At 53.9% G+C, this 67,846-nt stretch overlaps 4 protein-coding genes across 7 annotated transcripts in view; 2 read left to right on the top strand and 2 right to left on the bottom strand.

Moving 5' to 3' along the window:
* LOC137457350 (tudor domain-containing protein 5-like) overlaps positions 1-11,351 on the bottom strand; it is a 17,588-nt gene extending 6,237 nt beyond the window's left edge. For 3 of the 4 annotated variants that reach the window (XM_068169234.1, XM_068169236.1, XM_068169237.1), the window contains exons 1-7: positions 11,278-11,351; positions 10,643-10,881; positions 9,279-9,680; positions 7,867-7,994; positions 5,892-6,112; positions 4,812-5,018; positions 1,520-1,586 (exon numbers count right to left, since the gene is read on the bottom strand). In XM_068169234.1, the coding sequence (XP_068025335.1) occupies positions 1,520-1,586; positions 4,812-5,018; positions 5,892-6,112; positions 7,867-7,994; positions 9,279-9,680; positions 10,643-10,881; positions 11,278-11,291 (1,278 nt within the window). In that variant the 5' untranslated portion in view covers positions 11,292-11,351. The remainder of the gene's footprint in view (positions 1-1,519; positions 1,587-4,811; positions 5,019-5,891; positions 6,113-7,866; positions 7,995-9,278; positions 9,681-10,642; positions 10,882-11,277) is intronic. The other variant, XM_068169235.1, reaches the window with a different exon arrangement.
* A 2,408-nt stretch (positions 11,352-13,759) lies between these two features.
* Positions 13,760-42,768, top strand: LOC137457355 (nuclear pore complex protein Nup98-Nup96-like). The gene is made up of 17 exons (XM_068169244.1): positions 13,760-13,838; positions 17,036-17,139; positions 17,508-17,626; positions 19,893-20,000; positions 20,982-21,150; positions 22,429-22,589; positions 23,564-23,692; positions 24,754-24,844; positions 27,437-27,580; positions 28,777-28,901; positions 30,866-31,053; positions 32,110-32,226; positions 34,556-34,791; positions 36,735-36,848; positions 38,656-38,794; positions 40,517-40,694; positions 41,739-42,768. Exons 2-17 carry the CDS (start codon positions 17,067-17,069, stop codon positions 41,826-41,828), a joined length of 2,181 nt encoding a protein of 726 aa, XP_068025345.1. The 5' UTR covers positions 13,760-13,838; positions 17,036-17,066; the 3' UTR covers positions 41,829-42,768.
* An 11,386-nt stretch (positions 42,769-54,154) lies between these two features.
* On the top strand, positions 54,155-55,736 carry LOC137457353 (C-C motif chemokine 4 homolog). The gene is made up of 3 exons (XM_068169242.1): positions 54,155-54,371; positions 54,669-54,777; positions 55,322-55,736. The coding sequence occupies exons 1-3, from the start codon at positions 54,299-54,301 to the stop codon at positions 55,410-55,412; spliced, it is 273 nt and encodes a 90-aa protein (XP_068025343.1). The 5' UTR covers positions 54,155-54,298; the 3' UTR covers positions 55,413-55,736.
* Positions 55,737-58,264: 2,528 nt separating this feature from the next.
* Positions 58,265-59,695, bottom strand: LOC137457354 (C-C motif chemokine 13-like). Its single transcript, XM_068169243.1, has 3 exons — positions 59,583-59,695; positions 58,938-59,052; positions 58,265-58,764 (listed from the first exon to the last, which is right to left on the bottom strand). The coding sequence occupies exons 1-3, from the start codon at positions 59,656-59,658 to the stop codon at positions 58,659-58,661; spliced, it is 297 nt and encodes a 98-aa protein (XP_068025344.1). The 5' UTR covers positions 59,659-59,695; the 3' UTR covers positions 58,265-58,658.
* Positions 59,696-67,846: the final 8,151 nt, after the last annotated feature.

Below are 67,846 nucleotides of genomic sequence, written 5' to 3'. Positions count from 1 at the left end.
TTGGGTGTAAAACTGACACCCAAAGATTCCTTCTAAACCAATTTCATTGGTCAGATGTGAGATGTAGCCTAGCAAATCTCTCTCACATTCTTCCTCCCACTCACTTCAGTCTGTCTGTCTTTCATTTCTTGGCCAGAGTGCATCAGCTTCAGTGCAGGGTCAGCTGCATAAGAAAATCTAACTTTCTTAACAGCTGCTTTGAGCTAACACAGTTCCCTTGATATCCTTTTCCCTCTTTCTCCTTGTTTGTCTAATTAACTAGAGGGGAAAGGGAAAGGGGGAGAGAGGTTGGTGGTGAATGGTGCCACAGCCAGCTGGCAGCCAGGCACCAGTGGCATCCCCCAGAGCTCAGTGCTGGGCCCCATCCTCTTTCACATCTTCATTGATGATCTGGATGAGGGGACTGAGTCAGTCATCAGCAAGTTTGCAGATGACACCAAGCTGGGAGCAGATGTTGGTCAGTTAGAGGGCAGAAGGGCTCTGCAGAGGGACCTTGCCAGGCTGGGCAGACGGGCAGAGGCCAACAGGATGGCATTCAACAAGTCCAAGTGCCAGGAGCTGCACTTTGGCCACAACAACCCCAGGCTGGGCTAGAGGCTGGGGGCAGAGTGGCTGAGAGCACCCAAACAGAGAGGGACCTGGAGGTGCTGATTGACAGCTGCCTAAACAGGAGCCAGAAGTGTGCCCAGGTGGCCAAGGGCATCCTGGCCTGCATCAGGAAGAGTGTGGCCAGCAGGAGCAGGAAAGTCATTGTGCCCTGTGCTCAGCACTGGTTAGGTTGGACACCTTGAGTCCTCTGTCCAGATCTGGGCTCCTCAGTTTAAGAAGGACATTGAGAGACTTGAAGGTGTCCAGAGAAGGGCAAGAAAGCTGGGGAGGGGTCTGGAGCACAGCCCTGGGAGGAGAGGCTGAGGGAGCTGGGGTTGCTTAGCCTGCAGAAGAGGAGCCTCAGGGGAGACCTCATTGCTCTCTCCAACTCCCTGAAAGATGACTGTAGCCAGGGGGGGGTTGGTCTCTTCTCCCAGGCAAACAGCACCAGAACAAGAGGACACAGTCTCAAGCTGTGCCAGGGGAGGTTTAGGCTGGAGGTGAGGAGAAAGTTCTTCCCAGAGAGAGTTGTTAGCTATTGGGATGTGCTGCCCAGGGAGGTGGTGGAGTCCCCATCCCTGGAGGTGTTCAAGAGGGGATTGGATGTGGCACTTGGTGCCATGGTTTAGTCATGAGGTCTGTGGTGACAGGTTGATGATCTCTGAGGTCTCTTCCAACCTTGGTGCTACTGTGGTTGGGGGGGGTGGGGGAACCTGAGGTGGGATCCTCCTGCAAGGGGGATTTTGCCCTGGGCTGTGTTCTTCCCTGTATATTCTTGTGTGACATTGTCAACGCTGTGCATGTTGTATACATCCATTGCCTTTCATTATTGCCTGTAAAACACAGCCTTCATTTGCTTCTCTGACTGGGTCAGCTGTGCTATATGTGGGTGGATGAAACCATCTAAACCACTACACACAGGAACACATACCTCTGTGGGTTTCACCCTTGCCAAGGAACATGGGATGGCCTGAGCAGGGAGCTTCAAGTAGCACCTCCTGCAGCACAAAACAAAGGCATCACCATCACAGCAAACCCACAGGAACACAAGGCAGGAGAGCAGAACTTCCTCCTCTCCCATCTTTTCAAATCAGCTGAGGTAGGGAGAGGCACATCTTGGGCTCTGCACCCAACAGCAGCTCTGGCAGACACTTCACACCCAGAGAATGGGCCCAGCAGGAACAACTGGTCCCTTAGGCCTTCTCTTGCTCCTGCATCTTCCCACCAATCCCCTTCTGGTTGCAAAGTTAGAGACAGAGAGCAAAGGCTTTTGAACCAAATGATGCTGGTGGCCAGGCACAAAGAGAGGCAAATGAGGGGGAAGCAGCAGCTGTGGAAAAGGTATCATAGTATCAGTCAGGGTTGGAAGGGACCACAAGGATCAGCTAGTTCCAACCCCCCTGCCATGGCCAGGGACACCCCACACTAGATCAGCCTGGCCACAGCCTCAGCCAGCCTGGGCTTAAACACCTCCAGGGACGGGGCCTCAACCACCTCCCTGCACAACCCATTCCAGGGCTTCACCACTCTCATGGGGAAGAACTTCCTCCTCACCTCCAGCCTGAATCTCCCCACCTCCAGCTTCATTCCATTCCCCCTAGTCCTAGCACTGCCTGAGATCCTGAGCAGTCCCTCCCCAGCCTTCCTGTAGCCCCCTACTGGAAGGCCACAATGAGGTCACCTCAGAGCCTTCTCTTCTCCAGACTGAACAGCCCCAACTCCTTCAGTCTGTCCTTATAGCAGAGCAGCTCCAGCCCTCTGAAAGGTGCTGAAATGCAGGTGAGCATGAGTACCTTTGACACTGCAAACATGTCCCACTTGGACTGAAGTCTGTCCAGGAGGATATCTGTGTCCATTCATGGTACCCAGAAAGAAGAATTAGGAAGCTTGTCTCAAAGTGACAGAAAGTGGCAAAAGCAAAGGCTGAGGAAAGAAAGCAGAAACAGGGAAGGTTTAGCCCAGAGCAGCTGTGAGGGAGAGGGCTGACAAGCAAAGGGCCTGGAGTGATGAGCAAAAGAGGTCTAAACACCCCCTCCAGCATTAGCATGTAAGCAAGGAAATGCTGCTGCAAGGCACCACTGCAGTACAGCCCCAGATCCTTTCTGGAGTGTCCTTCCAAAGGAAGGCAGAGGCCAGTCAGCCCCACTTGGACCCTTGGCAAAGCCATGGAACAAGGTACCCTGCCACTTTTCCAGGCACTTGAAGGTGACTGGGAGCAGCCAGGGCCAAGTCATACTTAACCAACCTGACAACCTCCTACAATTAAATGATTGGTCTGATAGGTCAGGGGAGAGCAGCAAGTTTTGTCTACCTTGACTTCTCTCAGGCTTCTGACACTGAGATGCTCACAGAGAAGCCAGCAAAGTATGGGCTGAATGAGCAGTGAGGTAGATTGAGAACTGAAAGGCCAGGCCCAGAGAGTGGTGATCAGTGGCACAAAGCCTAGTTAGAGGCCAAGAACTAGCAGTGCACCCCAGGGGTCACTAGTAGGTCCAATACTGTTCATCAGCTTCATGAATCACCTGGAGGATGCTGAAGAGTTTATGCTTCAGCAAGTCTGACAAGGATACACAACTGGGAAGAGTGGCTGGTGACACCAGAGGGTCATGCTGCCATTTAGAGGGGCCTCAGCAGGAGAGAGAAATGGGCTGACAAGAACCTGGTGAAGTTTAACAAAGGAAGGGGAGGAACACCACCACACACCACAGGACATTAGAGGTTGGAAGGGACCTCCAGAGATCCTTGAGTCCAACCCCAAGCTCATCAAATCCAACCCCACCAGGACACTGGGGACAGACCAGCTGGAAAGCAGCACTTTTACCATCAAGGTGACCAAGCCCTGGAACAGCTTGCCCAGAGACAACTCAAAACCTGTCCTGAGATGATCATGGGCAGCCCTGCTCAACCAAGGAGCCTGGACAGAACGACCCCCAAAGGGCTCTTCCAAGCTCAGCCATTCTGCCAAGCCTGTGTAATGCAAATCCTGCCTGACCAACCTGGTGGCCTTCTATGAGCAGGTGACAAAATTAATAGCTGAGGGGAGAGCAACTGATGTCATTTACCTGGACCTGAGCAAAGCCTTCGACACTGTCCCACACCACATCCTGGTCTCCAAACTGGTGACACATGGGTGTGATGGGTGACCACGAGATGGATACAGAACTGGCTTGATGGCTGCACCCAAAGGGTGGCTGTCCATGGCTCCATGTCCCAGTGGAGGCCAGGGACAAGAAGAGTCCCTCAGAGATCAGTCCTGGGACCAGGCTTGTTCAACATCTTTGTGGGTGACATGGACAGTGGCACTGAGTGCACCCTCAGCAAGTTTGCTGATGACACCAAGGAGTGTGGGGCAGCAGACAGGCTGGAGGGAAGGGAGGCCATCCAGAGGGAGCTGGACAGGCTGGAGAGGTGGGCACAAGCCAACCTCAGGAGATTCAATAAGACCAAGGGCAGGGTCCTGCAGCTGGGTGGAGGCAATCCCAGGCACAAATCCAGGCTGGGCAGGGACTGGCTGGAAAGCAGCCCTGAGGAGAGAGCCTTGGGGGTGCTGGGGGAGGAGAAGCTCACCAGGAGCTCTCAGTGTGCACTTGCAGCCCAGAAAGCCAATCAGATCCTGGGCTGCAGCAGGAGAAGTGTGGCCAGCAGGGCAAGGGAGGTGATCCTCCCCCTCTGCTCAGCTCTGCTGAGACCCCACCTGGAGTCCTGCCTCCAGTTCTGTAGCCCCTATTGCAAGAGGGATCTGGAGGTGCTGGAAGGTGTCCAGAGAAGGGCCACGAGGATGAGCAGAGGGCTGGAGCTGCTCTGCTATGAGGACAGACTGAAGGAGTTGGGGCTGTTCAGTCTGGAGAAGAGAAGGCTCCCAGGTGACCTCATTGTGGCCTTCCAGGATCTGAAGGGGGCTACAGGAAGGCTGGGGAGGGACTGCTCAGGATCTCAGGGAGTGATAGGACTAGGGGGAATGGAATGAAGCTGGAGGTGGGGAGATTCAGGCTGGAGGTGAGGAGGAAGTTCTTCCCCATGAGAGTGGTGAAGCCCTGGAATGGGTTGTGCAGGGAGGTGGTTGAGGCCCCAGCCCTGGAGGTGTTTAAGGCCAGGCTGGCTGAGGCTCTGGCCAGGCTGATCTAGTGTGGGGTGTCCCTGCCCATGGCAGGGGGGTTGGAACTGGATGATCCTTGTGGTCCCTTCCAACCCTGACTGATTCTATGATACTGTAATGCACTTACTTGAGGAATCTCAGGGCAGACATGGGGACAGGATCGAGGTTTCCATAATCTGCATAGAAGACCTCCACCTGCTGGTGGCTGAGCACACGGTGGACGATGACTCGGTACCACCAGGCGGCGACCCTAACGCAGCAGAGCTGCCCGGGCCGCACGGAGCGCTCGGGCATGACGTAGCGGTCGCAGAGGCGCCGGTCGGAGTAGCAGTGCCTGCAAAAGATCGGCGTGAGAAGCTGCGCTGCCGGGGCTGCAGGAGATGAACAAAGAGAAACACAGAGGGGCTTCAGAGGGCCAGCCCAGAAAGCCAATCACATCCTGGGCTGCAGCAAGAGAAACGCAGCCAGCAGGGCAAGGGAGGTGATTCTCCTGCTCTGCTCTAGTGAGACCCCACCTGGAGCACTGAGTCCAGTTCTGGGGTCCCTATTACAGGAGGGATCTGGAGGTGCTGGAAGGTGTCCAAAGAAGGGCCATGAGGATGAGCAGAGGGCTAGAGCTGCTGGACAGACTGAGGGAGTTGGGGCTATTCAGTGTGGAGAAGGCTCTGAGGAGACCTTATTGTAGCCTTCCAGGATCTGAAGGAGGCTCTAAGAAAGCTGGGGAGGGACTTTTGAGGGTGTCAGGGAGTAACAGGACTGGGGGGGGATAGAAAAGAAAATAGAAATGGGTAGATTGAGATTGGCTGTGAGGAAGAAGTTGTTCCCCAGGAGGGTGGTGAGAGCCTGGCACAGGTTGCCCAGGGAGGTGGTGGCAGCCTCATCCCTGGAGGTTTTTAAGGCCTCATTGAGCCTTACCTTGAATATCACCAGGGAAAGAGCCTCAACCACCTCCTTGGGCAACCTGTTCAGTGTTCCACCATCCTCAGAGTGAAGAACTTCTTCCTGATATCCAATCTAAATCTGCCCTGCTCTAGTTTAAAGCCACTGCCCCTGGCCCTGTCACTGCAGGCCTTTGAAAGTAGTACAGCACCTCCACACCAAGCAATGAAGCCAGCAGCGACCACAACTAAGAGCTGGGTGCCCTGCTCCCTCAGGGCAGACACACACCCCAGGGCTAGTGGCACTCAGCAGCAGCAGGTGTTCCCACCTCATGGCGATCATCAGATCCAGCAGCTCATGAGAGGCTTCCCTCCTGCGGACGTGGATGTAGAACTGGCTCGGGGAGACGACGAACGCCACGAAGACTCCCACCGCGCTCCTCCTCTCCAGGGGGGGCAAACCACAAAGCCTGCCCTCCTCAACAGCATCAGCAGGGATCTCTGGAGTCAGCAACAACTTGTCTGGGAGGGGCTGCTCCAAATCTTGAGGCTACAAAGGAATGAGAGGGAGGGAGGTGGCACTGCAATGGCGTCGTGCACTGAACACAGGTGACTGACTTGCCTGGGGACCTGGGAACGCCTGAGTGGGATAGAATGGAGCAAGTTGGAAGAGACCTTCAAGATCATCGTGTCCAACCCATCAACCAATCCAACACCACCTAAACAACCAACCCATGGCACCAAGCACCCTGTCAAGTCCCCTCCTGAACACCTCCAGTGATGGTGACTCCACCACCTCCCCAGGCAGCCCATTCCAATGGGCAATCACTCTCTCTGTATAGAACTTCTTCCTAACCTCCAGCCTAAACCTCCCCTGGCACAGCCTGAGACTGTGTCCTCTTGTTCTGGTACTGGCTGTCTGGGAGAAGAGACCAACCTCTGCTTGTCTACAATCCCCCTTCAGGTAGCTGTAGAGAGTAATAAGATCACCCCTGAGGCTCCTCCTCTCCAGGCCAGGGAACCTCAACAAATGCACTAACTTGGATTAATCCCTGTGACAGAAACATTCACTTTCATGCTCTTAGGACAGAATTTACCAGGTTGGAAAAGACTTCGGAGATCATCAAGTCCAGCCTATCACCCAACACCATCTGATCAAATAAACCATGGCACCAAGTGCCTCATCCAGGCTCTTTTTGAACACCTCCAGGGATGATGACTCCACCACCCCCCTGGGCAGCACATCCCAATGGACAATCTCTCTTGCTGGGAAGAACTTCTTCCTAACATCCAGCCTAAACCTCCCCTGGCACAGCTTGAGACTGTGTCCTCTTGTTCTGGTGCTGCTTGCCTGGGAGAAGAGATCAATCCCCTCCTGGCTATAACCTCCCTTCAGGTAGTTGTAGAGAGCAAGAAGGTCTCCCAGATCAGATTCTGGGCTCCTCAGTTTAGGAAAGATGTTGAGATGCTGGAAGGTGTCCAGAGAAGGGCAAGAAAGCTGGGGAGGGGTCTGGAGCACAGCCCTGTGAGGAGAGGCTGAGGGAGCTGGGGTTGCTTAGCCTGGAGAAGAGGAGGCTCAGGGGAGACCTTCTTGCTCTCTCCAACTCCCTGAAGGGAGACTGTAGCCAGGTGGGGGTTGGTCTCTTCCCCCAGGCAAGCAGCACCAGAACAAGAGGACACAGTCTCAAGCTGTGCCAGGGGAGGTTTAGACTGGATGTTAGGAAGAAATTCTTCCCTTAAAGAGAGATTGGCCATTGGGATGTGCTGCCCAGGGAGGTGGTGGAGTCCCCATCCCTGGAGGTGTTTAGGAAGAGCCTGGATGAGGCACTTGGTGCCATGGTTTATTTGATCAGACGGTGCTGGGTGAGAGGTTGGACTTGATGATCTCGAAGGTCTCTTCCAACCTGCTTTATTCTATTCTACTCTATTCTAACACTTCAGCCCCACCTACTGCAACAGGTACACAACAGAATCAGGCAAGTCCAGCTGCAAGTAACTATACAAAAGGTATCATCATCATTACCAGGGAGCAAGCTCATGCTTAACCTGCCAGGGGTGACCTGCCACACAGATCTCAAGACCAGACATAAGACAGAGACCTAGTCTGGATGGCACACAAAGCTGTATACTGGGTCAGTGTGAGACTGGTCACCTCCAGACTCAGCTGGAACAGACACACCACACGTGTCTGGAGGCAGCAGTGCATCAACAAGGCAAACTTCACAGTGACAAAAGCAGGAAAGAGAGGATCACCCCCTGGACCAAGGGATGAAAAAGCTACAGATTGCTCATCCACATGCTTACTTGTTGGAGGCCATCTCCCACACCTCCTGTCTGTGATTCTACTGGCTCTGACTTCTCTTCTGCTGGCAGCTGGCAGCTCTGTGTCTCGTGGCTGGGTTCCAAAGGAGGCTTCTCAGCTGCAGGTGCTGCTGCAAAGAGAAAAATGATTAGGTTGTTATCTCGTGTCAGACTGACACTGTGGTACAGTGGGGCACATTAAGCAGAATGAGAAGACATCTGAAAATGGAAGTCTGACAGCAGTGGTGCTGTTTCCCTCACCTCACCCTCACAGCCCTGAGGATTCACTGGAGAGGAATCCTGGAGATCAGTCCTTCAGGGCATGAACAAATTGAAACAAACCAAACCCCACTTGCTCTTGTAAGCATGCTAATGGCTCAATCAGTTGCTACAATGAGAATGAACTTCGTTTCCCCCAAGAATTGGGCAGGTAGGTGATGTTCTGTTTTCTCTCATGGATGTTAGGGGAAATCTGAGGTCATCTGCAGTCTCCTGGTTTCTGCTGTGGAGCAATGCAGCTATGCCTCAGACCAGGGCTCCAGTCTCCAGAACCACACTGGAATGGCTTTGTCTGCTCTGCAGAGCAGATATTTAGGAGATCCTTCTACCTTGTTACCTACTGCCTGGTATGCCCAGAAATTCCAGTCCTGCACATAGAATCATAGTATCAGTCAGGGTTGGAAGGAACCACAAGGATCAGCTAGTTCCAACCCCCCTGCCATGGGCAGGGACACCCCACACTAGATCAGCCTGGCCACAGCCTCATCCAGCCTGGCCTTAAACACCTCCAGGGCTGGGGCCTCAACCACCTCCCTGCACAACCCATTCCAGGGTCTCACCACTCTCATGGTGAAGAACTTCCTCCTCCCCTCCAGCCTGAATCTCCCCACCTCCAGCTTCATTCCATTCCCCCTAGTCCTAGCACTCCCTGAGATCCTGAGAAGTCCTTCCCCAGCCTTCCTGTAGGCCCCCTTCAGATCCTGGAAGGCCACAATTAGGTCACCTGGGAGCCTTCTCTTCTCCAGACTGAACAGCCCCAACTCCTTCAGTCTGTCCTCATAGGAGAGGTGCTCCAGCCCTCTGCTCATCCTCCTGGCCCTTCTCTGGACACATTCCAGCACCTCCACATCCCTCTTGTCATAGGGGCTCCAGAACTGGACAGCCAGAAAGTCTCTGAATGAGATAAGCATCTCTCCATTCCCCCCCACCCAGTGTCAACCTGTAGAAAACTTCCAGTAAAGCCCCTTGGGGCAGCTACTTCTGCAGCACCCCACTGCCCTTCTGTGCTAAGCCCCAGGGGAACTGGGACTGCTGCAGCAACTGGAAATGCAGCAGCATCCACGTGAAACACAAGGTGCCTGGCCAGAGTGCTTGTGAGAGCTCTGGGCTTCCAGTCACACCACACAATGCCTCACCTTGCAGCATCCCTTCCTTCTCTATCTCACTTGCCAGGAGGTACTTCAGGGTCAGCAAAGGGCCTGCTGCCGTCTGCACGACCGTAATGATATCGGATACACTGCTGAGGACCTCAGCGAGAGAGGAGAATCCATACTGTGTGTACTGGAACTCCTGGCCAAAGTGTCTGCAGAAAGCCTTGTCAAAGTCTGAGAGAAAAACTGGCGAGGAGCTCAGCAGGTGCTGCAGCTCAGCCTTCACCGTGGCTGGCAGGACAGGAGCCCTGCCCCTGGGAGGGTCGCGCTGGGGATTCTGAGGGCAAGCAGCAGCGCCTGCCTTCACAGCAGCTCCCTTCCACCCCTTGCCACCTCTCTGCCTGGCAACCAGCTTGGCAATCCCTTTGGTGGTCTCATCTGCAACGGCTACAACAGAAAGAAAGAAAGAAACTATTATGTTGCCACGCTAATCCTCTGAAAGCTCTACACAGGCAAACCCCCTCTCCTTCCCTTCCGTTTCTCCTCCCACAGGACCTTTTCAGCAGCAGCTGTCTCCTTTGAAAGCAATCACACTAAACTCGGGCTGACTTCCAGCAGGGCAACCACTTGGCCTCTCCCCTTGCAACCAGCCAACAGCCATTCTGCCCTCTCAACTCCATAAATCCAGATCCAGGTGGGTCAAACATTTTTTGGGTACAGGATCGCAGCTGGAAAGTCGGCTGCTGTCAGTTTTGCTGGGAACACAGTGAACGAATGGCTCATTGCTCCCCTCAGGCAGAGGCACAATGAATCCCCACCACAGAGCACCCACCTGCCCAAGCACAGCCTCTCTGGAGAGCAGCCCAGGTCTCCCCATGCTTTTCAACAACTTTTTCTTGTCTTAATGAGGCACTCTCCAAAGCCCTGGCATTCCACCCTTCCCAGTCAACTCTCTGCACCTCCTACTTGTTTCCAGAGCTCTTCTCCCAACAAAAAGGTTAAAAAGGTTAACTGATGCACACTGAACTTTCCATGGGGTCAGGTAGGGAAACACAGCTTCTGCCCTGAGGCCTGGGTGCTGCTGGAGCCTGCAGTTACAGGATAAGTGATGCTTAACAGTCCCAGGGCACCCTTAAGAACTGCCTTAAGAGCTTCCAATCTGAGTGCAGAAGGCAAAACAAATAACCAACTAGAAGCCTGGGTGATTTTTCAGGACAGAAGAGGAGAAAAACTTGAAAAGGCAGATCTGAATACAAGAAGAAACCTCAAAGACGTTAAATGAGACCAAGCTATATGAGAAATGGGAGTGACAGAGGTAGGAGGCCTGCACATCCCCATTTTGAAGCAGCCTCCCTTCACACCAGTATGAGGTTCAAACCAACTCCTCCCATAAGGAAACAACCCCTCACCTTTCAGGACAGAAGTGCCTTTCTCAGAGGGGCAGATCCTGACCACATCAGGCATGCCTGCCACCAGCGCCAGGGTGGAGCGGGCGCCCAGGTCACGCAGAGGGAGAGGCTTGCCGACCATGGTCAGGTACACCTCCTCCAGCTCTGCCGGTGTTAACCCCCCCTTGGCAGCTATCAGCAGGGATCTGATCTCCTTCTTCAGCACCGCCGGCACCTGTGCCTGCTTCGCCATGTCCACACTGAAGGGGAAACGAAGACAGGAGACGACTGGTCCCGCAGCCCCTCCAGTACAGGGCAAACACCTTTCAGCCCTCACCAGCGGACATGCGGTGGGGGAAAGGGCAGCAAGCCAGGCGCCCTGCCCGCTGCGTCCCAACCGCCTCTGCGCGTCCCTGGTGCCCTGCCGGAGCTGCCGCCCTCCGGCAGCCCTGGGCTGAGCTGAGTGCTCCTGCCCTCGCACCCGCTGCCTGTCCCTATGGGACCACAGCTCCCACAGCCACTGCGCCCCCAGGGTCTGGTTCACCTCTGAACCCTCGTCCCAGGGATGGGCCCCCACAAACCCTGCCACCTCAGAGACCCTTCTCAAGTGCTGCCACACAACGCCCTGCGCCCCCGAGCTCAGGCCGGGGGATTACCCGCTCTGCCCCATCGGGTCACTGTCCCCTAAAGACGTTCCTTTGCTCCTCGACCACAGCCTAAAGTCGTCCCCTGGCCGGCGGCCGCGAAGCCCTCTACCCGCTCCCCAGCCCCGCTCCCCGGCCCCGCTCCGCGCCTGCGCGCTGCCTTTGCCCCCGGCCGCCCATGGCTGCGCGGCCATTCCTTAGAGCGCCGCCGTGCGGCCCGCGGGGGTACTGTCCCCGAGACCAGGCATCAGCGCTCAGCGCTGGGCTTAGCCTGGACAGCAGCGCTGCTTTATTACGGAGCGCCGCAAGTGTGGGTGGCATCTGGTGCTGGTTGCCTGGGAGAAGAGACCAACCCCCACCTGGCTACAACCTCCCTTCAGGGAGTTGCAGAGAGCAATGAGGTCTCCCCTGAGCCTCCTCTTCTCCAGGCTAAGCAACCCCAGCTCCCTCAGCCTCTCCTCACAGGGCTGTGCTCCAGACCCCTCCCCAGCTTTCTTGCCCTTCTCTGGACACCTTCCAGCATCTCAACATCTTTCCTAACCTGAGGAGCCCAGAGCTGGACACAGGACTCAAGCTGTGTCCTAACCAGTGCAGTGTACAGGGCAGAATAAGTTAACTCAGGCTGTCTGGAAAACACTGAATCTCCACCTTCCCCTAATTACAAAGGTGACTGAAATTCTGGGGGCCACCCAGTAGCACTCCACATGCAGCGTTACAGAGGGACAGGGTCCCTCAGCAAGCAGAACACGAAGATTAGACTGCATTTACCTGAAGAAAAACCAAAACCCTCTACTGACAGGGGAAAAAAAGTTCAAAAGAGTAACCCAAATGGATGTGAAAAGCCATAATATATTCTAATAAAGGCACTGGAGTGTGCTTTATGGCGAACTGAGGATGCTGAACCCCCTTTCTGAGGTAATGTATCCACACAAAACTGGGCGTTTTGATTTGAGATGCCGCCAGCAGGCTCGAAGGCAAACCGAGGATGCTTGACAGAGCCCCGTTTCTGCAGGAATTTTTGTTGGTTTTAGGGGTTTTATTGTATGCAGAACTGTGTGTTTTGATAGATGAGGGGCGAGCAACTGATGTCATTTACCTGGACCTGAGCAAAGCCTTCGACACTGTCCCGCACCACATCCTGGTCTCCAAACTGGTGACACATGGGTGTGATGGGTGACCACTAGATGGATACAGAACTGGCTTGATGGCTGCACCCAAAGGGTGGCTGTCAATGGCTCCATGTCCCAGTGGAGGCCAGGGACAAGCAGAGTCCCTCAGGGATCAGTCCTGGGACCAGGCTTGTTCGACATCTGTGTGGGTGCCATGGACAGTGGCATTGAGTGCACCCTCAGCAGGTTTGCTGATGACACCAAGCTGTGTGGTGCAGCAGACAGCTGGAGGGAAGGGAGGCCATCCAGAGGGACCTGGACAGGCTGGAGAGGTGGGCACAAGCCATCCTCAGGAGGTTCAACAAGAGCAAGGGCAGGGTCCTGCAGCTGGGTGGAGGCAATCCCAGGCACAAATCCAGGCTGGGCAGGGACTGGCTGGAAAGCAGCCCTGAGGAGAGAGACTTGGGGGTGCTGGGGGAGGAGAAGCTCACCGGGAGCTCTCAGTGTGCACTTGCAGCCCAGAAAGCCAATCAGAGCCTGGGCTGCATCAGGAGAAGTGTGGCCAGCAGGGCAAGGGAGGTGATCCTCCCCCTCTGCTCAGCTCTGGGGAGACCCCACCTGGAGTACTGCCTCCAGTTCTGGAGCCCCTATTGCAAGAGGGATCTGGAGGTGCTGGAAGGTGTCCAGAGAAGGGCCAGGAGGATGAGCAGAGGGCTGGAGCTGCTCTGCTGTGAGGACAGACTGAAGGAGTTGGGGCTGTTCAGTCTGCAGAAGAGAAGGCTCCCAGGTGACCTCATTGTGGCCTTCCAGGATCTGAAAGGGACTACAGGAAGGCTGGGGAGGGACTGCTCAGGATCTCAGGTAGTGATAGGACTAGGGGGAATGGAATGAAGCTGGAGGTGGGGAGATTCAGGCTGGAGGTGAGGAGGAAGTTCTTCCCCAGGAGAGTGGTGAAGCCCTGGAATGGGTTGTGCAGGGAGGTGGTTGAGGCCCCAGCCCTGGAGGTGTTTAAGGCCAGGCTGGCTGAGGCTCTGGCCAGGCTGATCTAGTGTGGGGTGTCCCTGCCCATGGCAGGGGGGTTGGAGCTAGCTGATCCTTGTGGTCCCCTTCCAATCCTGACTGATACTGTGATACTACGATACCACGAGGAACCAAAGCGCTGTCAAGGAGCGGCAGCGGGGCCGGGGCCGGGGCCGGGGCCGCCCTTGCCCGCCGCCGCCGCAGCGCGCAGCCTCGGGCGCTTTTCCCGCCATTTCCTCCGCCCTCCCTCGCCCTGTGGCACCTCAGGGGCCTGGCGCCCGCCGCCGGCGCGGGGCGGCTGCGCTCCCCTCCCGCCCTCCGCCGTTGCCGCTGCCTCACCACGGCCGTTGCACGGCCTCTGCCAGCAGAGCCTTAATTCCTGAAACGGGGGCGATTCCCCATTTCCTCACCCCAGAGGTGATGCCACAAGCGCGGGAGGTGCGGGTGAGTGCGGCGTGTCCTGGGAGCCCGCAGCGCAGCGTTCGTTTCGCCGCAGCCTGGACGAGAGCCGAGGGCTCGGCGCTGCCCGCAGGGTGTGTGGCAGAGCTGCCGCTTCGCAAAGCCAGGCTTCGGCTGTGCCGGCCTGGATGTGGCTCTGAGCAGCCTGATCTAGTGTGAGGTGTCCCTGGCCATGGCAGAGGGTTGGAGCTGGCTGAGCCTTGAGCTCCCTTCCAGCCCTGACAGCTCTGTGATTCGGTGATGTGGGGGTTTGGGGAAACAAATAGTTACGATTTCATGGGTGGGCAGGTAGGTTTAGTGAATTGCCTCTGTTCAGTGCCTTCCCTCTGTTTAGTGACTTCACGGTTTAGTGAGTTCGTTTTAGTGAGTTCACTGTTTAGTGACTTCCCTTAGTGACTTCACTCTGGTTTAGTCACTTCACTTTGTTTAGTGACTTCCCTCTGTTTAGTGACTTCCCTCTGGTTTTAGTCACTTCCCTTAGTGCCTTCCCTCTGTTTAGTGCCTTCCCTCTGTTTAGTGCCTTCCCTCTGTTTAGTGCCTTCCCTCTGTTTAGTGCCTTCCCTCTGTTTAGTGACTTCCCTCTGTTTAGTGACTTCCCTCTGTTTAGTGCCTTCCCTCTGTTTAGTGACTTCCCTCTGTTTAGTGACTTCCCTCTGTTTAGTGACTTCCCTTAGTACCTTCCCTCTGTTTAGTGACTTCCCTCTGTTTAGTGACTTCCCTCTGTTTAGTGACTTCCCTCTGTTTAGTGACTTCCCTTAGTACCTTCCCTCTGTTTAGTGACTTCCCTCTGTTTAGTGACTTCCCTCTGTTTAGTGACTTCCCTTAGTACCTTCCCTCTGTTTAGTGACTTCCCTCTGTTTAGTGACTTCCCTTAGTACCTTAGTACCTTCCCTCTGTTTAGTGCCTTCCCTCTGTTTAGTGACTTCCCTTAGTGCCTTCCCTCTGTTTAGTGACTTCCCTCTGTTTAGTGACTTCCCTTAGTGCCTTCCCTCTGTTTAGTGACTTCCCTCTGGTCTAGTCACTTCCCTTAGTACCTTCCCTCTGTTTAGTGACTTCCCTTAGTGACTTCACTCTGCTTTAGTGACTTCCCTCTGTTTGGTGACTTCCCTCTGTTTAGTGACTTCCCTCTGGTTTAGTGACTTCCCTTAGTACCTTCCCTCTGTTTAGTGACTTCCCTCTGTTTAGTGACTTCCCTTAGTGACTTTCCTCTGTTTAATGACTTCCCTCTGGTTTAGTCACTTCCCTTAGTGACTTCCCTCTGTTAAGTGACTTCCCTCTGTTTAGTGACTTCCCTTAGTGACTTTCCTCTGTTTAGTGACTTCCCTCTGGTTTAGTCACTTCCCTTAGTGCCTTCCCTCTGTTTAGTGACTTCCCTTAGTGACTTCACTCTGGTTTAGTCACTTCACTTTGTTTAGCGACTTCCCTCTGTTTAGTGACTTCCCTTAGTGACTTTCCTCTCTTTAGTGACTTCCCTCTGGTTTAGTGACTTCCCTTAGTGCCTTCCCTCTGTTTAGTGACTTCCCTTAGTGACTTCACTCTGGTTTAGTCACTTCCCTCTGTTAAGTGACTTCCCTCTGTTAGGTGACTTCCCTCTGTTTAGTGACTTCCCTTAGTGCCTTCCCTCTGTTTAATGACTTCACTCTGCTTTGTGACTTCACTCTGTTTAGTGACTTCCGTGCTGGGCTGTGTGCTGAGTCCTGTGGGGTGCCTGCTTCCTTCCACTGGGTGAGCAGGATGCAATGGGAGCTGGAATTGGGGGAGCCTTAGAGAAGCTGTCAAACCTGGGCAGAGGTGAAGGGGAAATGGAAAGATTGTAAATTCAGAGGAAAGTTATACCTTCAGGTCTGGGGAAGGTCCTGGTTCATCTGCATGCATGCGAGATTACCTACTTGATAAACTCCTAATTGAACTCCTAATTGAGTCTTACCAAGTTCTTATCAAGTTCTGCCTTAAATCATAAAGGTGTGGGATTTGGAGTTTAACTTACAGAATCATAGAATCATGGAATTGTCAGGGTTGGAAGGGACCTCAAGGCTCAGCCAGCTCCAACCCCCCTGCCATGGCCAGGGACACCTCACACTGCATCAGGTTGCCCAGAGCCACATCCAGCCTGGCCTTCAAAACTTCCAGGGATGAGGCTTCCACCACCTCCCTGAGCAACCTGTGCCAGGCTCTCACCACCCTCCTGGGGAACAACTTCTTCCTAACATCCAATCTGAATTTACCCATTTCTAGTTTTGGTTCCATTCCCCCCAGTCCTATCCCTCCCTGACACCCTCAAAAGTCCCTCCCCAGCTTTCTTGGAGCCCCCTTCAGGTACTGGAAGGCCACAATTAGGTCTCCTTGTAGCCTTCTCTTCTCCAGACTGAACAGCCCCAGCTCCCTCAGTCTGTCCTCAGAGCAGAGCAGCTCCAGCCCTCTGCTCATCTTTGTGGCCCTTCTCTGGACACTACTCTGCTCTGGTTAAACCCCACCTGGAGTACTGCATCCAGTTCTGGAGCCTCTATTACAGGAAGGATCTGGGCATGCTGGAACTTGAATGATTAGTGACCAAGTGGAACATATTGGACAGGAGTTTATTGCTGTCCTGAGTGCTGAACCTCCTGGAAAGCCTAACTGGAGTTTGAAGGCTGCTAAAATGCTGAAAGCTGCCATGCCATAACCTGACATGACAGTAAGTGAGGCTTTGTAAATGTGCTTGGTGTACAGAAAACTTCAGTTCCTAGAGGCTGGTGTTCACCAAGGAGACACAGGAGTCCTGTAGGACTTTATTCAGATGAATGGAGTGCCTACAGGGCAGATCCCTGTGGGGTCTCTCAAATTGCTGGAGGACACAGCTTCCTTTTATCCTAAATTCCCAGCCACAACTCCCTTTCCCCACTGGCTGTGGGGGGCTGCCTATGACATGTCTCCCCCCTTACATGTACACCCCCTGCACAGATGGCTTATGTCAGCAGTGAGGAAGATGAAAAATGAGTTTCAGGACAGTGGAACAGGTTGCTCAGGGAGGTGGTGGAAGCCTCATCCCTGGTGGTTTTGAAGGCCAGGCTGGATGTGGCTGTGAGCAACCTGCTGTAGTGTGAGGTGTCCCTGGCCCATTGCAGGGGGCTTCTAACTGGATAATCTTTGAGGTCCCTTTCCAACCCTGACAATTTGAATCAAAGCTGGACTATTCTTTCCAGGCTTAGGGGAAATCCCTGAGAGGACCTGAAAATGTTTAACAGACCCTTTGGAACTTCATTTGGAGGCAGCACTGGCTTTAGGACAACTTCACTTTCTGGCCAAAGTAAGTCATACATCTAAACTGGCTTTTCAGTGCTTAAGGTACTGAGGTGCAGCTTCCAGAGCTTGGTGGAATTATTAGTTGTGCCACTTCACATATCCCCAGCACTGGTGTAGAGGTTCCCCTGTGTGCTGAGCTGGGGGTGGTGCTCTACAGTAGAATATTGCATTAGCAGACTGTTGGCTTCCAGCTCTGCTGTTAGAAATGCCTTTCCCCCCCTCCCTGGAGTTTTATTCCCTTTTGCAAGCTATTTGCTAAATGAAATAAAGACAATTGCCACTTAAATAACTTGTGAGGAAAGATTTGGCTTCAGGCTTTAAAAAACAGGTTTGCTTTAGCACTGATCTTGTTGTTTTACTTTCTTCTTTAAGACTTTGGAGCCAGTACCAGCACTAACACTGTTTCTGGTCCCTTTGGGAGCATGACTGGCTCTCTCTTTGGCCCTACTGGTTTTCCTGCTGCTCCAACTGGCACAACTATTAAATTTCAGGTAAGTCCTGGATTTGCTTCTTACTTGAGCCTGCTGACTGCACCTTTGGCAGCTTCTGCAGCTATGTGTGTAAAGCACTGTGTGGGTCACTGAGCTGGACAAAAATGAGTGGCTCATCTGCAAGGCTTTGGGCAACCTGCTCTAGTTGAGGATGCAACTGCTTACTGCAGATGACCGTTGGAGGTCTCTTCCAACCCAAACCATTCTGTGATGCTATGATTTATCTGTGAGGGCAGAGTGTTCTGAAGCAATCTGAAAGCATCCTCCTTAGGGGAAGTGCTTCAGGGGAGATGGAATGTATAGTGAACTGCAAAGAAACGGACTTTGTCTGGTCTGAGTTTTGCAGACTTCTCAAGCAATGTGGGGTAATGGCCCTCTTTAGACTTGCTAGGTTTGCAGCTGGGTTGAAGCTGAAGAGGTAAAGCAGCTCTTAAAATTGAGCCTGCTCAGGAATTGGGCCCCTCAATTTAAGAAGGACATTGAGAGACTTGAACATGTCCAGAGAAGGGCAACAAGGCTGGGGAGGGGTCTGGAGCACAGCCCTGTGAGGAGAGGCTGAGGGAGCTGGGGTTGCTTAGCCTGCAGAAGAGGAAGCTCAGGGGAGACCTTCTTGGTCTCTCCAACTCCCTGAAGGGAGGCTGTAGCCAGGTGGGGGTTGGTCTCTTCTCCCAGGCACCCAGCACCAGAACAAGAGGACACAGTCTCAAGCTGTGCCAGGGGAGGTTCAGGCTGGAGGTGAGGAGAAAGTTCTTCCCAGAAAGAGTAATTGGCCATTGGGATGTGCTGCCCAGGGAGGTGATGGAGTCCCCATCCCTGGAGGTGTTTAAGAGGGGATTGGATGTGGCACTTGGAGCCATGGTTTAGTTGTCAGGAGGTGTTGGGTTACAGGTTGGACTTGATCTCTGAGGTCTTTTCCAACCTTATTGATTCTATGATTCTAAGAGATACAGAACTCAGGGGGATCATCACCATATGCTTACAGCTGAGGGACACCTTGGAATGGGTCAAAATGAATGAAGTTCTTTTCCTAGCCATCATAGCTTTGGAAAGTGGATACAAATCCCCTCTGTTTCCTGGATGAGTTCCCCTTCAAGAGGGGGTTGGAGAATGTGTTGAAATCTCTGTGGCCATTGAACATGGAGGGTGGCTGAGAAAAGAAGCCATCATGGAAATGGGGTAGGTGACACCTGCTGGAGAGAGGTATTACAGTATCACAGTATAACTAAGGTTGGAAGAGACCTCAAAGATCATCAAGTCCAATCTGTCACCACAGACCCCATGACTAGACCATGTCACCAAGTGCCACATCCAATCCCCTCTTGAACACCTCCAGGGATGGGGACTCCACCACCTCCCTGGGCAGCACATCCCAATGACGAATGACTCACTTGGTGAAGAACTTTCTCCTCACCTCAAGTCTAAACCTCCCCTGGCACAGCTTGAGACTGTGTCCTCTTGTTCTGGCGCTGGTTGCCTGGGAGAAGAGACCAACTCCTTCCTGGCTACAGCCACCTTTCAGGTAGTTGTAGAGGGCAATGAGGTCTCCCCTGAGCCTCCTCTTCTCCAGGCTAAACAACCCCAGCTTCCTCAGCCTCTCCTCACAGGGCTGTGTTCAAGGCCTCTCCCCAGCCTTGTTGCCCTTCTCTGGACATGTTCAAGTGTTTCAATGTCCTTCTTAAACTGAGGGGCCCAGAACTGGACACAGGACTCAAGGTGTGGCCTAACCAATGCAGAGTACAGGGGCAGAATGACTTCCCGGCTCCTGCTGGCCACACTATTCCTAATGCAGGCCAGAATTCTTTCCCCCAAACACTTGTCCATGCAAATCTCAGCCCTTTTCCTTTCTAGATGCAGCTGATTCAGCAGGCAGAGGCTTTGTCATCTTGGGGTGTGGGCAGGGCTGTGATGATAGCTGCAGCAGTCTGAGTGCTGTTGATAAATATTTTCATAGTCCAAATGAAAACATGGGGGAGAATGGAATCCATGCAGAGCTGGAGGATTTGTATCACACATTTAGGTAAAGCCCTTTTAAAGTGGACCTGAAAAAGTAACTGCCCTGCCTTGCTCTGAGTGTTATGAGGCTAAATCCCCCTGCTGAAGGTTGCCTCAGCCCTGGTGAGGCCATGGCTACACAGAGGGCAGGAATACACTTGGCAGGTGCCATGCTGGACTTAGCCTTTAAGAGCATCTGCTGGGAGCCTGCTAACTGTGCTAATGGAACTCTCTCTGGATTTGAAGCTTGACATCTTAACCTCTTCTCTTGCAGCCACCAACCAATGTAGATACTTTGGCAATATCTGGAGTTAGTGCTAGGATCACTGCCAGGCACCAGTGTATTACAGCTATGAAAGAATATGAAAAGAAATCTCTTGAGGTCAGTCAGTGTGTACTCAAATGTGCTGCTTCTCTTGTCTGGCTGCTTAAGCAGAGCTTTTTTGGACTGTAGGAAGTGTCTTCTATGCTCATGCCTACCAGTACAACTTTCAGTATCTGCTGCCCTCCCAGGAGAGTGGCATCAGCAAGTCAAACATTTATTGCATCACCATGTGGAGTGGGTTTGGTTTTAAATGCTTGACAGTGCTGTTTCTGAGGAGCTCAGATTCCATCTCACCACCTACCAGAAGGGCAAGAGACCCTGTTGGGAGCAGTCCTGCACTGCTGAGAAGAATGGCAGAATGTCTGACAAAACTCAGATGGTTTAGGTATAAGGTCAAGGAGACCTTCTTGTGGCCTTCCAGGATCTGAAGGGGGCTCCAGGAAAGCTGGGGAGGGACTTTGGAGTGTGTCAGAGAGTGATAGGACTGGGGGGGATGGAGCAAAACTAGAAAAGGGGAGATTGAGATTGGCTGTGAGGAAGAAGTTGTTCCCCATGAGGGTGGTGAGAGCCTGGCACAGGTTGCCCAGGGAGGTGGTGGAAGCCTCCTGCCTGGAGTTGTTTGCAGCCAGGCTGGAGGTGGCTGTGAGCAACCTGCTGCAGTGTGAGGTGTCCCTGGCCATGGCAGGGGGGTTGGAACTGGCTGAGCCTTGAGGTCCCTTCCAACCCTGACAATTCTGTGATTCTATGTTTAATATAAACCTTTCTGCTCAGGTTGACTCACCTGAGTCCCCAACAGGTCTTGCACTCAAATGATCAGAGAAAGCTCTGGAAAAGTAAAATTGGAGCCCAAACTTAAACCCAAGCTTAAGCCCTGTTTATGAGGTCCTCTTCTTTTTGAGAATGGAGGTGGTGTAAGCTTTTCTTGAGCCCTCCATCCTGGAGGTGGTTTGAATGCTGTGTAAGCATGGTGCTGATGCTGTTCTGACCTCATCCTGTGTAAAAGGAGCACGTCAAGAGAGCTGGATTCTCCTTTACTAGGAGCTCCGTTTGGAAGACTACCAGGCAAACAGGAAGGGGCCTGGGAGAGCAGGAATAGCTGTGAGCCTGTTTGGGCCTTCTGTTACAAGACCAGCCACAGGACTTTTTGGCTCTTCTACTACTAGCCAAGGTTTTCCCTATGGACAGAGTAATCCATCTTTTGGAACCAGTAAGTACTGCCTGTGCCCTGCCCTCGCTGGGGCTGGCTCTGCAAGGGCTCTTTGAAGCTGTTTCAAACTCTGTGATGAAAACCAGATAAGGAAACACTGGAGGGAGCCCAGAATTGTACTGATTTTATTATCAACATTAACTGATTGGCTTCTTTGCCATAGAAATTTCTGCTGACTTACTCTTCAGGGGCTGCAGGCTTCCTCTGCATCCCCAGGTGTTGCTGGAAGGCAGCATCTGGCTTGTCAGCTCATTCACATGGGCAAGTAAAACCATTTGAATAAAAACCACTGGGATGTTGCTAGTGATCAGCAGGGTGATGGCAGCAGTGGCTCATTCTGCTGCTAATGAGTAACCATAAATTGCCTGGAGGCTTTGGCAGGAGCTCTTCTCCCCAGTAGGTCAGGGTTGGGATGTGGACATCTTCTGCCTTGTGGTTTCAAGCTGTTTGTTTTGGCATCCTTAGTCAAAAAGTAAATCCATGGATGAAATTACTAATTCACTGAATTGTTGGGTAGAATGGAATAGAATGGGATGGGATGGGATGGGATGGAATGGAATGGAATGGAATAGAATAGAATAGAATAGAATAGAATTAACCAGGTTGGAAGAGACCTTTGAGATCATCCAGTCCAACCTATCACCCAACACCATCTACTCAACTAAACCATGGCACCAAGCACCCCATCCAGTCTCTTCCTAGACACCTCCAGGGATGGTGACTCCACCACCTCCCTGGGCAGCACATTCCAAAGGCCAATTACTCTTGCTGGGAAGAATTTTCTCCTCACCTCCAGCCTAAACTTCCCCTGGCACAGCTTAAGACTATCCTCTTGTTCTGGTGCTGCTTGCCTGGGAGAAGAGACCAACCCCCACCTGGCTCCAACCTCCCTTCAGGGAGTTGGAGAGAGCAAGAAGGTCTCCCCTGAGCCTCCTCTTTTTCAGGCTAAGCAACCCCAGGAGGTTCAGGCTGGATGTTAGGAAGAAGTTCTGCCCAGCAAGAGAGATTGGCCATTGGGATGTGCTGCCCAGGGAGGTGGTGGAGTCCCCATCCCTGGAGGTGTTCAAGAAGAGCCTGGATGAGGCACTTGATGCCATGGTTTAATTGATTAGATGGTGTTGGGTGATAGGTTGGACTTGATGATCTTGAAGGTCTGGTCTATTCTATTCTATTCTATTCTATTCTATTTTCTATTCTATACTCCTGTTGCAATGTGCAATGTTGTGGTTGCTGTGGGGTGAATGCTTGAGTTCTAACCATTGCATCTCTATGTCTTAGGTGCAACTAACTTTGGCTCAGCAGCAGCAGGGGCTCTTTTCCACCAGCAATCTCAACCTACAACCCTGTTGAACAAGCCATTCAGTCAAGCCAGAACAACCCAGAGCACTGCCTTTTCCTTTGGGAGCACCCCTCTAGGGCAGGCAAACACAAACACAACGGTAAGTTAAAGTGTTTGAACCCTTCAAGGCCTCAGTTGTGGTACATCTACTGCAGCTGGACACAGGAGGCTGTGGTTTAGCAATTGAGCTCCTCCTCAAATTGCAGTATGGCTTCATGGAATGAGGATTCAGAGCTCTGAATGCTGCCCTCTGAGCTGGCAACATCCTGCCAATCCAGATTTTTCATTCATGGTAACTGGACAGCAATGCAGCTTTTCCCATTCCCTTCTTGAAGCAGTCTGCTCTCACATCCAATCCCCTCTTGAACGCCTCCAGGGATGGGGATTCCACCACCTCCCTGGGCAGCACATCGCAATGGCTAACAACTCTCTCTGGGAAGAACTTTCTCCTCACCTCCAGCCTAAACCTCCCCTGGCACAGCTTGAGACTGTGTCCTCTTGTTCTGGTGCTGTTTGCCTGGGAGAAGAGACCAACCCCCACCTGGCTACAATCTCCCTTCAGGGAGTTGGAGAGAGCCATAAGGTCTCCCCTGAGCCTCCTCTTCTCCAGGCTAAGCAACCCCAGCTCCCTCAGCCTCTCCTCACAGGGCTGTGCTCCAGACCCCTCCCCAGCTTCATTGCCCTTCTCTGGACACCTTCAAGAGTCTCAATGTCCTTCTTAAATTGAGGAGCCCAGAACTGGACACAGGTCTCAAGGTTTGGCTGAGCACAGGGTAGAATGACCTCCCTGCTCCCTGTTCCTGATGCAGGCCAGGATGCCCTTGGCCTTCTTGGCCACCTGGGCACACTGCTGGCTCATGTTCAGCCAGTTGTCAACCACTACCCCCTAGTCCCTTTCTGCCTGGCTGCTCTCCAACCACTCTGTCCCCAGCCTGTAGCACCTTTGTCCCCCAGCAAAAGGGATAATGTTGTGGCTCCATTTTATTAATGGACTTTGTGTGGTAGTTCTATTTCCATCAGCCCTAGACTTGGGAGAGCACTGCAGATTTGTCTTAACCTGGCTCTTGTTTGCAGGGTCTCTTTGGGGCCAGCCAGGCTGCACAGCCTGGAGGCCCCTTTGGAGCACCTAGCAGTACAAGTGCTGCCACTGGATTTGGAGCTGGAAGTCGTCTCTTGGGACAGAGCTTTGGTGCTGGCACTTCGGTATGTCTGTACCTCAACAGTGAAGCAGCTGCAAGTCCTGTAGGTGCAGTCTGACCTCCATGAAGGTGACCTTAAGAATCACAGAACCACCAAGGTTGGAAGAGACCTCAAAGATCACCAAGTCCAACCTGTCACCACAGACCTCATGACCCAACCGTGGCACCAAGTGCCACATCCAATCCCCTCTTGAACAAACACCTCCAGGGCTGGGGACTCTACCACCTCCCTGGGCAGCACATTCCAATGGCCTAACAACTCTCTCAGTGAAGGAACTTTCAGTATCAGTATCAGTATCAGTATCACTTTCTCCTCATGCAAAAATGTTGTGGTTTTGTGTAACCTGAAGGGCACAGTCCAAGCATGTGTGCTAGAAGTGGTGTTGCAGGAATGATTTTTTTAACAGGTAGTGTCCTGAGTGGTAAAACAGCACAGGAGAGAGAGAACATCTCTCTCACTGCTGGTGTATTGCTAGGGATCTCCTAGCCTGAATTGTGGTGGTGGCTTAACCAAAAAGACTTAGCTCTTGATATTCAGTCATTTTGGTTGTCACAGAGCTCTGCTTTCTTTTTTATCCTCTGTCACCAGGGCACCCACCTCGTTCAGCAGTGGGCCTGCATTGCCTCTAGTGGTGGTGTTGCCTGCAAGGTATTTGAAGAAGCCCTTTCTGCTCTCCTTGCAGCAGAAGGTTTGCAAGGTTTAATTCCAAGGAGGCCTCAGCTTTCCTAGTTGCCTCTGACAATAGTCAGAGTGGCCAACCCCTCCTGTGGACTCTCTTCTTCCACTTGAGTTTGCTCAGCAGTTCCCTCTTTAACCATGTGGGATTCCTGAGTCCCTTTCTTGAGTTCCTACCTGTTGGGATGCTCTGCTCTTGACTTGGGAGAAGTGGTCCTTGAATGCTAACCAACTGTCTTGGGCCCCTTTACTTTCTAGTTCCCTGTCCCATGGGATTTCCCCTAGCAGCTGCTTGAAAAGGCCCAAGTTGGCCCTGCTGAAGTCCAGGGCTGTGAATTCTTTTAGCATCAGTCTATCAGGTTTGCAGATTCATCTTTTCTCCCTTTCAGACCCTCTTTGTGAACAAGCCTGCTGGATTTGGAACCACCACCACGAGTGCTCCCTCATTTGGTACCACCACTAGCAGCAGCAAGGTCCTTGGTAACAAATCATCCCTGACTTTAGGAGCCAGTACAAACACTTCCAATAGTGGTACATAGGCAAAAAGTGGGACTTCATCACACAAACTGTGCTGCATATTACCACACCTCTGGCTGCCACATATCATGTTCTAAGTGATGATGATTCTCAGGTGAGCCATGCTTCAGCTGCACCTTGCAGTGGGAAAACCTCTTGGCTGCTGCTCTCTTGCTGGTACTCCCTGACTGAAGAGGTAGGCAGTGAAGCATCACTCACAGTGAGCACCTGAGAGAAGGTGGAAGCTGTGATTGGAAACTGCTGAAACCAAAGAATTGGGAGAGCACAGAGATTTGTTAAGAGGCTCTAAATGTGCTGTGGTTGCAAAGGAGTGCTGAAGGACACAGGGTCAAGCCAGTGATGTCTGTAGCTGGAGGGCAGGCATAAGGAGATCTTCCACTGAAGTAGAATGAAACAGTTTCAGTTTAGCTGGTAGATATTGTTGTCTTTCAAAGTCCTGGGTCTTGTGTTAATGTTGGCCTCTGACAGTGCTGTTGGAGAAGTATTGTGGAATGTGTGTGACTGAGCAGGAGGAATGTGCAGCAATAGTTCAAGTGAATGAGAGTCAGCCTTCATGGCAACTGAAATCTGGTTTGGTTCTTTTCCTTCCCTCTGAGAGCAGTAAAACTATATTCCATCAAGTGAGCAAAGTGGTTGTAGATCCTGCCATCTGTCTGTAGGAAAGACAAGACATCTTTTAATGTCAGGAGTCAAGTATAAAATGCAATTGATCTGCCACAGCAGCCTGCCAGACCAGGAAAAGGGGAGCAGCTGTCATGCTCTCAGACTGCCAGGGCAGCAAAGGACAGCTTCCTTGTGGTGACCAACCCTGGGCAAATTTACCACAGGACTGCTGAATGCTGCTTCCAAGTCTCTTGGTCTCCTGTTTTCTCTGAAGCTCTTCACTGCCACCTTGCTGTGTTGCTGCTGTGTGGTGGAGAGCACTGCTGACTGCAGGGCATGCTGCCTGTCCTTTTTGCAGTGGGACAGGTGATAGGCTACATGGAGCTTGGTTCTGAGGTGCTCCTGATCACAGGTTAGACTTGATGACCTTTGAGGTCTCTTCCAACCTGTGATGCTGGTCCCTGACTGGAGTTCTCTAGCTGAATTCTGTCTGTGCATTCTAACCAACCATAGGATGGTTTCCCAGTCTTCAGTTTCAGAACTAATCTGTCTGATGCTAGACTTGGGTTGTACTTAGCTCCAGCCAGAGATAGGTCTTTGAGCTGTGGCCCTGAGTGAAGCCAGTGATACTTGTTTAGTGAAATCCATTTCTTAAATGGCATCTCAGATGAATCTCAGCTGCTGGATCTGCTCCTGAAGGTTTTGGTGCTGGAAATAGTTGGTTTGGAAATAAGTCTTGGATCAGGGTTTAGAGCAGGTAAAGAGTTTGCTAGATTCATTCCCATCAGCCTAGGCAGAGACCTCAGGGTTATAATACAGCCTTGATATAATTTGCTAGCTCTATTGCAGTAAAAGCTGTAGATCACAGAATCACCAAGGTTGGAAAAGACCTCAAAGCTCATCAAGTCCAACCTGGCACCACAGACCTCATGACTAAACCATGACACCAAGTGCCACATCCAGTCCCCTCTTGAGTATCTCCAGGGATGGGGACTCCACCACCTCCCTGAGCAGCACATCCCAATGGCTAACAACTCTCTCTGGGAAGAACTTTCTCCTCACCTCCAGCCTAAACCTCCCCTGGCACAGCTTGAGACTGTATCTTCTTCTTCTGCTGCTGCTTGCATGGGAGAAGAGACCAACCCCCACCTAGCTACAGCCTCCCTTCAGGGAGTTGGAGAGAGCAAGAAGGTCTCCCCGAGCCTCCTCTTCTGCAGGCTAAGCAACCCCAGCTCCCTCAGCCTCTCTTCACAGGGCTGTGCTCCAGACCCCTCCCCAGCCTTGTTGCCCTTCTCTGGACACCTTCAAGTCTCTCAATGTCCTTCTTAAACTGAGGAGCCCAGAGCTGGACACAGGACTCAAGGTGTGGCTTAAGCAGTGCTGAGCACAGGGCACAAGGACTTCCCTGCTCCTGCTGGCCACACTCTTCCTGATGCAGGCCAGGATGCCATTGGCCTTCTTGGCCACCTGGGCACACTGCTGGCTCATGTTCAGCCTACTGTCAACCAGCACTCCCAGCTCCCTCTCTGCCTGGCTGCTCTCAGCCACTCTGCCCCCAGCCTGTAGCACTGCCTGGGGTTGTTGTGGCCAAAGTGCAGCCCCTGGCACTTGGACTTGTTGAATGCCATCCTGTTGGCCTCTGCCCATCTGTCCAGCCTGGCAAGGTCCCGCATTTTAGCTTGAAGCCCTGAATGTCAGTCTCAAATCAGAACCCAGCAGAGTGCTGAGTAACCTTTCAGAAGCTGTAGGCAGCATTGCTTACAGTGCTGGCTGATGCCTCAGAAAACCAATGGTGTCCTCTGTGTTTGAAGCCTCTCATCTGATCCTGTGAATCTCAGGTGTCTGCAGCATTCATAAATCTTTTGTTGTGGGATAAATTGGGTTGTAAGTTTGTCACAGAAATGTAGTCACTGCCAGTCATCTCTCCTGCAGCAGCTCCTGGGGCAGGACAGAAGTCTTTGTTTGGAAGCACCCAGACTACTCTTGGGGTAACCCAAGGAACAGGAGGCTTTGGAACACCAGGATCCAGCACAGCAATAGCTCCTCTGGGCTTTGGAGCCCCTCAGCCTGCTGTAGGTAAGTGTGCATTAGAATAGAATAGAATAGACCAGACCAGACCAGGTTGGAAGAGACCTTCAAGATCATCAAGTCCAACCTATCATCCAGCACCACCTAATCAACTAAACCATGCAACCAAGCACCCTATCAAGTCTCTTCCTGAACACCTCCAATAATTTCAAGTGCCACACCCAGTCCCCTCTTGAACACCTCCAGGGATGGTGACTCCACACCTCCCTGGGCAGCCCATTCCAATGGGCAATCACTCTCTCTGTGTAGAATTTCTTCCTAACCTCCAGTCTAAACCTCCCCTGGCACAGCTTGAGACTGTGTCCTCTTCTTCTGGTGCTGCTTGCCTGGGAGCAGAGACCAACCCTCACCTGGCTCCAACCTCCCTTCAGGGAGTTGCAGAGAGCAAGAAGGTCTCCCCTGAGCCTCCTCTTCTCCAGGCTAAGCAGCCCCAGCTCCCTCAGCCTCTCCTCACAGGGCTGTGCTCCAAACCCCTCACCAACTTTATTGCCCTTCTCTGGACACCTTCCAGCAAGTCAACATCTTTCCTAACCTGAGGAGCCCAGAACTGGACACCGGACTCAAGGTGTGGCCTGACCAGTGCTGAGCACAGGGCACAAGGACTTCCCTGCTCCTGCTGGCCACACTCTTCCTGATGCAGGCCAGGATGCCCTTGGCCTTCTTGGCCCCCTGGGCACACTGCAGGCTCATGTTCAGCCTACCATCAACCAGCACCCCCAGGTTCCTCTCTGCCTGGCTGCTCTCAGCCACTCTGCCCCCAGCCTGTAGCTCTGCATGGGGGTGTTGTGGCCAATGTGCAGCCCCTGGCACTTGGATGTGTTCAATCTCCTGCCCTTGGACTCTGCCCATCTGTCCAGCCTGTCGAGGTCCCTCTGCAGAGCCTCTCCACCCTCCAGCAGATCAACTCCTGCCCCCAGCTCGCTGTCATCTGCAAATTTACTGCTGATTCACTCAATCCCCACCTCCAGATCATCAGTAAAGATATTGAAGAGGCTGGGGCCCAGCACTGATCCCTGGGGCACACCACTGATGCCTGGCCACTGGCTGGATGAAGTTTCTCTAGAGCTCTGGATTGCGCTGAGGAGATCCTCTGGTGGGGAGGATGTCTTTCCTACCTACCTTGGTTGCATGAGTAACCCTGTTGAGATGTTTCAAGAATGGTGTTCTGTTTCTGTCCCTGTCAGACCCAAATGCCTCAGCTGCCCAGCAAGCCCTCCTTCAGCAGTATCTCTTCAGCCTGATGCACTCTCCCTTCGGAGACTCGCCGCTCTTCCGAAACCCCCTGCCAGGCCCAACGAAAGAGGAAGAGGTGAGGACATGTGAGCAGGAACTCCCTTTCTGGGTAAGATTTGATATGACTTCAACTTAATGTTATGTTCCCAGCCTTCACTGAAGCGTGCAGTGAGCAGCAAAGTCAGTTGCCATCTGTAGACTCCTACTGGTGTAGAGGCTTTTTATGCTCTTCAGGGCACAAGCTGCCTCTGCTGTGGCTTTTGTCTACATCAGGGCATTGGCTTTGGAGTCCTTGCTCAGCTTACTGCTGCTGGTTGGGAATAAAGATGGGTAAATGTCTGTGCTTGGAATATCTGTGGTGCTTGACTTAAGCTTTGCTTGTGACATCTCTTAGGTCAGTCTCTGGCAAACCATAGCCTGTTGGTTTGTTTTGAAAGACAACAGAACAAGCACTTTTCAGACTTCTCAAGAGCTAAGGCATGTTCTAAGTGGCTGCTGCCTCTTGGACAAATTCTGAGGACTAGAGATTACTCCTGTCCAGCCTCTGGAGCCCATCACAGTGTGCCACAGAGACCCAGGGGGTCTGCTTCCCAGGCTGATGGAGGTAGCTGTTGCTTTTCCATATGCTATCAGTGGTGAAGGTAAGCTTGTACCCCAGACTCAGGGTGTGCTGATGCAGCCAGCTGTGCAAGCACAGGCAAGGCAGTGCCTCCAGCAGCACCATGGGGATCCCTGCTGGGACTGTTAGATCCTGGCCTATACAGCCACATTCCCTTCCTCCTCTGTGGCTAATAAGGGTTGAAGTTCCCCACTGAAAGCACACACAGTCACTCTCTAGACTCACTTGCACATCTGTGGCTCCCTTGAGCATTAGCATGACCCCTCTGTCCATCCAATAGCCCTGCCCAGATGGTGAGGCCCCCACAGAGCAGGCTGGTCCAGCTAGATCCTTGCTGCAAAAAGCATCAGGCACTCACACACTCATTGCCTGGGCACCATGTGCTCATGGATCCCTTGATACCAGCATGAGTCCTCTGCCAGCACACAGAGCCTCCTACCTGCAGGCTAGTCCAGCCTGAAGCTTGCCAGCAAATGACATGAGCACCCCTGCTGCATGAGGTGTGGAGACAATGCAGGTGCCCTGCCTGTCCCCCACTGCTAAGCAGCTGTCACCTAGGGACAAAGGCCTGTGAGAACAGAGACAGGGACAGCAGCACTCAATATGAGTGATAGTAATCATCCAACTTTGTTGTTCCACACTTCATTATTTATAGTCTTGTCTTATGCATAGTTAATTCTATTCTAATTTAACACATACTATTGGTTTCTCTCTAAAAGGTTGCATCACTGTTTTCACAGCTCTGTGGAATTTTTCTACTCAGTCTAATTGCTCTTTCTCCCAGATCTTGCCTCCTCCTTATCTTGCTTGCTTCCCTTCTCAGGGGCAGCTGGACTTCAGCATGCCAAGCAATCAGCACTTCCCCACATCTCCTACCATTGCTATATTATCAACAGAGAATTCTTCAAGGCCTGAATTGCACAGGTGTTCCTGGGACCCATGTCCCCTCTTGCTCAAAACAATCCCCAACATGGTCCTGTTCCAGTGAGACCTTCACCTCCTGTAGTCACCCTGGTAGCTACAGCTGGGACACACCAGTCCCAGCCAGAGGCTGGAGCAGAGCACTGAGGCTTTCCCTTCCTCCAGCTGCTGGCACTGCTGGCCCAAGGTACACAGTGCCCTGGTCTGACTCCAGCTGTCCCCAGACTCACTCAGCCTGCAGAGGAGGTTTGGGCTGGCCCTCTCTGGAGTTACCTCTGTAGGTTCCTAGTGACTGGAGCCTTTTGGTCTTTGGCATCGTTTCTGTTGTCAACCAGTTCTGTGTCTCTGCTTGGGTTTCTTGCTCCCCTCCTTACTTATTATTCTGCTTTGCATTTAAAAGGTCCTGAAGTGGATAGCTTGACAAAGCAGGCATCTCATCACCCACAAACCCTTGCAGGAAGTGATGTGAAAACTCCCATTCCACATCTTTCTTCTTTCAGAGGCTGGCAGCAACCAACCCAGCAGCTCAGAAGGCCCTAAAGACACACAGCCCCTACAAGCTGAGTCCACGACCAGAGCCCAGGGTGAGGCCAAATGTTTTGCAGTCAGCTGGCTATGCTAAATCTTTATGTGGTGGTCTTGAAGAGGATGATGAGCCAGTCCTACACGGTGGTGCGTTCATGCCAAGGTTAGTTTTGCTTTTGTGCATGTTGAAATCACAGAATCAATAAGGTTGGAAAAGACCTCAGAGAGCAGCAAAGCTGGTTTGGAGCACAAGCCCTGTGAGGAGAGGCTGAGGGAGCTGGGGTTGCTTAGCATGGAGAAGAGGAGGCTCAGGGGAGACTTTATTGTTGTCTACCGCTACCTGAAGGGAGGTTGTAGCCAGGTGGGGGTTGGCTTCTTCTCCCAGGCAAGCAGCAGCAGAACAAGAGGACACAGTCTCAAGCTGTGCCAGGGGAGGTTTAGGCTGGAGGTGAGGAGAAAGTTCTTCCCAGAAAGAGTAATTGGCCATTGGGATGTGCTGCCCAGGGAGGTGGTGGAATCACCATCACTGGAAGTGTTTAGGAAGAGCCTGGATGGGGTGCTTGTTGCCATGGTTTCATTAATTAGATGATGCTGGGTGATCAAGGCCAACCTCTCACCCAACACCATCTGATCAACGAGACCATGGCATCAAGTGCCTCATCCAGACTCTTCCTAAACACCTCCAGGGATGGTGTGACTTCACCACCTCCCTGCTCCTGAGCTGACCCTGTAGTAAAGAAGAACCTGCAGCTGTGGGCCAGATAGTCTGTGCTTCTGGCTGGCAAAGCACTGCTGTGTAAACCAGCCCAGATTGTGTTCTGCTGCACATGAGTTTTGAAGCTATCACAGTATCATTCAGGATTGGAAGGGACGACAAGGATCATCTCGTTCCAACCCCCCTGCCATGGGCAGGGACACCCCACACTAGATCAGCCTGGCCAGAGCCTCATCCAGCCTGGGCTTAAACACCTCCAGGGCTGGGGCCTCAACCACTTCCCTGCACAACCCATGACTTTTCATGCTTAATCACTGAATGGAAATTCCAAAAGCCTTGAATGGAATATCAAAAGGAGCATCTCAGAGGCTGCTTCCAGAGGACTTCTTATGTCCTGAGTGTGGGAGCAGGTGCTCTACAGCTGATTCCTGGTCCCTGGAGCATGCAATGCATATTTCTGCAGTGAATACATCCATCCAAATTTCTCTTCGCTGCTTTGTTTAGGAAGAGCATCAAAAGGCTGGTTTTGAAGAATCTCAAGAGCATCAGGCTGTTCTCACCTGGGAACCATGAGAAGGAAGATGTGGCTTCTCCTTTGGAGTGTCCAGAGAAAAGAGATGGGTATGGTGATCATCCTCCAGGTGTTTATACTTAGGAGGAGTGCAGATTAGTTGTGTCTGTCTCTAAAATGACATTCATAGAATAACCACTTGTTTTCAGAGGTCTCATCTTAGAGTTCTGGAGCCTCTGTGCCAGGAAGGATCTGGAGGTGGCCAGAGAAGGGCCACGAGGAGGAGCAGAGGGCTGGAGCTGCTCTGCTGTGAGGACAGACTGAGGGAGTTGGGGTTGTGCAGTCTGGAGAAGAGAAGGCTCCCAGGAGACCTCATTGTGGCCTTCCAGGATCTGCAGGGGGCTCCAAGAAAGCTGGGGAGGGACTTTTGAGGGTGTCAGGGAGTGATAGGGCTGGGGGGAATGGAGCAAAACTAGAAATGGGGAGAGTGAGATTGGATGTGAGGAAGAAGTTGTTGCCCATGAGGGTGGTGAGAGCCTGGCACAGGTTGCCCAGGGAGGTGGTGGAAGCCTCCTGCCTGGAGGTGTTTGCAGCCAGGCTGGAGGTGGCTGTGAGCAAGCTGCTGCGGTGTGAGGTGTCCCTGGCCATGGCAGGGGGTTGGAACTGGCTGAGCCTTGAGGTCCCTTCCAACCATAACAATGCTGATTCTTTGTTCATTGGAAGTCTCTTGACCTATTGTGAGCTCATATGTGGTCAGCTACTGAGTCACTCCATCCCAAATGAGGAGTTCAAAGAGGAACAACTTCTTTTCTGGATGTGAATCTCTTCATTCCCTGTAGAAAGAAACTAGGCCATTTCTTGATGGAGGTGACAAAGCTGACCCTGTGGTGAGAGGAGCCTCTCCTTCTGCTCAGTCCTCCTCAGTGACAAGGGACCTTCAAGGAAGCTGCACTGATCCAAATGGTTCATGTTGGCATGTTTCTGCATGTTCAAGTGTGGAATCTCTGAAGCCTTCTCTTTCCCCCAGCAGCCTGAGAAACCACTTCCTCTGAAACCCTGCTGCTGTATTTCAGATGAACTTCTTTTTTTGCCCCCCCCCCCTCCTATTTTTATTTTTCCTGGTAATCAGAGAAAACCTTCTGCCCAGCTCAACATTTTGGTGTTACATAAAGCTCCTAGGAGGAGGAATGGATTTATGGGAGTGGAGAACATTGGGACCCCTTGGTCCAGGCCTAGGGCCTTGACCATGGGGAAGAGACATTTGTTAGCTGTGCTACCTGCAACCAGGTCCAGCAGGCAGCTCCCTGGAGGTGGTGTTTTGGAGTGCATGTGGCAACAACGTTCTCAGGTTTGATTTGATCATGTTCCTGCAATACCATGAGAGGTCTCTGTGCCTCAGGCAGGCTCAACACTGGACTCAGACTTGGTTGTTGGAGGCTTTGTCCAGTTGGGTCTATCAGAACTCCATGGAGGGAGATTCTGCAGCCCCTCTGGACCCCTGTTCCAGTGCTTGACTGTCCTCATTGATTTCCCTGTTTTAATGTGGCTGTTATTGAGAAGGGGAGGGGAGAGGGTGGGATGGGATAGGATAGGATAGGATAGGATAGAATAGAATAGAATAGAATAGAATAGAATAGAATAGAATAGAATAGAATAGAATAGAATAGAATAGAATTAACCAGGTTGGAAAAGACCTCAGAGATCATCCAGTCCAACCTATCACCCAACACCATCTGATCAACTCAACCATGGCACCAAGTGCCTCATCCAGGCTCTTCCTAAACACCTCCAGGGATGGGGACTCCACCACCTCCCTGGGCAGTGCATCCCAATGGCCAATCTCTCTTTCTATGAAGAACTTTCTCCTCACCTCCAGCCTGACCCTCCCCTGGCACAGCTTGAGACTGTGTCCTCCTGTTCTGGTGCTGGTTGCCTGGGAGAAGAGACCAACCCCTTCCTGGCTACAACCTCCCTTCAGGGAGTTGTAGACAGCAAGAAGGTCTCCTCTCTCATCCTCCTGCTATGCATATCTGTGGAGAGTCAGACTTTTGTCTTGGGTGTTGGAAGGCTACTATTACACCTCACTGCAAGCTTTTTCCCCAGAGTGAGCAACACCTATCTCTCAAGCCCTCCTCATAAAACACAATCTCTAGCCCCTCACCCATTGTGGTACTCCTCTCCTGGTCTTACCCTATTTTGCTTTCTTGTGGTGGAAGCCTCAGCTTTGATGCAGAGTGGCAGAAGGGGGCTAACAAGGGCAGAGTGGAGGGGCCCAGCAGCTTCCCTCAGTCTGCTGAGTGCAGATTGTGTGATGGGCCTGTTTGCTTGGTCTGTGAAGAGCAGAAATGGAGTGTTGACCTGAGCCCCTTTTAGAACTCAGTCATTCAACTGTCTTCATTTCTTCATAGTCCTTTTGTCCTTTCCTCCTGAAAACCACAGACAAGACAATGAGCAGGAGGAGGAAGAGGAGGAAGATCACCACCAAGTGATTCAGCTTTACACTAACCCCATTGTCAAGCCCACCCCACAGACCCCAGAGAGCACAGTGCAGGATAGCCTTGTGTCTCTGAGTACAGGGCTGGAAGGCTGCAGTGAAGAGGCCTCATTTCCTGATGCCCCCCTTCAGGAGGAGTGCAAAGAGCAGCCTGAGCCTGGGCACCATCACCATCCTGCAGGTTAGACTGGGAGGGGACAGTGGCTGTCTCATTCCTGACAGCACTTTGTGCATGCTTCATTAGAGTTCTCATTTGCTGGTTTAGACCCCCAGGCTTTCCCCTTTTTGCTTTCCCTCCTCTTTTCTTCAGGATACAAAAGCTGCTGTTCAGACTCTTAGCTAAGCACAACCTATTTTTCTGCTGAGTCAATTTGTGATTGCATTTCACCCCTCCATTTTCTAGCAGATTGATGTGGTGAGATGCAGGAGAGGGGGAAGGAGGATCCAACCTGTTCTGATGCAGGAGAGGGGGAAGGAGGATCCAACCTGTTCTGATGCAGGAGAGGGGGCAGGAGGATCCAACCTGTTCTGATGCAGGAGAGGGGGAAGGAGGATCCAACCTGTTCTGATGCAGGAGAGGGGGAAGGAGGATCCAACCTGTTCTGATGCAGGAGAGGGGGAAGGAGGATCCAACCTGTTCTGATGCAGGAGAGGGGGAAGGAGGATCCAACCTGTTCTGATGAGAGGGAGAAGGAGGATCCAACCTGTTCTGATGCAGGAGAGGGAGAAGGAGGATCCAACCTGTTCTGATGCAGGAGAGGGAGAAGGAGGATCCAACCTGTTCTGATGCAGGAGAGGGAGAAGGAGGATCCGACCTGTTCTGATGCAGGAGAGGGGGAAGGAGGATCCAACCTGTTGAGATGCAGGAGAGGGGGAAGGAGGATCCAACCTGTTCTGATGCAGGAGAGGGGGAAGGAGGATCCAACCTGTTGAGATGCAGGAGAGGGGGAAGGAGGATCCAACCTGTTGAGATGCAGGAGAGGGGGAAGGAGGATCAAACCTGTTCTGATGCAGGAGAGGGAGAAGGAGGATCCAACCTGTTCTGATGCAGGAGAGGGAGAAGGAGGATCCGACCTGTTCTGATGCAGGAGAGGGGGAAGGAGGATCCAACCTGTTCTGATGCAGGAGAGGGGGAAGGAGGATCCAACCTGTTGAGATGCAGGAGAGGGGGAAGGAGGATCAAACCTGTTCTGATGCAGGAGAGGGGGAAGGAGGATCCAACCTGTTCTGATGCAGGAGAGGGGGAAGGAGGATCCAACCTGTTCTGATGCAGGAGAGGGAGAAGGAGGATCCAACCTGTTCTGCAGTAGCAGAGAGAGTAGGCTGTTGCTCAGGAGCAAGATCTTAGATTCAGAAATCTAATGGTTGGTGGTTCTCACCCTGCTAACTGCATCATGGGGTTAGCCAGGAAAGGAGCAGACTGCAGAAGGTGGCTGTGTCTCTCTGGACCCATGTCTCTGTGTTTTTAGTTCTCTCAATTCCAGTCTGAGGCTTTAGTGAAACTGAAAGGAGGAGGGGAGAGGTCTTGAGTACCTTTCCCTTAACTAAGCCTTTGTAGCTGTTGAAGAGGTGGGGGATGTACAGGAGGAGTTTTTTTCCAGCTCAAGGGTGATCTGGAGAAGATGAAAAGCTCCTTACAGGTGACCTCTAATGAAACCAGCAGGTGACATACTCAAAACAACCATCTCCAGAAGCCCCAGTTGGCCAGGAGTTGCAGATGCAAAAAAACCCCTGGAGATCATTAAAAAACCACAGTAGAGCAAAAGGTGTTGGGGGCTGTGGAATCTCAAAGGTGCTGCAGGTGCCTGAGCCCCCAAATCATTGCAGCAGCCTGAGTGCTTCTCTCAAGGGGGGCTGTATGTGTTTGCATTTCTCTTTTCCCCCACAGCCCTGCTTCTGGCCTCTGGGGTTGAGGAACCTGGCCTAACAGTTGCCTTAAGGCTTCTGTGAAGGCTGTGGAGTTAGGGCAGTTTGATCCCCCCTGGTTTTCTTGCGCTGATTCTTGGTTCAGTTGGGACCTTCAGTTGTCCAGGCTCGCCAGAGAGACGCAGTGAAACTTCTGCTGAAGTGCTTCAGCTGGGAACTTGCTGTGCAGCCCAGCTCTCACTGACTTTTCTGTTGCAGGGATTACTTTAACAAGAAATGGCTATTACACCATCCCCTCCCTGGAGGACCTTGCTGGACTGACCAATGACAGCAGTGAATGTGTGGTGACCAACTTCACCATAGGCCGCAGAGGTCAGCACCAACAGCTCTGGCAGGTGCTGCAAGCTGAGGCAGGGATTCCAAAGCCTTGGAACCTAAACCTTGAGTTCCCTGCCCTCAGCACAGTGAGCAACTCTCATCAAAGGGATTTCAGTATGCTCATTCAGTATCACTAAGGTTGGAAGAGACATCAAAGATCATCAAGTCCAACCTGTCACCACAGACCTCATGACTAGAGTAGGGAGGACACTACTGCCCACTGCAGGGATGGGACTGGTTAGGCCACACCTTGAGTCCTGTGTCCAGTTCTGGGCTCCTCAGTTTCAGAAGGACATTGAGAGACTTGAAGGTGTCCAGAGAAGGGCAAGAAAGCTGGGGAGGGGTCTGGAGCACAGCCCTGTGAGGAGAGGCTGAGGGAGCTGGGGTTGCTTAGCCTGGAGAAGAGAAGGCTCAGGGGAGACCTTCTTGCTCTCTCCAACTCCCTGAAGAGAGGTTGTAGCCAGGTGGGGGTTGGTCTCTTCTCCCAGGCAAGCAGCACCAGAACAAGAGGACACAGTCTCAAGCTGTGCCAGGGGAAGTTTAGGCTGGAGGTGAGGAGAAAGTTCTTCCCAGGAAGAGAGATTGGCCATTGGAATGTGCTGCCCAGGGAGGTGGTGGAGTCCCCATCCCTGGAGGTGTTCAGGAGGGGATTGGATGAGGCACTTGGTCCCATGGTTTAGTTGATCAGCTGGTGTTGGGTGACAGGTTGGACTTGATGACCTCTGAAGTCTTTTCCAACCTTTTTGATTCTCTGATTCTATGATCCTATCACCACAGGCCTTTGGAAACAGCCTCTCTCCCATGCTCAAAAGCTGAGAGTAAAATTAGTACTTGTGTTGGTAGTGTGAGTAGCCAAGTGAGAACAAAGAGCTTAGGTATCAAAAAGCTTTCTGTGCCAGAGAGTTGCCTATAACAAAGCTGACAACACATCCTCACTATTTTCACACTGGGAAGGAGAAGTCACTTTGTAGCTTTGTTCTGGAGACATGCTGGGGGTAAGGTGGGGGAAGGAGGACTATGGCAGGAACAGACTGGGCAGGGACTGGCTGGAAAGCAGCCCTGAGGAGAGAGACTTGGGAGTCCTTGTGGACAAGAAGCTCTCCAGGAGCTCTCAGTGTGCACTTGCAGCCCAGAAAGCCAATCAGATCCTGGGCTGCATCAGGAGAAGTGTGGCCAGCAGGGCAAGGGAGGTGATTCTCCCCCTCTGCTCAGCTCTGGTCAGACCCCACCTGGAGTACTGCCTCCAGTTCTGGAGCCCCTATGACAAGAGGGAGCTGGAGGTGCTGGAAGGTGTCCAGAGAAGGGCCACGAGGATGAAGCTGCTCTGCTGTGAGGACAGACTGAAGGAGTTGGGGCTGTTCAGTCTGGAGAAGAGAAGGCTCTGAGGTGACCTCATTGTGGCCTTCCAGGATCTGAAGGGGGCTACAGGAAGGCTGGGGAGGGACTGCTCAGGATCTCAGGGAGTGATAGGACTAGGGGGAATGGAATGAAGCTGGAGGTGGGGAGATTCAGGCTGGAGGTGAGGAGGAAGTTCTTCCCCATGAGAGTGGTGAAGCCCTGGAATGGGTTGTGCAGGGGGGTGGTTGAGGCCCCAGCCCTGGACGTGTTTAAGCCCAGGCTGGCTGAGGCTCTGGGCAGCCTGATGCTAGTGTGGGGTGTCCCTGCCCATGGCAGGGGGGTTGGAGCTAGCTGATCCTTGTGGTCCCTTCCAACCCTGACTGATGCTATGATAGTATGATAGAGTTTCTTAGGCCTGCAGCTTTTTCAGGGAGAGATTGGGCCAATTTGGGTTGTTTTGCAGGTTATGGGTCAATTTACTTCGAAGGAGAGGTCAACCTGACTAACCTGAACCTGGATGAGATTGTGCACATCCGCAGGAACGAAGTGATCATCTACCCCGACGATGGGAGAAAGCCACCTGTGGGTGAAGGGTTAAACAGGTAATGCTTGACTGTTCCATAGAAAGGATCTTTCCTATATGACTGACAACCTCCTGTGTCTGCAGGCAGCTGCCATGGAATGTCAGGGCTGTGTGTTCAGAATAGAATAGAATAGAATTAACCAGGTTGGAAAAGACCTTCGAGATCATCGAGTCCAACCCGTCACCCAGCACCATCTGATCAACTAAACCATGGCACCAAGTGCCTCATCCACTCTCCTCAAAAGTGTCCTGCAGAAGCACAGGACCAGTTTTCTGCTGCTCTTTGTGGTGGTGTCCCATCATTGTCACCCAAAATGAACTGCCTGGTGGCTGTGGGGCAGGCCATGGATGAACTCTGCTCGGACTTCAGCAAGGCCTTTGACACCATCCCCCACAGCAAACTCCTGGCCAAGATGTCAGCCCCTGGCTGGGACAGCAGCACTCTGAGCTGGGTTAGGAACTGGCTGGAGGCTGAGCCCAGAGAGTGGTGGTGAATGGTGCCACAGCCAGCTGGCAGCCAGGCACCAGTGGTGTCCCCCAGGGCTCAGTGCTGGGCCCCATCCTGTTCAATATCTTTATTGATGATCTGGATGAGGGGATTGAGTCCATCAGCAGTAAGTTTGCAGATGACAGCAAGCTGGGGGCAGGAGTTGATCTGTTAAAGGGTTGGAGAGCTCTGCAGAGGGACCTTGCCAAGCTGGACAGATAGGCAGAGGCCAAGGGCAGGAGATTGAACACATCCAAGTGCCAGGTTCTACACATTGGCCACAACAACCCCAGGCAGAGCTACAGGCTGGGGTCAGAGTGGCTGAGAGCAGCCAGGCAGAGAGGGACCTGGGGGTGCTGGTTGACAGCAGCTGAACATGAGCCAGCAGTGTGCCCAGGCAGCCAAGAAGGCCAAGGGCATCCTGGCCTGCAGCAGGAAGAGTGTGGCCAGCAGGAGCAGGGAAGTCCTTGTGCCCTGTGCTCAGCACTGCTTAAGCCACACCTTGAGTCCTGTGTCCAGTTCTGGGCTCCTCAGGCTAGGAAAGATGTTGAGCTGCTGGAAGGTGTCCAGAGGGGCAAGAAAGCTGGGGAGGGGTCTGGAGCACAGCCCTGTGAGGAGAGGCTGAGGGAGCTGGGGTTGCTTAGCCTGGAGAAGAGGAGGCTCAGGGGAGACCTTCTTGCTCTCTGCAACTCCCTGAAGGGAGGTTGTAGCCAGGTGGGGGTTGGTCTCTTCTCCCAGGCCACCAGCATCAGAACAAGAGGCCACAGTCCCAAGCTGTGCCAGGGGCGGTTTAAGCTGGATGTTAGGAAGAAATTCTTCCCAGCAAGTGAGATTGGCCCTTGGCATGTGCTGCCCAGGGAGGTGGTGGAGTCCCCATCCCTGGAGGTGTTTAAGAGGAGACTGGGTGAGGCACTTGGAGCCATGGGTTAGTTGATCAGATGGTGTTGGGTGAGAGGTTGGACTCGATGATCTCGATGGCCTTTTCCAACCTGGTTAATTCCATTCCCTTGCAAAACCTCCAGGGATGGGGACTCCACCACCTCCTTGGGCAGCACATCCCAATGGCCAAATCACTCTGTGAAGAACTTCTTCCAGCCATGCCCCAGTTTGCAGCATCCTGGAGTTGCAGGTTTCTCACCGGGGCTTCGGCAGCTGCTCTGAGCCCCGGTGCTCCGTTTTCAGCTCCTCTGTGGGGCCGGCATAGCTGTGCCTCAAAACTTTGTCATCTCTTACTGTGTTGTCTGTCTCGAGCAGGCGAGCAGAGGTTACCTTAGATGGAGTCTGGCCTACAGATAAGACATCTCGGTGTCTGATCCAAAGCCCTCAGCAGCTGGAGGCTATGAACTACGCGGGCAGACTGGAGGCGCTGTGCCGGCGGCAGGGCGCGCAGTTCGTGGAATACCGCCCAGAGACTGGATCCTGGGTGTTCAAGGTGAGGGTGTAGCTCGAGCTGAGAAGTGACTTGCAAGGGTAGCAGAAGCTGGCTGAAGTTGGCTGAATCTCCTGAGAGCTCAAAATTCAAGAGTTTGCTGAATGCTGTAAACTGTCTCGGGTCCCTCGTCGGCAGTGCAGTCATAGAATCACAGATCAATAAGGTTGGGAAAGGCCTCAGAGATCAGCAAGTCCAAGCTGTCACCCAACACCTCCTGACAGCCAAACCATGGCTCCAAGGGCCACATCCAAGCCTTTTTTGAACACCTCCAGGGATGGGGACTCCACCACCTCCCTGGGCAGCACATCCCAATGGCCAATCTCTCTTTCTATGAAGAGCTTTCTCCTCACCTCCAGCCTAAATTTCCCCTGGCACAGCTTGAGACTGTGTCCTCTTGTTCTGGTGCTGCTTGCCTGGGAGGAGAGACCAACCTCCACCTGGCTACAGCCTCCCTTCAGGGAGTTGGAGAGAGCAATGAGGTCTCCCCTGAGCCTCCTCTTCTGCAGGCTAAGCAACCCCAGCTCCCTCAGCCTCTCCTCATAGAGCTGTGCTCCAGACCCCTCTTGCTTCTGCTTGACCTTGGCTGCATTGTTTTAGTTCAGTCTAACAGCAACTTTCTCTGCTCCTTTCTCCTTTTTGTCCATGGGGGGTTCTGGGCAGGCAGGGAAGGAGAAGCTAGTAGCTTCCCCTGCTCCATGACCAGGGGGGTTTTGTGCTGTTCATTAATTGTAAATACCTGTCAACATTGTACATCCTGTAGATTTTGCCCAGATTTATTGCATTCCATTGTAGGCTGTAGTTCTGCTTGTAAACTCAGCTTTCATTTGCTTCCAGCTGGCCTGGTCTGACAAAGTTAATGTTGGGGGGATGAGGGAGGACAAATTTCCACCCACCACATTGCTCTGTACAAAAGCTGAACTGGCAGCAGGTGTCACAGCTGCTGTGTAAGGTGTATGGGTGTGCCAGCTCCCTCTTCAGGCTCTCAGAAGTGGCTTCCTCAGCTGTCTTTTCCAAGGGGTGATGTTTGCCTTTCTCATCACACAGGTGGCACACTTTTCCCAGCATGGCTTGCAAGAGTCAGATGAAGAAGAGCAGGCACAAGGAAGGCATCCTGGTGTTGATGGGACAGAGTAGACTCTTTGTGCCAGGTGTTGATGGTGAACATTCATGAACTACCTGTCATTTTTGGAAGGAGCAAGTGCTGAAAGCAGAAAGCAAGTGGAGGGCAGATGGTGTTCACCAAAACTGGCTTCTTGGTTGCCTTGGTTTGTGCCAATAAACATCCAGTGTGCTGGAAGGATGAGCAGGGGGAGTTTCAGTGGGGTGAGCTGGAGAGGACATGCTGAGCAGTTCTTGGTGTTGTACATAAGCAGGCTTTAGTTTCACCTTTAACCTGTGCCTGCAGGGAGAGGCTGTCACCACCCCACAAAGGGGGATCATACCCATGGCCATCTCCCACCAGCAGGTAACCCAAGGCTAGGTGATAGTGGTTTACATACCCATGGCCATCTCACACCAGCAGGTAACCCAAGGGTAGGTGATAGTGGTTTAGATCTCCATGGCCATCTCACACCAGCAGGTAACCCAAGGGTAGGTGATAGTGGTTTACATCTCCATGGCCATCTCACACCAGCAAATAACCCAAGGGTAGGTGATAGTGGTTTGCATCTCCATGGCCATCTCCCACCAGCAGGTAACCCAAGGCTGGGTGATAGTGGTTTACATCTCCATGGCCATCTCACACCAGCAGGTAACCCAAGGGTAGGTGATAGTGGTTTGCATATCCATGGCCATCTCACACCAGCAGGTAACCCAAGGCTGGGTGATAGTGGTTTGCATATCCATGGCCATCTCCCACCAGCAGGTAACCCAAGGCTGGGTGATAGTGGTTTACATCTCCATGGCCATCTCCCACCAGCAGGTAACCCAAGGCTGGGTGATAGTGGTTTACATCCCCATGGCCATCTCCCAGCAGCAGGTGTGATAGGTGTGATAGTGGTTTCCAGCTGTTTGCTTTAATTCAGTTCAGTTGGTGATCATTTGAGTGGCATGAATAAACTTCTGGACTTCACAATGTAGTTGTCCCAAGTGCCAGTTGAGTTTGGACTGTCCCAGACCCCAAGGGAAATACAGTTTCCAAGGTACTCCACCAGCCTCAGCTGTGGTTATGTACACTCTGAGTGTGAATCTCCCCAGCAGAAGATGTCCTGATGTGATGGGACTGTGCATGGTGGTTAATGTAGCTGGACACAGCAGTAGAGTCATAGAAGGGTCTGGGTTGGAAGGGGCCTCCAAAAGTCATCCAGCCCAATCCCCTCTGCAGTCAGCAGGGACATCCCCAACTAGATCAGGTTGCCCAGGGCCCTGTTGAGCCTCATCTTGAATGCCTCCAGAGATGGGACCTCAACTCTCCCCCTGGGCAACCTGTTCCAATGTTCCACTACCCTCTTGATGCAGAACTTGTTCCTAACATCCAATCTCAATCTGCTCTTCTCTAGTTTGAAGTCACTGTCCCTTGTCCCATCACTGCAGGCCTTTGGTCTCTCTCCATCGTTCTTGAAGGCCCCCTTCAGGTACTGCAAGGTCATTATTAGGTCTCCCTAGAGCCTTCTGCAGGCTGAACAGCCCCAGCTCCCTCAGCCTGTCCTTGCAGCAGAGGTGCCCCAGCCCCTGATCATTGTCATGGCCCTCCCCTGGACATGTACCATCAATAATAAGCCTCATGTGCAACTGACACCTGATTTCCAGATAGGATATCTGCTGTGAGCTTTTCCACCATGACAGGTCCATGCTGTTCCCTTAGGAGTGGGTGCTGCCTGTTGATTGCAACCACCCAAGGTTGCAATCTTGCCCACCCAGCCCCTTGCCTACAACTCTCCTTCTTCTGCAGGTTCCTGTGCCACCCTCCTGCACATCCCAGCTTGGTGGCAGTAACCCTCCTTCTTCAGGAGGGCACTCAGGGCTCTGCACAGGGCTCTCTGCTGTACCCATGTGAGGAATGGAATGGAATGGAATGGAATGGAGTAGGATAGAATAGAATAGAATAGAATAGAATAGAATAGAATAGAATAGAATAGAATAGAATAGAATAGAATAGAATAGAATTAACCAGGTTGGAAGAGACCTTTGAGATCATTGAGTCCAACCTATCACCCAACACTATCTAATCAATCCCCCAATCCAGTCTCTTCCACCCCACTCCCAACGTTGAGCAGATCCCCTGGGATGGCCCTGAGCCTGCAGAGCATCCAGAAGGTGCAGCATGGGTCCCCACACAAGGCAGGGGTGCTGGAGAGTTCATTCAGCTGCCCCAGGACATCATGCTGCCAGCTGCTGCTCTGCCATGGGTGCTTTGAGGCCAATAAAAGATGACAATTCCCCCCCCCAGTACTTGTCTGTGACTGGTCCATCTTGGGTGAAAGGCTGGTGCAGGCAGGCAGAGCTGGAGAGCCCTTGTTCTCCCTCTTGTCCCTTGATCTGTGCCTTGATCTGAGCACTCCAGCTCCCAGGCAGCTGGGACCTTGCTGGACTTGCTCCACAGTGCCTGAGCAGCCCCAGCCCACACTCAGTGCTCAGTCCCTGCACCAGATTGCTGCATCCCTTCCAGGTCATCCTTGCCTGCAGACACTACCCAGAGGGCATAGGGTGGGGGTTTTCCATTCCCTCAGGACCCTCACCAAGGCTGCCAGCCACTGGAGTGGCCTCTCAGGGGTCTGCAGTGAGCCTGGGCCCTGGCTGGGAAAGGTGGCAGAGGGGGCAGGAGGTGGCCAGCCCTGCTGGGACCAGTGGCCATAGCTCAGGGCACTGTGAGGTTTCATGGGAGGTTTTGGGGGTGACATGAGACCTCTGAGTGGCACTGATAAGCAGGGAACTGGGATGTCTTGGGGAGCAGGGCACTACCAGACAGTGGTGCCCACACAGGGCTATGTGTGATGGTGGAGTCAGTGATAGTCACCCATGTAGGGTGCTCCTGGTCCCCCAGGCACTTGAGGGTGTCCAGTGGGTGATCTGGGGCCAGCCCTTGGCCAGGACCCCTGTGCTGGAGCTGCTGGTGGAGCATGAGTGGGTCCCTGGATACAAGGGGAACAGAGTCCAGAGCCCTGTGGACATGGAGCTGCACCCCAGCACTCCCCCAGCCATAGCCATGGCCATGGCAGACCTCACCCGGGAGCTCATCCAGGCCAGGCAGGCTGCGGGAGATGACCTGGCAGTGCTGGGTTAAAGGGGTTGGATGTGCTGATCTTAAAGGTCTCTTCCAGCCAAAAGCATTCTGTGGTTCTCCATACTGCAAATATGATGTGCAGAGCCTGAGGATCTGGAGAGGTGAGTTCAGAGGGAGGCAAGTGTCTGCCAAACAGGAAATGATTTACTTTAATTGAGGTTTGAGAAGACAGAGGGAGCTGAGAGGACGGAGCTGAGAAGGCAGAGGGAGCTGAGATGACGGAGCTGAGATGCTTGCCTGGGAGAAGAGACCAACCCCCAGCTGGCTACAACCACCTTTCAGGTAGTTGTAGAGAGCAAGAAGGTCTCCCCTGAGCCTCCTCCAGGCTAAGCAACCCCAGCTCCCTCAGCCTCTCCTCACAGGGCTGTGCTCCAGACCCCTCCCCAGCTTTCTTGCCCTTCTCTGGACTCGTTCCAGCATCTCAACATCTTTCCTAACCTGAGGAGCCCAGAACTGGACACAGGACTCAAGGTGTGGCCTAAGCAGTGCTGAGCACAGGGCACAAGGACTTCCCTGCTCCTGCTGGCCACACTCTTCCTGATGCAGGCCAGGATGCCCTTGGCCTTCTTGGCCGCCTGGGCACACTGCAGGCTCATGTTCAGCCTACCATCAACCACTACCCCCAGGTTCCTCTCTGCCTGGCTGCTCTCAGCCACTCTGACCCCAGCCTGTAGCTCTGCCTGGGGTTGTTGTGGCCAATGTGCAGAACCTGGCACTTGGATGTGTTCAATCTCCTGCCCTTGGCCTCTGCCCATCTGTGCAGCCTGTCGAGGTCCCTCTGCAGAGCCTCTTCAACCCTCCAGCAGATCAACTCCTGCCCCCAGCTTGCTGTCATCTGCACATTTACTGCTGATGGACTCAATGCCCTCATCCAGATCATCAATAAAGATGTTAAAGAGCATGGGGAAAGATGTGTGAAAGATGGGACAGAAACTCATCCTCCAAAGGCCATGATGGTGATGTAGAAACCAGCAGGATGACCTTGGACTGCCACACTCAGCTCTGCCCAGCTGGACCCAGAAGACTTTGAGCCAGGTGATGAAAGCATTTAGTGACTTGGAGTTGAAAGACTGAAAAGAGTGAGGCAGGTAGATGAAGGGAGGTTAAAAATACCCATTATTGATCACCTACCCTTTCATGCAGGAGAAGAAAGGGACATCTGCATGCTTAAGAGCATTTAAAGAGAGAAACCCTGCACTGGAGGGAACTGCTTGGACAGAAGGCAGCCCTGAAGGTCTCCTCAAGGGCAAAAAGTGGGGAAGAAAAGAGGGAAGTGATTTGCTATGAGCTAAGGCCAGCTATGGCAGTTTGGACAGTGTCTATTATTAGCCTGTTTTCATGGAAATGAGGCTTTTGCAATCTGCTGTCTGGGTGCAGGAGGCAATGGCAGCTGATGTCTGCAAACTCAGACCTGAAAGCCCTTCTTGCAGCCAGCTTCTGCTTGCAGCCAGCTTCTGCTTGCAGCCAGCGCTGCCTCCCTGCCGACAGACACAGAGGGGAGCTGTAGGTCAGTGCACCTTTAGAACAAACCTTTATTTAGAATAAACCAAACCAGGTTGGAAGAGACCTTCAAGATCGTCGTGTCCAACCCATCAACCAATCCAACCCACCCAAACAGCTAACCCATGGCACCAAGCACCCCATCAAGTCTCCTCCTGAACACCTCCAGTGATGGGGACTCCACCACCTCCCCAGGCAGCACATCCCAATGGGCAATCACTCTCTCTGTGTAGAACTTCTTCCTAACATCCAACCTGAACCTCCCCTGGCACAGCCTGAGACTGTGTCCTCTTGTTCTGGTGCTGGCTGCCTGGGAGAAGAGACCATCATTCACCTGTCTACAACCTCCCTTCAGGTAGTTGTAGAGAGCAATAAGGTCACCCCTGAGTCTCCTCCAGGCTAAGCAACCCCAGCTCCCTCAGCCTCTCCTCACAGGGCTGTGCTCCAGACCCCTCCCCAGCTTTCTTGCCCTTCTCTGGACTTGTTCCAGCAAGTCAACATCCTTCCTGGCCCAGCAGCAGCCCTCTGCCCCTGCAAAACCAAGCCCAGCTCTGGGGAGGGTTAGCCCCAGAGCTTTGCTCCACTCCAGCACAGGGCTCCCCAGGCTGCAGGTGCAAGTCATGAGCCAGAGGGGATGAATCTCAGGGAGGTGACTGTCCCAGGGTGGGGGTAAGCACTGTGTGAGAGCCCAGGAGGAGGCTGTGGGTGCTGACTGGGGTATGATGGCAGAGAGAATCACAACTCACAGAATCTATCCAGTTGGAAAAGACCTTCAAGATCATCCACTCCAACAAGGAGGCTGGGGAGGGGTCTGGAGCACAGCCCTGTGAGGAGAGGCTGAGGGAGCTGGGGTTGCTTAGCCTGGAGAAGAGGAGGCTTAGGGGAGACCTTCTTACTCTCTCCAACTCCCTGAAGGGAGGTTGTAGCCAGGTGGGGGTTGGTGTCTTCTCCCAGGCAAGCAGCAGCAGAACAAGAGGACACAGTCCCAAGGTGTGCCAGGGGAGGTTTAGGCTGGAGGTAAGGAGAAAGTTCTTCCCAGAGAGAGAGAGATTTGCCCTTGGGATGTGCTGCCCAGGGAGGTGATGGAGTCCCCATCCCTGGAGGTGTTCAAGAGGGGATTGGATGTGGCACTTGGAGCCACGGTTTAGTTGTCAGGAGGTGTTGGGTGATAGCTTGGACTTGATGATCTCTGAGGTCTTTCCCAACCTTATTGATTCTCTGATTCTGTGATCCCCTGAGTGGGGAGCGATATCCAAGGATTTGAATTACAAAGCTATCAGCAGGGCCAGGTTTTTGGCACCCCACTGAGTGCTGAGTGGCTCTCATGCCACTGTCGATGCAGGGGGGAGTGACAGCTCCCTGCAGGGTGAGGCTGAGGGCTGACCTGAGTTTTCTTTGTGCCCTCCAGCCACGGGACTCCTTTGCATAATTTTTATCAATGGTGAGTGTCACTTCCACACAGGATGTTGCATAAAGCCTTGTGGCTTTCTCTGCCCTTCCATGGGATCATGCTGGTGCCACTTCCTCCAGCTTCTTTCTGCCTGTGTTTGCATGGTGAAGGCAGAAGGGCTGCCACGATCCCTCCTGGGCCGCAAAGCTCAGGGCCCCACGTGTCTGGCAGCCTCTCCCAAATGAGGTGCAGGAAGCACTGCTGAGGGTGGGCAGTGGCATTGGGTGCACCCTCAGCAGGTTTGCTGATGACACCAAGCTGTGTGGTGCAGCAGAGAGCTGGAGGGAAGGGAGGCCATCCAGAGGGACCTGGACAGGCTGCAGAGGTGGGCACAAGCCAACCTCAGGAGGTTCAACAAGACCAAGGGCAGGGTCCTGCAGCTGGGTGGAGGCAATCCCAGGCACAAATCCAGGCTGGGCAGGGACTGGCTGGAAAGCAGCCCTGAGGAGAGAGACTTGGGGGTGCTGGGGGAGGAGAAGCTCACCAGGAGCTCTCAGTCTGCACTTGCAGCCCAGAAAGCCAATCAGATCCTGGGCTGCATCAAGAGAAGTGTGGCCAGCAGGGCAAGGGAGGTGATTCTCCCCCTCTGCTCAGCTCTGGGGAGACCCCACCTGGAGTACTGCCTCCAGTTCTGGAGCCTCTGTGCCAGGAAGGATCTGGAGGTGCTGGAAGGTGTCCAGAGAAGGGCCACGCGGATGAGCAGAGGGCTGGAGCTGCTCTGCTGTGAGGACAGACTGAAGGAGTTGGGGCTGTTCAGTCTGCAGAAGAGAAGGCTCTGAGGTGACCTCATTGTGGCCTTCCAGGATCTGAAGGGGGCTACAGGAAGGCTGGGGAGGGACTGCTCAGGCTCTCAGGGAGTGATAGGACTAGGGGGAATGGAATGAAGCTGGAGGTGGGGAGATTCAGGCTGGAGGGGAGGAGGAAGTTCTTCCCCATGAGAGTGGTGAAGCCCTGGAATGGGTTGTGCAGGGAGGTGGTTGGGGCCCCATCCCTGGAGGTGTTTAAGCCCAGGCTGGCTGAGGCTCTGGCCAGGCTGATCTAGTGTGGGGTGTCCCTGCCCATGGCAGGGGGGTTGGAACTGGCTGATCCTTGTGGTCCCTTCCAACCCTGACTGATTCTATGATCGTAAGCATTGCTCTGCCTGGCTCCAGGGTCACAAGCACAGCCTGCTTCTGCCAGCTAGCAGGGCCTTGTCCTCATGTCAGGCTCTCTGCAGAGTTGGAGAGGATTTCCTAAAGCCAGCTGCAGGCTGAGGCAGTGAGGAAATGCCTTGGCTTTGCTTAGTGGGCTTGGGGACCAGAATTGTAGCTGTCCTCCCACAATAACTGAGGTCATCCCTTGTCTGCTACTCTAAATGACTCCCAGGACATTGGCTGGCTGCCCTGCCTGAACACAGGACTCTTGCTGCTCTTTCCTCACTCTTCTCCTATCACTTATGTCTTGAAATGCAAGGCCCTGAGTGACAAGCTCCTCAGCAGCAGCCACCCCAGTGCTGAGCAAAGCTAGAGCTCTGCTCTGACCACACAAACACTGTCCCTGCCATTTCTGGCTGCTCTCTCAGTGCTGCTTCCCCCATGTCACCGTGCCTCAGCTTGTCCCACTCGACCTTGCAGGCTGCCTGCCCCCAGGAGGGTAGTGATGGTCACAGAATCACAGATTAACCAGGCTGGAAAAGGCTTTTGAGATCATCAAGCCCAACCTCTCACCCAACACCATCTGATCAACTAAACCATGGCTCCAAGTGCCTCAGCCAGGCTCTTCCTAAACACCTCCAGGGATGGGGACTCCACCACCTCCCTGAGCAGCACATCCCAATGGCCAGTCTCTCTTGCTGGGAAGAGCTTTCTCCTCACCTCCAGCCTAAACCTCCCCTGGCACAGCTTGAGACTGTGTCCTCTTGTTCTGCTGCTGCTTGCATGGGAGAAGAGACCAACCCCCACCTGGCTACAACCTCCTTTCAGGGAGTTGGAGAGAGCAAGAAGGTCTCCCCTGAGCCTCCTCTTCTCCAGGCTAAGCAACCCCAGCTCCCTCAGCCTCTCCTCACAGGGCTGTGCTCCAGACCCCTCCCCAGCTTTCTTGCCCTTCTCTGGACACCTTCCAGCAGCTCAACCTCTTTCCTAACCTGAGGAGCCCAGAACTGGACACAGGACTCCAGGTGTGGCCTAAGCAGTGCTGAGCACAGGGCACAAGGACTTCCCTGCTCCTGCTGGCCACACTCTTCCTGATGCAGGCCAGGATGCCCTTGGCCTTCTTGGCCAGCTGGGCACACTGCTGGCTCATGTTCAGCTGCTGTCACCCAGTACCCCCCAGGTCCCTTTCTTTTTGGCAGCTCTGCAGCCACTCTGCCCCCAGCCTGTAGCACTGCCTGGGGTTGCTGTGGCCAAAGTGTAGGACCTGGCACTTAAGTCCTGTTACATGTCATGCCCTTGGACTCTCCATGAGACTCTGCTCTTTCAGCCCCTGGGGATCATGTGTTCTTTGGGCTTTAATTCCTTCCTTTTTTAAGAGACACATGTACCAGACTGCCAAAGGTGCTTGATAATGCAAGACCACTGTCATGTTTGCTCATCACTGGCTTTCCCTGGCTCCTTCTGCTCCAGATGAGTTTGTCCTGCTAATCACCAGTGATTCAGAGGTGGCCATGGCCTGGCTCAGGAGGAAGGGAAGGGAATCTCTGGGGCATTTGTGTTTGACTACATCTGCCTTACCTGTCTCTTCCTCACTGCTTTGGTTTTATTTTTTCCCTTTTCTCCCCTATGTGTTCCAAATTAGGAACACATTGAGTGGGCTCCTCAATTTATGAAGGACTTTGAGACACTTGAAGGTGTCCAGATAAGGGCAACAAAGCTGGGGAGGGGTCCGGAGCACAGCCCTGAGAGGAGAGGCTGAGGGAGCTGGGGTTGCTTAGCCTGGAGAAGAGGAGGCTCAGGGGAGACCTCATTGCTCACTCCAGCTCCCTGAAGGGAGGTTGTAGCCAGGTGGGGGTTGGGCTCTTCTCCCATGCAAGCAGCACCAGAACAAGAGGACACAGTCCCAAGCTGTGCCAGGGGAGGTTTAGGCTTGAGGTGAGGAGAAAGTTCTTCCCAGCAAGAGAGATTGGCCATTGGGATGTGCTGCCCAGGGAGGTGGTGGAGTCCCCATCCCTGGAGGTGTTTAGGAAGAGCCTGGATGAGGCACTTGGTGCCATGGTTTAGTTGATCAGATGGTGTTGGGTGAGAGGTTGGACTCAATGATCTCGAAGGTCTTTTCCCACCTGGTTAATTCTGTTCTATTCTAGTCTAGTCTAGTCTAGTCTAGTCATGGCACTTGGAGCCATGGTTTAGTTTTCAGGAGGTGTTAGGTATTAGGTAACAGGTTGGACTTGCTGATCTCTGAGGTCTTTTCCCACCTGGCTGATTCTGTGATTCCATGATTCTATGATTCTATGATACCTGACCATAAGCTCATGTTCTGTTTATGCAAAGCCAAACCACGGTGGCAGCTTTGGCTCCTTGCTCCCCTCCTGCACTAAAAGGGCTTTCACTGGGCTTTGTTTCAGCACATTTGACCTTGCTGGGGTCTTCTGCTTTCCTGTCTTTCTTCCCTGAATTTCTTGTGTGTTTCTCTGCTGGGTTAGAAAGTCACCTGCTTACAGAGGCCTTCCATGGCAGGAGAAATAAACCCCCTAAGTCCTTTCTTCTCCTCTCACATCATTTAAACTCTATCCTCCCCCTGAAAGGTTGGAATGGATGATCCTTGAGGTGCCTTCCAACCTGGCATTCTATCAACCTGTGAATCAGTTCCTTGCATTCAATTCCTTCCCCCCCGAGCTCTCTGCTTTTGCTGAGCCTCAGTTTTGTGCCAATTCATTGAAACCTCAGTTCCAGTTAAAATGGAAAGTGTTTCATCAGCATCCAGTAAGCAGTCCCTTCCGGCTCTCCTCCAAATGAAGAACTGAGAGTGTGACCAACGGCTTCTGCAGCACAACGGAAACACTTTCGCCATTTCCATCAGAAACAGCCTCTGCAGTTGTGAGGCTGGCTCTGGTGCCTGCTGCCTGAGGAGCTGGCCTCTGCTTTCTGCTCAAGCCAGTGCCCATGGCTTCATCGCACCTCTGCTTGCCACTGCCATCCTCTTCCCTTTCCAGAGTTTGCTGGCGGTGGGATAGTCAGGGACTCATGGAGTCGTGGAGTCATGGAGTCATGGAACCACAGAATCATAGACTCAAAGAATCACAGAATCATAGAATCATAGAATCAGAATCACAGAATCATAGAATCATAGAATCAGAATCATAGAATCATAGAATCATAGAATTAGAATCATAGAATCAGAATCATAGAATCAAAGAATCATAGAATCAGAATCACAGAACCATAGAATCAGAATCATAGAATCATAGAATCACAGAATCATTGAATCATAGAATCACAGAATCATAGAATCACAGAATCAGAATCACAGAATCATAATCATAGAATCATAGAATCATAATCATAGAATCATAGAATCATTGAATCATAGAATCATAGAATCATAGAATCATAGAATCACAGAATCATAGAATCAGAATCATAGAATCATAGAATCATAGAATCACAGAATCAGAATCATAGAATCACAGAATCACAGAATCATAATCATAGAATCGTAGAATCACAGAATCAGAATCATAGAATCATAGAATCAGAATCATAGAATCATAGAATCATAGAATCAGAATAATAGAATCAGAATCATAGACTCATGGAATCACAGAATCATAGAATCAGAATCACAGAATCATAGAATCATAGAATCAGAATCATAGAATCATAGAATCATTGAATCATAGAATCACAGAATCATAGAATCAGAATCATAGAATCACAGAATCAGAATCATAGAATCATAGAATCATAGAATCACAGAATCATAGAATCAGAATCATAGAATCATAGAATCACAGAATCAGAATCATAGAATCATAGAATCAGAATCATAGAATCAGAATCATAGAATCATAGAATCAGAATCATGGAATCATAGAATCACAGAATCAGAATCATAGAATCATAGAATCAGAATCACAGAACCATAGAATCAGAATCATAGAATCATGTAATCACAGAATCATTGAATCATAGAACCACAGAATCATAGAATCAGAATCATAGAATCATAGAATCAGAATCACAGAACCATAGAATCAGAATCATAGAATCATGTAATCACAGAATCAGAATCATAGAATCACAGAATCAGAATCATAGAATCATAGAATCATAGAATCAGAATCATAGAATCATAGAATCATAGAATCAGAATCATAGAATTAGAATCACAGAATCGGAATCATAGAATCAAAGAATCAGAATCAGAGAATCATAGAATCACAGAATCAGAATCATAGAATCAGAATCATGGAATCACAGAATCATAGAATAGTATAGAATGGAATAGAATAGAATGGACTAGACTAGACTAGACTAGAATAGAATAGAATTAACCAGGTGGGAAAAGACCTTCGAGATCATCGAGTCCAACCTATCACCCAACACCATCTGATCAACTAAACCCTGGCACCAAGTGCCTCATCCAGGCTCTTTTTAAACACCTCCAGGGAGGGGGACTCCACCACCTCCCTGGGCAGCACATCCCAATGGCCAATCTCTCTTGCTGGGAAGAACTTCTTCCTAACATCCAGTCTAAACCTCCCCTGGCACAGCTTGAGACTGTGTCCTCTTGTTCTGGTGCTGCTTGCCTGCCTGGGAGAAGAGACCAACCCCCACCTGGCTACAACCAGCTCCAGCTCTGGAGCATGGAACACAATCCAGCCCTTACAGACCTTCTTGTAGCCTTCCAGTATCTGAAGGGGGCCCCAAGAAAGCTGGGGAGGGACTTTTGAGGGTGTCAGGGAGGGACAGCCAGGCTGGATGTGGCTGCGAGCAACCTGCTGTGGTGTGAGGTGTCCCTGGGCATGGCAGGGGGGTTGGAACTGGCTGAGCCTTGAGGTCCCTTCCAACCCTGACAATTTTATGATCCTACTGAGGCTGTTGCAAAGCAAATCCCTGCCTGGAGCTTGCTGGTGCTTGGCATTGCCATGGGGGCTCTGGCCATGGAGCTTGCTGCCACAACCTGGGGGCACAGCAGCAGCGGCAGGCCTGGTGTCGGCAGGGCTAGGGCTGTGACTGGTCCCTGCTGGACACCCAGATGGAATCTGAAAGTGTCAGGCCCCTGGCCAGCACTTCCCCTGCTGTGGTTTCTTTTCCTCCTCCAGCTCAGCAGATCTGGGCCATCCTGACATAATTTCCCTGGTAGGATTTGCTCATCTGCCTTCCTCGAAACCCACTGCCCGCCCCGCGCCCGGGGATAAAAGGAGGCCACTGCCCCAGGGCCCAGCATCGCCCAGAGGAGAGCCCTGCACCTCCCAGCTCCAGCTCTGCTCACAGACCCCTCGACTCCAGCAGCACCATGAAGGTCCTGGCAGCTGCCCTGCTTGCTCTGCTCCTCCTTGTCAGCTGCTCCCCGTCCGCGGCGCATCTCGGTGAGTCCGGCATCGCTGCCTCCCCACCTGGGCTGGCTGTGCCCACAGGAGCTGTCGGGCAGCCAGACGCTCTCAGCCCTGCCTGCGGGGACCCTAGTGGCCGTGGGGAGGGTTGGGAGACCACCACCAATGCTGAGAAACAGGCTTGGAGCTAGGTCTGGCCTGGGGGCCACTGCTCGGCAGTATGACACGGGGCAGGGGATGTGCAAGCGCCGGGAGCCCTCAGCGCTGGTGCCGCCAGAGCCTGCGCTGCAGCCTGGAGTCTCACCAGGGCTGTCTGTCCCTTTGTCCTGACAGACGGAGTCCCCCAAACCTGCTGCTTCAAGTACCATCCCCGCCCCGTCCCACTGAGCCTCATCACCTCCGCCTACACCACCAGCAGCAGCTGCGCCCAGCCGGGAGTGATGTAAGTACCCAGCACTGATGGGGGCTCGGGATGCCGTGACTGGGGAGGGGCCCCGAGGGGGGACAGGATAGAGACGAACACCCGGCCAGGGACCATTGGGGTGCTGTCAGCATCTGGGACATGCCCCGAGGGGGGAACAGGAGAGAGATGGACACCCGGCCAGGGACCATTGGGGTGCTGTCAGCATCTGGGACATGCCCCGAGGGAGTCAGGAGAGAGATGGACACCCAGCCAGGGACGTTTGGGGTGCTGTCAGCATCTGGGACATGCCCCGAGGGGGGAACAGGAGAGAGATGGACACCCGGCCGCGGACCTTTGAGGTGCTGTAGGCAGCTGGGGACATGCCCCGAGGGGGGAACAGGAGAGAGATGGACACCCGGCCGGGGATCTTTGGGGTGCTGTAGGCGGCTGGGGACATGCCCCGAGGGGGGACAGGAGACAAATGGGCACCCGGCCGCGGACTTTTAGGGTGCTGTAGGTGGCACCCAGTGCTTGCACCCTGCTGCCCTGGCCGAGCATCCCAACGCCGTTTCTCTCCTGGCAGCCTGGTGACCAAGAAGAAGGAGCTGTGCGCGGACCCCCAGGCCCGCTGGGTGCAGGCACGGCTGAGGCACTTCCAGACCCCGCAGAACTGACCCTCCCCTGCTGCCTCCCACCGCATCCCTGGCTCCACCCTGCCCTGCTCAGCCTCCAGCACACGAGAGAGCGAGCGAGCTGGAACCTCAGCCTTCTGCTGAGCAAGGACCCTGGATTCTATTTAACTTATTTAAGTTAAATTAAATGTTATTAATGTTTTTGGTTTTGCTAAGAAAAGGGAAAATACCAAAAAAAAAGGGGGGGGGGAAAATAAGTTAACCTCTCTGTAAATGCTAATTTAAACCCAAACTATTTATACTGGATGGATGGAATCTGTTAATTCTTTAACAGGACTCAGGAGTTTGTTTGCCTAAATAAAGTGTTTGTGCTGTTCAAGCCCTTTGGGTGGCTCTCAAGTCCCTGCTGGGGCCCTGATACAGGAGAGGAGGGGGCTGGGGGGGGAAGGCTGAGGGTGGCTCACTCCACAGCCTGGTGGGAACAGTTGAGAAGTGCTGGGTGCAGGTTCTGTCCTGAGGAGGACAGGAACCTTCTGCTGGCTGAGCATCTCCTTGCAGCAGCACCTGCCATAGGAGATGCAGGCTGAGAGGAGGTGGGAGGAGGCATGAGGGGTGTGGGAGCTGCCTTGAGGGGTATAGGCACTACCCCAAGGGGTGTGGGAGCTGCCTTGAGGGGTATAGGCACTACCCCAAGGGATGTGGGTGCTGCCTTGAGGGGTATAGGCACTACCCCAAGGGGTGTGGGTGCTGCCCCAGGAACTCTTCTGCTCCCTCCTCACTATGAGGGGTCCCCTCTCTCATCCCTGACAGTGCTGCTTTGCCCCAGGGTAGGAGCAACCAACTTCCCTGCCATGGAGTCTTGTTAGTGACAGGAGCAACCAACTTCCCTGCCATGGAGACTTGTTACTCAGCCATCCAGTCAGGATGCTGGGGCTGAAGCCATCCCCAAGCCTACATTTGCTGCTTTTGAACAGAACTGGCACATCCCTAGGCTTGGGCAGCTGGCCATGCCCCTCAGCTCCCCACACCCATGACAGAAGCAAGAGTTGAAGCTCTTGTCCCACTATCCTAGCTCCCAAGATGATGGCAGTGGAGGAAAAGGCTTATTGGAGGTGCCTTGGCTTCCAGCCCAGCCAGCCACCAGCAGAACACCTTTGTGGCCAGCAAGGAGCTCAGCCAGAAGCTGACTCAGGGCCACTGAGAGCTACCTGCCTCTCCTTGCAGCATGATGGCCTCTCTGGGCAGGCTTTGGGCAGCTCTGGACTCTCCCTGGGGGAAGAACCACCTGAAGATACTGATAAAAAGCAAGTGGTGAAGCACAGTTCCTTCTCCCTGGCCCCCTGTGGTACCTGAGGGCTGCTGGGAAGGGTGGTGAGCAGCTGGCAGCTCTGCTGCCGGGGGGGGGGTGCCAGAGCTGGCAGCTATTGCTGGTCCCTAGCACACCCCACTGGGTGCTGCTTGTCCTTGCCCAAAGCCCTGGCTCAGTTTATTGTCAAAACCCAACCCCCTGACAGCTCTGCTGGGATCCACTCCTGCAATTTTACACCTAGGTGAGCGTGGTGGGGGAGAGGCTTGCCCCAGCCCACCCTCAGACCCATTGCTGGCTGCCTGTTGTGGTGCCTCTCCCAGTGGCAGTGCCCATCACATCCCATGGCATCCCAGGGGCATGGGATGTCACAGGATGTCAGACTTTGGAAGGGACCCAAAGAGATCATCCAGTCCAACCCCTCTGCCAGAGCAGGAGCAGAGAATCCAGTACAGGTCACACAGGAACACATCCAGACAGGGCTTGGAAGCCCCCAGAGAAGGAGACTCCACAACCTCTCTGGGCAGCCTGCTCCAGGGCTCTGGGAGCCTCACAGGGAAGAAGTTTCCCCTTGTGTTAATGTGGAACCTCCTGTGCTGCAGCTTCCATCCATTGCTCCTTGTCCAAGCCCAGGGAGCAAGTGAGCAGAGCCTGTCCCTGTCCCCTCCCTCCTGACCCCCAGCCCTCATATATTGATCAACATTGATTCAATCCCCTCTCAGCCTTCTCTTCTCCACACTAAAAGGCCCCAGGGCTCTCAGCCTCTCCTCCCCAGGCAGTGCTGCAGTCCCCAAATCATCCTGGTAGCCTCTGCTGGACCCTCCCCAGCAGATCCCTGTCCCTCCTGAACTGGGCAGCCCAGAACTGAACACAGTACTCAAGAGGAGGTCTCAGCAGGGCAGAGCAGAGCAGTCCTGCTCCCTGGGCTCAGAGCTGTGCCAGGAGAAGGATGCACCAGGGAAATCAGTTGGCTTGGTCCCAGAGGAGATGAAGTCCTCTTCCATTGGCTATTCGTTCCTGCCTGGGCAGGTGGGCTCAGGAAAGGACTTGTGGAGAATGAAGTCATCAATGCCCCCAAACCATTCTGTAGCTGCTGAGAGCTGCAGCCCTGGGGGGGAAGGGGGGGGGGGGGAGGGGGGAAACTCCCCCAGGGCCCCAGGGGGGGATTTGGGGTGATGCAGCAGGGCACCTCGTGGCCTGAGTACACAGTACCCAAGATGAGGACTCAGCAGGGCAGAGCAGAGGGGGAGGAGAACCTCCCTGGCTCTGCTGCACACACTCTGGCAGTGGGGCCTGGCCAGGCACTGAGGGGGTTGGGGCCGGGGGTCTGCATGTGCTAGCACAGCTGGGGAGGAGCATGGGAAGCCCTCTCCTGGCAGCCTGTGCCTGGCTCTTTCCCCTCTCACTGATTGCTTCCCCACAGCCACACGGACACGGCTTGGCCCCACACCCCCCGGCTGCCCTCACAGACACACCGCTGGGGCTGCAGCTCTGCCTGGCTCCTGACTGGCTCCAGGTCTCCCAGCTGAGGCTTGACAGCAGGGGCTGCCCCTTCCCCACACACTCACACAGCCAGCTGTTTGCCCACAGGAGCTCAGCTTTAATTCCCTTCAGGGTGGTGTACAGAAAGTAGGGCTGGAGGTGCTGCCCTGCTCCCCCCTGCTGCTGCCAGCCGGGGGGGCACAGCCTCCCTGGCCTGCTGCTGTTGCCTGCCAGGGGCACAGGCAGCTGCCTGCCTGCAGAGCAGGGCTGAGAGCACCGGGGCTGGCAGCAAGCCTGGACCCCAGCACCCTGCAGGGTTGGCATGTCCTGTCCCCATGGGATGCCAGGGCTGGCAAAGGCCCTTTGCCTTCCAGGAGGTGGTGAGGGCTGGCCCAGCAAGCTGGGATGCTGCATCCAGGTGTGAGACCTCTGCAAAGGGGCTGCCTCCAGGCTCCCATCTCCCACGGAGGAGACTCCCTGCAGTGCCTCCAGCCTCCCTGCTAGCTGGGGATGGAGAAGGAGCTGACTTGGAAGCTCTGCTGGTACTTCTTCACCCAGCCCCTGCTCGCCTGGGTGCAGATCTCCTTCCCATTTCTCACCCTGAAGCTGGGGCAGAGAGAAGACAGAATTAGCAGGGAAGATGGAGACCCCAGGGCTGAGTTTCTGAGGGGCCTGGAGAAGCAGAGAATGAGGACTGGAGCCATGAAAGCAAGGCACAGGGCCTGGCAGGGTCTTAGAGGGGCTGTAGGCAGCAGCAGGGCAGGGGTTAGGGTACTCACATCACAGCCTGGTGTGGGCACTCGGGGCTGGTGGGGTAGCAGGCGACGATGTTGTCTCTCTTGATCCTTCTGGTCTGGAAGTTGAAGCAGCATTTGTCGGGCACGGCTGGGGCTCCTGGGGGGACAACACAAGCTGCTCTTGGCCTGGAGACCCCCATCTCCCATCTCTCCCCTCCCACTGTGAGCAGAGAATTGTTAGGGTTGGAAGGGACCTCAAGGCTCAGCCAGCTCCAACCCCCTGCCATGCCCAGGGACGCCTCACACCACAGCAGGTTGCTCACAGCCACCTCCAGCCTGGCTGCAAACACCTCCAGGCAGGAGGCTTCCACCACCTCCCTGGGCAACCTGTGCCAGGCTCTCACCACCCTCATGGGGAAGAACTTCTTCCTCACATCCAATCTCAATCTCCCCATTTCTAGTTCTGCTCCATCCCCCCCAGTCCTATCCCTCCCTGACACCCTCAAAAGTCCCTCCCCAGCTTTCTTGGAGCCCCCTTCAGATCCTGGAAGGCCACAATGAGGTCTCCTGGGAGCTTTCTCTTCTCCAGACTGAACAGCCCCAGCTGCCTCAGTCTGCCCCCCAGCAGCCTGTGCACAAACCCCAGAGCTGTCCCTGTCCCCCAGCCCGCGGGGTGGCAGCGCTCACTCTGAGCCAGGCTCTGGCAGTGCAGCGCCGCAAGGAGGAAGATGAAGGCACAGACCGCCCCAGCTGCCTTCCCCATGCTGGCTCTGCAGCAAGGCTGCTCGGTGGTGCCGGGGCAAAGCTGCTGTCTGCCGGGGTCAGGGCTGAGGGGAGGCTTTTATGGACAAGCGGCAGGGCTGGCTGCCCCCCGGGGCCAGCAGCTGTGTGGGCAGGGGGAGGATCTGGTCCCTTGCCACGTCCCAAAGCACAGAGGGTGAGCAATGCTCGTTTCCCTGCCAGCACAGCCTGGGAAGGGAAAAACTCGATCCTGGGCTGTGCTTTTGACCCCTGACACGTTTGGGATGTTTTTCTTGAGCTCCTGCTTCCACATTCCCATCCCCCAGCCAGGTTGTGTGCTCCGTGGCAGGAGCACCAAGGTGGGCAAGGGGGTCTGAGATCTCCCCTGGGTGGAATCAGGGCCTGGCTCAGCGCCCTACAGGGTGCCCAGCACTCACCCCCACCCCCCCCCCCCAACAGGCCATGCCCAACATTTTGTTTCTAATCCCTTTGCATCCAGGGAACAAACAGCCAGACACCCAGCTCCCAAAAAAAGCCCCAGAGAAAGCTGGGGAGGGACTTCTGAGGGTGTCAGGGAGTAATAGGACTGGGGGGGATGGAGAAAAACTAGAAGTGGGGAGATTGAGATTGGATGTGAGGAAGAATGTGAGGATGCACTCAGCTCTTTGCTGGGGTTTGGGGTGTTCAGGGGGCCCCTCAGGGCCAGGTGGCTCCATTCACCTCCCCCAGCACCGAAGCAGCCACTGGTGCTGTTGGCTGTGATGAGTGGGGAAAGGCAGAGGCCAGTCTGGGGCTCCCCCAGCAGAATCTGTCTGACAGCAGCTGGCCAAAAAGCTGCCTCTCCCCCCCAGCCCTGGCAAAGCCTGAGGCACACCCCAGCTGCCAGCAGCTGGTGGGAAGCAGTGTGGGGTGCAGATGCACATCCCCAGCAGCCACCTCCCACTGCAAGAGGGGTGGGGATGCCAAGGTCACCCTCTCACTGCTTTGACCATGGAGACTCAGCTGGGGAGGGCAAGGGGTGCTGGTCTAGTCAGGAACCTGTTGTGATGGCAACAGAGGCCCAGCTCCACAGCAGGGCTCCTTATGTCCTTCCCTTTGCTCTGCTCCAAAGCCAGTTCCCAGCCGTCAGCTCCCCTGCTGGGGTACAGGGCTAGTGGTGATGTGATGCCACAGGGCTGGTGGCCGAGGCAAGGGGGGGTTTCATGCTTGCATGCCTGGCTGGTGGAGCAGAGGACCTTTCATCACCCCAGCTGCCATTCAATCTCTCCCCTGGGATGCCCTGGGGAGTGAAGGAAAGCAGATGCCCCTGGTCCTGCTCCAGTGCAGCTGCCTGGCTTGCCTTTCCCTTCTGGGATCCATCCTTTGCCTCTTGTCCTCCCTCTCACTCACACACACACCGAGGAGCTTCTGGACCAGCGAGAGTAAATGTGGCCTCCCGAGGGTAGAAAATGTTCCCTGTAAAAAGAAAGTGAAACAGAAAACACAAAGGAAACAAAAGAGGCTTTATTGAGGCTGGGAAAGGCCCTTCTTAAAGACTGGGGAGAGCATGACCAAGGCTGGGACACATCAGGCAGGGGAATTCCAGTGATGGCATTCCTGGCACCTGTGCAGCCCTCTGTCCTCAGCCCTGCCACTGGCATCTGCCCCACAGGATGAGCAGACCCTGCAGGTGGGGGATTTTGGAGCACAGAGGCTGTGCAGCCTGGAGGAGCTGGCAGCCCCTGAGCACCCCCCAGGCCCTGGGGCTCACCTGTATCTCAGGAGGAATAACCTCCCACTTCCCTTCCCCACTTGGGCCAGGCTTTACTGGGTTTGCACAGACCTGGCAGCAGAGCCAGGATGTCCATGGAGGCTCAGAGGAGCCAGAGGCACAGCCAGATTCTCCTGCAGCCCTTCATGAGTGTAGCAGAAGCTGCTCTGCAAGCTGTGCAGCTCATCAGCTGCCCTGTGCCTGCTGCACAGGCCATGGGCAGACCAAGCTCTGTGATGAGCAGATCTGCTCTGTGCTTGTGGCCCCACAAGTCCCCCAGGCCCAGCCTGGGCTTAAAAACTTTCCCTTTCCCTTCCTTTCTGATTGCCAGCACCCACAGCTCTGGCTCTGGGCTGCAGAGCACGGTGAGGAGCAGAGCTGCTGTCAGCAGCCCACCAGGCTCCATCTCCAACTGCCCTCTCTCCTGAGGCCATGGTGTGGGGGCCTGAGACTCACAGAATGGGCTGGCCTGGAAGGGACCTCCAAAGGTCATCCAGTCTGCCCCCACCTGCTGCAAGCAGGGCCAGCCTCAACTGGATCAGGTAAAGCAGCAACCAGCAACAAGAGGACACAGTCTGAAGTTGCACCAGGGGAGGTTTAGGCTGGAGGTGAGGAGAAAGTTCTTCCCTGAGAGAGTTGTTGGCCATTGGGATGTGCTGCCCAGGGAGGTGGTGGAGTCCCCATCCCTGGAGGTATCACAGTATCACAGTATCACAGTATAACTAAGGTTGGAAGAGACCTCAGAGAGTCCAAGCTGTCACCACAGACCCCATGTGCACAGACCCCAGGCACCAAGTGCCACATCCAATCCCCTCTTGAACACCTCCAGGCACAGGGACTCCACCACCTCCCTGGGCAGCACATCCCAAGGGCCAATCTCTCTTGCTGGGAAGAACTTTCTCCTCACCTCCAGCCTAAACCTTCCCTGGCACAGCTTGAGACTGTGTCCTCTTGTTCTGGTGCTGGCTGCCTGGGAGAAGAGACCAACTCCCTCCTGGCTACAACCTCATTCAGGGAGTTGTAGAGGGCAATGAGGTCTCCCCTGAGCCTCCTCTTCTCCAGGCTAAACAATCCCAGCTCCCAGGGTGTTCAAGAGGGGATTGGATGTGGCACTTGGAGCCATGGTTTAGTTAGTCATGAGGTGTGGTGGCTTTGTGGTACCTGTGCTGTGCCATTGGGGTGGCTGTGTGGTACCTGTGCTGTGCCTCTGTTGTGCCATTGGGGTAGCTTTTCCCTTGCAGCTTCAGCTTCTCTCAGCTGTCCTGGGCTGAACTTTCCCCCTGCATCCTCCTCTGTGTGCTGCCTAACTCATTCCTCATGTTCTTTGGCCTCAGGACCCTGGCTGTCTGCACCCTGGGACTGGCCTTGGCTGGAGTGCTGATGAAAACTATGATTAGAACTAAGTCAAACTCTCTGCCTCCCTGTCTGCACCCTGTGCTCTGGAGGCTGCACATGGCCAGCAACCTGAGAGGCAAGAAGCAGCACTTCGAGGTGGGGGGGGGGGAAGGAGGGGAGGAAAGAAAACAAACTGCTTCTCCAGGCCCCTCAGAAACTCAGCCCTGGGGTCTCCATCTTCCCTGCTAATTCTGTCTTCTCTCTGCCCCAGCTTCAGGGTGAGAAATGGGAAGGAGATCTGCACCCAGGCGAGCAGGGGCTGGGTGAAGAAGTACCAGCAGAGCTTCCAAGTCAGCTCCTTCTCCATCCCCAGCTAGCAGGGAGGCTGGAGGCACTGAAGGGAGTCTCCTCCGTGGGAGATGGGAGCCTGGAGGCAGCCCCTTTGCAGAGGACTCACACCTGGATGCAGCATCCCAGCTTGCTGGGCCAGCCCTCACCACCTCCTGGAAGGCAAAGGGCCTTTGCCAGCCCTGGCATCCCATGGGGACAGGACATGCCAACCCTGCAGGGTGCTGGGGTCCAGGCTTGCTGCCAGCCCCGGTGCTCTCAGCCCTGCTCTGCAGGCAGGCAGCTGCCTGTGCCCCTGGCAGGCAACAGCAGCAGGCCAGGGAGGCTGTGCCCCCCCGGCTGGCAGCAGCAGGGGGGAGCAGGGCAGCACCTCCAGCCCTACTTTCTGTACCCCACCCTGAAGGGAATTAAAGCTGAGCTCCTGTGGGCAAACAGCTGGCTGTGTGAGTGTGTGGGGAAGGGGCAGCCCCTGCTGTCAAGCCTCAGCTGGGAGACCTGGAGCCAGTCAGGAGCCAGGCAGAGCTGCAGCCCCAGCGGTGTGTCTGTGAGGGCAGCCGGGGGGTGTGGGGCCAAGCCGTGTCCGTGTGGCTGTGGGGAAGCAATCAGTGAGAGGGGAAAGAGCCAGGCACAGGCTGCCAGGAGAGGGCTTCCCATGCTCCTCCCCAGCTGTGCTAGCACATGCAGACCCCCGGCCCCAACCCCCCTCAGTGCCTGGCCAGGCCCCACTGCCAGAGTGTGTGCAGCAGAGCCAGGGAGGTTCTCCTCCCCCTCTGCTCTGCCCTGCTGAGTCCTCCTCTTGGGTACTGTGTACTCAGGCCACGAGGTGCCCTGCTGCATCGCCCCAAATCCCCCAGGACACAACCCTGGGGCCCTGGGGGAGTTTTTTTCCCCCCCAGGGCTGCAGCTCTCAGCAGCTACAGAATGGTTTGGGGGCATTCATGACTTCAGTCTCCACAAGTCCTTTTCTGAGCCCTCCTGCCCAGGGAGGAACAAATAGCCAATGGAAGAGGACTTCATCTCCTCTGGGACCAAGCCAACTGATTTCCCTGGTGCATCCTTCTCCTGGCACAGCTCTGAGCCCAGGGAGCAGGACTGCTCCGCTCTGCCCTGCTGAGACCTCCTCTTGAGTACTGTGTTCAGTTCTGGGCTGCCCAGTTCAGGAGGGACAGGGATCTGCTGGGGAGGGTCCAGCAGAGGCTACCAGGATGATTTGGGGACTGCAGCAGTGCCTGGGGAGGAGAGGCCGAGGGCCCTGGGGCCTTTTATTGTGGAGAAGAGAAGACTGAGAGGGGATTGAATCAATGTTGATCAATATCTGAGGGCTGGGGGTCAGGAGGGAGGGGACAGGGACAGGCTCTGCTCAGCTGCTCCCTGGGATAGGACCAGGAGCAATGGATGGAAGCTGCAGCACAGGAGGTTCCACATTAACACAAGGGGAAACTTCTTCCCTGTGAGGCTCCCAGAGCCCTGGAGCAGGCTGCCCAGAGAGGTTGTGGAGTCTCCTTCTCTGGGGGCTTCCAAGTCCTGTCTGGATGTGTTCCTGTGTGACCTGAGCTGGATTGCATGGTCCTGCTCTGGCAGGGGGGTTGGACTGGATGATCTCTTTGGATCCCTTCCAACCCCTGATCCTGTGACTGGTGTGGCTGTAGGAGCCCCAGCACAGCTGCCTCTCCCCCTCAGCTGAATCACTCCTGGACCTTCTCCTAGAATGCTTCTGCAGATATCCCTGGGGTGGCTGTGGGAAAATTCTTCCTCCTGCTGCCCCACTGGGCCTGCTGTGGGGAAGCTGGAAGTGAGCAGCACTGGATGTGACACCAGCCATGGGAATGAGCCTGGGGCTGGGCTGAGGGCTGGGTCTCACTGGCCCTTGCCATTTTTGGCACCCCAGGGTTCTCCTGGCTGTGACCAGACCATGAGCCAGGCGAGGTGCTGGCACATGAGAGACCTTTGGCAGGGCTGGGTGGCTGCCCTGGCTCTGCCAGGCTGGGCAGGGTGGGTGGAGAGCAAGGTTTGGGGTGCTGGCAGGACTGGGGGGTACTGGCAGGTCTGAGGGCACTGGCAGGGTCTGGGGTCACTGGCAGGACTGGGGGCACTGGCAGGGTCTGGGGGCGCTGGCAGGGTCTGGGGGCACTGGCAGGGTCTGGGGGCACTGGCAGGGTTTGGGGGGCACTGGCAGGGTTTGGGGGCACTGGCAGGGTCTGGGGGCACTGGCAGGGTTAGGTACACTGGCAGGGTCTGGGGGCGCTGGCAGGGTCTGGGGGGCACTGGCAGGGTCTGGGGGGTACTGGCAGGACTGGGGGCACTGGCAGGACTGGGGGCGCTGGCAGGGTCTGGGGGCACTGGCAGGACTGGGGGCACTGGCAGGGTCTGGGGGCACTGGCAGTGTCTGGGGGCGCTGGCAGGGTGTGGGGGGCGCTGGCAGGACTGGGGGCGCTGGCAGGGTCTGGTACACTGGCAGGGTCTGGGGGCGCTGGCAGGACTGGGGGCGCTGGCAGGGTCTGGGGGCACTGGCAGGGTCTGGGGGCGCTGGCAGGACTGGGGGCGCTGGCAGGGTCTGGTACACTGGCAGGGTCTGGGGGCGCTGGCAGGACTGGGGGCACTGGCAGGGTCTGGGGGCGCTGGCAGGGTCTGGGGGCGCTGGCAGGGTCTGGGGGCACTGGCAGGGTCTGGGGGCACTGGCAGGACTGGGGGCACTGGCAGGGTGTGGGGGCACTGGCAGGGTCTGGGGGCGCTGGCAGGGTCTGGGGGCACTGTCAGGGTCTCCGCAGCTCTCCAAGCCGGGGCTGCTGCTCTCCCTGCGTTCGGCACAAGATGTCAGTGCTGCCCAAGGAACCGCCGCTGCTGCCCCAGCGCCTCCCGGCCGCTGCTGCTCCCTCACCCTGACGCCCGCAGTCCGGGGCGCTCCCGGGGTCCCCCCCGTCAGGAGGGAGCCACTGGGGCCTCTGGCCAGCGGAGACGCTCCAGGAGTGGCAGATCTCAGTCACCCCCGCGGCCTCAGGTGCTCCTCCTGTGGAGACACCACAAGGCTCTCAGGTACCTCCGGCCCCGTGGTGGAACCTAGGGAGAAATCCAAGTCAGGAAGAGGAAGGGGAAGATGAGGAAGAGGAAGATAAATATTAAGATGATGTTGAAGTCAAAGATGATGAAGATGATGATGATGAAGATGAATGAAGATGAGGAAAATAAAGATGATGATGATGATGATGATGAAGATAAAGATAGAGGGAGATGATGAAGATGATGAAGATGAAGATGATGGAGACAAAGATGAAGATAAAGATGAAGATGATGTTGAAGTTAAAGATGATGAAGATGAAGATGGATGAAGAAGATGAGGAGGAAGAGGAAGATATTGAAGTTAAAGGTGATGAAGATGAAGATGGATGAAGAAGAAGATGGATGAAGAAGAAGATGGGTGAAGAAGAGGATGGGTGAGGAAGAGGATGAGGAAGATGAGGAAGATAAAGATGAAGATAAAGATGAAGATGATGATGTTAAAGGTAATGAAGATGACAAAGATGAAGATGGATGAGGAAGAGGAAGAGGAAGAAAAAGAGGAAGAGGAAGAGGAAGAAAAAGAGGAAGAGGAAGAGGAAGAGGAAGAGGATGAAGATAAAGATGAAGATGATGATGATGTTAAAGGTGATGAAGATGAAGATGATGAAGATGAAGATGGATGAGGAAGAGGAAGAGGAAGAAGATGAAGATGATGAAGATGAAGATGATGAAGATGAAGATGATGATGATGTTGAAGTTAAAGATGATGAAGGTGAAGATGATGAAGATGAAGATGATGTTGAAGTTAAATATGATGAAGGTGAAGATGATGAAGATGAAGATAAAGATGAAGATGATGATGTTGAAGTTAAAGATGATGAAGATAAAGATGAAGATGTTGAAGATGAAGATAGAGGAAGAGGAAGAAGAGGGAGAGGAAGAGAAAGAGGAAGACGATGAAGATAAAGATGAAGAAGATAAAGATGATGAAGCTGAAGCTGAAGACAAGGATGAAGATGGAGATGATTAAGATGAAGATGAAGATGAAGATAGATGAAGCTGAAGCTGAAGCTGAAGCTGAAGATGAAGATGAAGATGATGAAGCTGAATCAGCCCTTTCCCCACCCCTCCTGGCGCTGCCTTCACTGCTGCCGCCCAGCGGTGCGCAGGGCACAGAGCAGCCCTGCTGGAGCCGGCAGCCCTTGAGGGGGAGAGATCAGATGCTCCCTGCTGGGAACAGGAAACAGGCAAAGAGGCACTGAAGCCAAGGGAGCTGGGCACTAAAGACCTGGGGGGGTGGGGGAAGCCCTCAGAAGAGTGTTGCCGACTCTGGAGGCTGCTGGGAGCTTGGGTGACCAGGAAAAATCACACATCAAAGGCCCCCTGACAGCCTGGAGACGGAGAAGCGCTCGGAGCCAAAACGCCCCATGAATATTTAAGTGCCATCAATGTTTAATCAGCAGCTAGAGAGGCTCTCAGAGCGAAGGAATCCATCCCCTGCCCCAGCCCCACCTCCTCTCCGTGCCCGTGGGGGGGTTCATGGTGAGCGGCATTGGGGCTGCCTTCAGCCAGGCTCGGTGCCAAGGCTGGGGCACGGGGACCCCAAGGAAAGGGAAGGACCCCCCCCAGAAAGGAAAGGCCTGGCTCTCCCAGCTCCTCACTGTGGGGCTGGGGGGAAGGGGAGGGAGAAGTCGTGCATGACCTGGGTGCTGCATCAAGCTGGGGGCAGGAGTTGATCTGCTGGAGGGGTAGAGAGGCTCTGCAGAGGGACCTGGACAGG

Source organism: Melanerpes formicivorus, unplaced genomic scaffold (genome assembly GCF_026170545.1).
Source record: "Melanerpes formicivorus ecotype bairdi unplaced genomic scaffold, bMelFor1.0.p_v2 SCAF_173, whole genome shotgun sequence".
NCBI classification, from domain to species: Eukaryota; Metazoa; Chordata; class Aves; order Piciformes; family Picidae; genus Melanerpes; species Melanerpes formicivorus.
This window is presented reverse-complemented; position numbering and strand designations above follow the sequence as displayed.

Bases quoted from the DNA above. Each gene is read 5' to 3' on its own strand.
- LOC137457355 (XM_068169244.1), top strand. From the start codon at position 17,067: ATGTTTAACAGACCCTTTGGAACTTCATTTGGAGGCAGCACTGGCTTT. The intron at 21,151-22,428 runs GTAAGTACTGCC...TCTATGTCTTAG, and splicing joins TAATCCATCTTTTGGAACCA to GTGCAACTAACTTTGGCTCA. The intron at 27,581-28,776 runs GTAAGTGTGCAT...TGTCCCTGTCAG, and splicing joins AGCCCCTCAGCCTGCTGTAG to ACCCAAATGCCTCAGCTGCC.
- LOC137457353 (XM_068169242.1), top strand. From the start codon at position 54,299: ATGAAGGTCCTGGCAGCTGCCCTGCTTGCTCTGCTCCTCCTTGTCAGC. The intron at 54,372-54,668 runs GTGAGTCCGGCA...TTGTCCTGACAG, and splicing joins CCCGTCCGCGGCGCATCTCG to ACGGAGTCCCCCAAACCTGC. The intron at 54,778-55,321 runs GTAAGTACCCAG...CTCTCCTGGCAG, and splicing joins TGCGCCCAGCCGGGAGTGAT to CCTGGTGACCAAGAAGAAGG.
- LOC137457354 (XM_068169243.1), bottom strand. From the start codon at position 59,658: ATGGGGAAGGCAGCTGGGGCGGTCTGTGCCTTCATCTTCCTCCTTGCG. The intron at 59,053-59,582 runs GTGAGCGCTGCC...TTGTCCCCCCAG, and splicing joins CTGCCAGAGCCTGGCTCAGA to GAGCCCCAGCCGTGCCCGAC. The intron at 58,765-58,937 runs GTGAGTACCCTA...TCTCTGCCCCAG, and splicing joins TGCCCACACCAGGCTGTGAT to CTTCAGGGTGAGAAATGGGA.